The sequence below is a fragment of the Phaeoacremonium minimum genome, assembly GCF_000392275.1.
Source record: "Phaeoacremonium minimum UCRPA7 unplaced genomic scaffold PA7_03_scaffold_345, whole genome shotgun sequence".
NCBI classification, from domain to species: Eukaryota; Fungi; Ascomycota; class Sordariomycetes; order Togniniales; family Togniniaceae; genus Phaeoacremonium; species Phaeoacremonium minimum.
Genome location: NW_006921249.1, coordinates 1 through 51,356, shown reverse-complemented (window position 1 = coordinate 51,356; position 51,356 = coordinate 1). Strand labels below are relative to the sequence as shown.

General features: G+C 49.0%; 9 protein-coding genes across 9 annotated transcripts; 4 read left to right on the top strand and 5 right to left on the bottom strand.

Moving 5' to 3' along the window:
• Positions 1-6,245: 6,245 nt before the first annotated feature.
• On the top strand, positions 6,246-6,865 carry UCRPA7_4416 (putative peptidase s41 family protein; the record flags this gene model as incomplete). The annotated part of the gene is made up of 2 exons (XM_007916969.1): positions 6,246-6,368; positions 6,428-6,865. The coding sequence occupies 2 exons, from the start codon at positions 6,246-6,248 to the stop codon at positions 6,863-6,865; spliced, it is 561 nt and encodes a 186-aa protein (XP_007915160.1).
• A 2,612-nt stretch (positions 6,866-9,477) lies between these two features.
• Positions 9,478-10,769, bottom strand: UCRPA7_4415 (putative cytochrome p450 protein; the record flags this gene model as incomplete). The annotated part of the gene is made up of 3 exons (XM_007916968.1): positions 9,478-9,570; positions 9,899-10,468; positions 10,527-10,769. 3 exons carry the CDS (start codon positions 10,767-10,769, stop codon positions 9,478-9,480), a joined length of 906 nt encoding a protein of 301 aa, XP_007915159.1.
• An 18,476-nt stretch (positions 10,770-29,245) lies between these two features.
• Positions 29,246-31,054, bottom strand: UCRPA7_4414 (putative phthalate transporter protein; the record flags this gene model as incomplete). Its single annotated transcript, XM_007916964.1, has 6 exons — positions 29,246-29,442; positions 29,497-29,628; positions 29,680-30,170; positions 30,219-30,335; positions 30,395-30,793; positions 30,903-31,054. The coding sequence occupies 6 exons, from the start codon at positions 31,052-31,054 to the stop codon at positions 29,246-29,248; spliced, it is 1,488 nt and encodes a 495-aa protein (XP_007915155.1).
• A 671-nt stretch (positions 31,055-31,725) lies between these two features.
• On the bottom strand, positions 31,726-33,660 carry UCRPA7_4413 (putative metallopeptidase protein; the record flags this gene model as incomplete). Its single annotated transcript, XM_007916963.1, has 3 exons — positions 31,726-31,924; positions 31,985-32,521; positions 32,792-33,660. The coding sequence occupies 3 exons, from the start codon at positions 33,658-33,660 to the stop codon at positions 31,726-31,728; spliced, it is 1,605 nt and encodes a 534-aa protein (XP_007915154.1).
• A 2,291-nt stretch (positions 33,661-35,951) lies between these two features.
• UCRPA7_4412 (putative cytochrome p450 monooxygenase protein) lies at positions 35,952-36,950 on the bottom strand (the record flags this gene model as incomplete). The annotated part of the gene is made up of 3 exons (XM_007916970.1): positions 35,952-36,002; positions 36,059-36,733; positions 36,792-36,950. The coding sequence occupies 3 exons, from the start codon at positions 36,948-36,950 to the stop codon at positions 35,952-35,954; spliced, it is 885 nt and encodes a 294-aa protein (XP_007915161.1).
• A 1,379-nt stretch (positions 36,951-38,329) lies between these two features.
• On the top strand, positions 38,330-39,349 carry UCRPA7_4411 (putative 3-beta hydroxysteroid dehydrogenase protein; the record flags this gene model as incomplete). The annotated part of the gene is made up of 1 exon (XM_007916965.1): positions 38,330-39,349. One exon carries the CDS (start codon positions 38,330-38,332, stop codon positions 39,347-39,349), a length of 1,020 nt encoding a protein of 339 aa, XP_007915156.1.
• Positions 39,350-40,240: 891 nt separating this feature from the next.
• UCRPA7_4410 (putative bys1 family protein) lies at positions 40,241-40,750 on the top strand (the record flags this gene model as incomplete). Its single annotated transcript, XM_007916967.1, has 1 exon — positions 40,241-40,750. One exon carries the CDS (start codon positions 40,241-40,243, stop codon positions 40,748-40,750), a length of 510 nt encoding a protein of 169 aa, XP_007915158.1.
• Positions 40,751-42,610: 1,860 nt separating this feature from the next.
• UCRPA7_4409 (putative scp-like extracellular protein) lies at positions 42,611-43,261 on the bottom strand (the record flags this gene model as incomplete). Its single annotated transcript, XM_007916966.1, has 1 exon — positions 42,611-43,261. One exon carries the CDS (start codon positions 43,259-43,261, stop codon positions 42,611-42,613), a length of 651 nt encoding a protein of 216 aa, XP_007915157.1.
• Positions 43,262-44,661: 1,400 nt separating this feature from the next.
• UCRPA7_4408 (hypothetical protein) lies at positions 44,662-45,924 on the top strand (the record flags this gene model as incomplete). Its single annotated transcript, XM_007916962.1, has 2 exons — positions 44,662-44,993; positions 45,042-45,924. 2 exons carry the CDS (start codon positions 44,662-44,664, stop codon positions 45,922-45,924), a joined length of 1,215 nt encoding a protein of 404 aa, XP_007915153.1.
• Positions 45,925-51,356: the final 5,432 nt, after the last annotated feature.

Genomic DNA, 51,356 nt, shown 5'->3' with positions numbered 1-51,356 from the left:
TTCGCATTACAAATTACTCATTGCTGAGGTATTAGTACGACGCGCTAACCAGCTGAGCCACGGAACCTTGAATCACCTTAAAGGTGATGTGGCTGTAATTGCTGAGCTTGTCACCAATCTGTCCATATATTCGCTTCTCTAGAACCTCCCCTAGATCGTCTACCAGACCCCTATCAGTACAACCAGTGCTTCTTACTACGCATTCACACATTTACTAAAAGCTACTACCTGCGTTTATAAGTACAAGAAAGGTCTTTAAGGACCATCTGGCAGTACTCAGGTAGTAAGCAAGCAGCTATCAGATTGCTAGAAGCAAAGGTATGGTACGGTAGCTGTGACTACTACTGAAGGCGGCTCTCCACAAGAGCTTGCGGCGCGGATCTTCGAGCTTACATTTCTAGCTTACCAGCCGGACTTGGATTCGCCGATTGGCCTTTTATTTAGATGAATAAGGCTCTGCATCGAGTGATTCTCTTTTTCGACATCTTATATCTTTCTGTTCTCATAGTATGATACGCTGGATTTCTGAATTGGGGCCGAAGTGCCGCAATTGCGCCCTCGAACATCAGCGAGACAATGGAGACTGTCGGCGACCCGAAAGCCTCTGGACTCCTTCAGGCTCAGATACAGCACTTCGAGCAAACCGAAAGACGCAGCATCCCGAGCTAACCATATCCTCTCGCACCTACCACGATCTATACAGAGTACACTACTCGCCTACACAACGTGCTGGCTCAGTGAGCATCAATAAGCCACGCATTTCTATAGTTCTATATAAGACCACGATCATTACTAGATAGCTAGACATGAGGAGGTTAGCTCCTCGGCAATCAACCACACTGTTAACCAAAAGTTCTACGAACTGCGATTGCCTGCCTTACGTGCTCAATTGTACACCCTTGACCTATCTAAGGACATAAACCTAAGACCCTTCTAGACAACCTCCCTAGGAAGATAGACGGATCTTCAAAGCAGTGTTCTTGCTGCCTGAGGGGGCGGCCGGTTCTCTGGCCGTAACACATTGTTCTGTCCTGGTGCTTGTACACATAAGCCATCCTTTCCAAGAACAAAGACATGTCTATAGACAGTAGCAGGATCGACTAACTCATCTACGTGACCTTCGCCTAACAACCCTTAAGTTCTTCAAAGTTTATGCCCAGCAAGATAGTTTTCTTAGGTATCTTGAAATAGCTGTGGATTAGATAAACACCAAGAATCTTCTAAGCATTATATCGAACGAATAGAGTAGTAAGGTTCTAGATATGCTTGTTGACGATAGGAGGCTGATTGGTATCGTCTTGTAGATTATTGTACCTAGACTGGCAATATTAGCCATCTCCTATATATACCTTGGTGATGACCTCTTATAGCTTATGGCTTTCCGGAAAGCTTCGAATCTCTAAGGCTCTATAAAGAACAGGGAAATCAGGTAGTATAGCCACGAGCGCTGCTATGTCGGATAAGGATATGTTTAATTGAAATATTTTGTCAGATAAGGAGTTGATTCGTGATGGGTGACCGGAAAAAGCAACAAACTACTTGGGAGGTTATTTATCTCCCAGCAGCGTGGTGGGGGTACCAGCTGGGTGACAGGCAGCAGTCCTTTAATCAAGCCTTCTGCCATGCAAGGCATAGATCACGCGGTTGGAGTACAGCAGCATCTAATGTTATGGGCCGACAGGTGGCCTAGATGTGTCCAACTTTATGTTGTTGGTTTGCATGTGCATTTTCCTGCAGGCAGGCAAGTAAGCTATGGCAGGCAACTATAAGACATACTTCTGGCAAAGACACGGCAAGATGTACAAGTTGATGGAGCTTTGTTGCAGATTTGCTACACTAGATAGTGGACGTTGGCCACACGCCGTATTTGCCCGGGCCAGGATTTTGCTCTGGTGCTCCCCATTCCGACCAGCTCTTCCGGGATTCCCTCACTATGCGAAATACTACTAGATAGTATAGGAGGTACTGTCTAGAGAGTCTCGAATCTTCCCGCTTGGGAGGCGGCCAGATAGGCAGTAGCTCTAGTTGCCTGGGCCTTGATCTCCGTCGCCCCTACAATCATGCAAAAGCAGGGTATGCAGGGCACATTGCAGCACATTGGGCAGAACCATGGAAAAGGGACGTAGTTGGGGAGCCGTAGGTGATGCGGGGGTTTCCGAAATCTCTGGATAGCGAGCAGACCAGGTTCTGTCTTCGGCAACGAGTTATACGTGATGTCGAGAACGGCATCTGTGAAGAGGTGGCCACAGCCTTGGAAGAGGATGGGTTTTATTGCATACCGGATCCGACATTAGATTCCCGTATAGCTGAGACGGAAGGAAATGGATTCGGGTTCTCGATCTCGTCAGAACAGGGGTTGGGAGTTCTGCAACCTTAATATGCTTCAAAGTGTATGTACTGAAGGACTATCTCGTACCAGGCACATCCGGTTTCTTTCCTTGAAAGGTCCAAATGTTAAGAGATAACTTATGCCGGATCAGGTCTAATATTAAATAAAAATATTGCTTGAAGAAAAGAGGATGATGAAGAAGAGAGGAGAAGAAAGTATATTTTTAAAAGCAATAAAGTGACTGAAAGGAGTGGATCGTATTATCACAATCAGGAGAAATTCCAAGGTATTGTCTTGCGTTTTATTTACATATTTCTGACACCATGATCTGCCTCTCATTCTTGCTAGATGAAAAGCTTCTATGAGACTATGTCTTGAAAGACCAAACACTATATCCTCCTAGGAAATGTCCTCTAGTACTCGAGGATTTCGTCAGGAGCATACTGCTAGTTCTGGCGGAGACAGCGCTACTTTGAAATAGGAGTTTGACCAATTAACTGGAGATCGCTGTCGGAACTGGCAACTTCTAGTCTCTTGAAATGACGGCCTCGATTGGTATTCAGCAGTTCCAAACTCATCACTGCATTCTCGTGCTAGCCGGCCGCTGGACAATGTCCTTGTCTCCAGCAACTAAGTCAGAGTCCATATCGTCAGTAAATGTGTCCCGTGGCCGTCCACGACCCTTATTCTTCCCTAGGAACCTTCGTGGTTGTTGCTCAGTGTATTCAAGGTCTATTTCTTCGAGGAAATCCACAAGGGTTTTGGTTCGTTTTGCATTCTTCAACCCAGAGGTCTTGGCCAATCCATTTTGTCTTTTGCCATCTTTGGTCGAGATACTCGTACTCGATCCCCAGTCGAGTGGTAGGATCTCCAAGCGACGCATCGGTAGCGAAGACTTGATCGTGCCGACTGCCCTCCGATAGAAGGACGCTTCGAATGAAGAGCTGTGCCAAGTCGGCGTCTTTCGGCATGCCAACCGATAGCCCATACGGTAGAGAAATACGGTTCCTGGCCGCCTGACAGGTATATAAGAAGCCTTCGAAGAGCTTCTTCGCTGCTCATTGCGGTCCCGTGTTATAGGAAGCTCCTCCTTCGACAAGGCAGACAGAGGCAGACTGGACTGACGGCCCGCCGTGTGACGATGATGCTGGGTTACCAGACTTACTCGATAGGGGGGCGAAACTATGTCTTTGATCTCGTCACTTTCCTCGGCGGAGGATGTGTCCTTTGACAAAGCAGTCACATACGAAGTGAACTGTTCTTCTCCTTCCCCTGGCAGTCGTGAATTGTTATCAATGTCCGTCTCTGTTGCTTTTTGTTTTGGAGCCCTTTTGGTCTTTCTTGGCTTGATCGCAATCCCATAATGTTTCCTTACATTGTGAGTCTTGACTCGCAATGCGTTTTGCGTGCTATGAATCAGGCGCTTCCGTTCGGGGTCTTCCAAGTTGGGATTGAGATTACCAACTCGATATGTGTACAATGCCTCGGCTGCAGCAATTTCATACTCCAAGGCTAACAGGCTGCTGGGATCGAGACAAGCATATGGACTCTCCTCGCCTGGACCATCATGGGAGTTGGGAGAACTGGCCCCATATCCGAGCTATTCAAGGGCCTGCATGATTTCCTGCACTGTAACAACAAGTTTTCCATTGCTGAGGGTCTTGTCGTCCGTTAGTGACCGCGCAGCGCTGGAGGCTGTTTGAGCGGCAATGTTTTCGCTTGTGGCAGCGCTATACTCAGTCGGGCCAGCCATTTCAGTAGAAAGGAATAGTTGGTCCTTTGCCCGAACGGCCTGGCGTTCTCACGTCGTCTGACGAATCTTGGCACTAATTTTCTGCTGGATTGTTGAAGTTATAGACAGACCGCGGTCATAGATAACCGTTGGATCTTCATCAAGAAAATTTTTGGTCCATGAGAGAAACTCAAGAGTGTGCTCGTGAGGAGAGAGTCGTCTTTGAGCCGCTGCTTCTTGCCGTCTATACCCGTGTAGCTCTGCCAAGGAGGCACCTTTCATACCTCTGTCGAGACCAGAAGGACCGAACCGGGTGTAGTGACAAGCAGTTGCTTTTCTGAGAAAGAACGTACAGTCGTACGCCATACCAAGGAGCCAGAGCAGTATGTTAAGCCCAGCGTCCAAGCACGTTGCTGTCTTCCGAAGGAGTGACGGCTTGATGTAGAATATCGCCGAAGGGGAGTCGATCAAAACGTTGACCCGCTTGAGCTCGATGTTGGGTGAATTGAAGTCTAACTAGAACTTCAACTTTCCGTCCGGAGGAATCAAATCCATCTCCACGGCCCGAAAGTGGCCAGTGACGATCTTCTCGAAGTTCCTCCTTGCGCAACCACCACCAATGATAACGAAAGGCAAAGGCAACAGATCCATGATACCGATTGAGAGACCACCGTGGAGATTGCGGAGGGGCTTATTCCAGGCTGTCGCGGGACATCGTGGATTGTGTCGATCGCTGGCTTCTTCAGCACGCCAGTGCCAATCGTATCCAAATATCTTGTCGTCCGCGACCCCTTTGCCATCCAGGAGCTGAATGGTGGCAGATTCGCGGTCCCAAAATCCTGCAATCTGACCATCGCGACTCTGCATATGTAGTATCACACCCAGATCCGCGCTTGGATTTCCGGACGGTTCAGCCAGTCCATCACGATCTCCACCCGAGAGCCGCTGTTCCTCCTCATAGAAAGTATGTACTTCGTATGTAGCTGGTCTTGGTTGAATGATGAGCGAATTAGGGACTGAAATTGTTGGGGATTGAGCTGAGCTACTGCGTGTTGCGCAAACCGGGCTGTTAATGCCGGCCCGGAAAGGAACGCCGACTCTTGTGTGACTGCATCGGACTCCTGTCCACTGTCGAGCTGTGATGTGAGGTCCCGAAGCGTGCCATGCAATTGACGGCAATGCTGCTGCATCGCTGCAAGGCAGACATCAGCATCCATTCTTGGTTGGTATCTCTCTCAGCGAAAAATTTTCATTCCCAAGGCAAGATACTGTAGGTGTATCGATGCATGAGAAGTCATGTGGATGGAGTAAGTGTTAGTGTACCTGATCTAGGATGAGGAGATAAGCTAATGAGTTATAATAAGCGGTGAAAAAAAACAATTCAAGCCACACCTCTTTCAAGGAGGTCAACGGTTCCGTGGCTCAGCTGGTTAGCGCGTCGTACTAATACCTCAGTAATGAGTAATTTGTAATGCGAAGGTCGAGGGTTCAATCCCCTCCGGGACCAATATTTTTGTCTTCTTTGGGGTCCTAAACCAAACCCTTTCCCATACTTCATCCAGAATACATCTGCACTCCTTCCTCTGCTTTGTACTTGTCACTGTAGCACAATTGGGAATCGCCGTGCAAATAAAAGGGTTGAGCTCTTACTGCGCTGCTTAGGTTTCAGCCAATACATGCAAGCAGTGTTTCTATATAATGTCCGGACTCCTCTGCTCTTCGGCTCTCTCTAAGAACCATTCTTTTCTGTATGAGCAAATCCTCGAAGCTAGTAACCTGTCGGGTTTTACCTCGTTGCAAACAGTAGCCAAGTTCTCACAGTTCTGGCGTATGCAGCATTACCCCTGTCGTTCAAGCAGATCTTCGACTCCTCCATACCGATGATTCTGTGGACAATACCGTCATATGAATTTGAAGAGACAATTATTGTAGCTTGTGCGGGTTTTGTTGAATGATCTACGGTTGCATCATTCTTCCAGCTGCAAAGTGCAACTTGCAACTCATCCACTTATCAGCCGAGGAGATGCTTGCCCAGAGATCATTGCAAATAATCTCATCTCTAGCATTGAGGCTTTCCCAGACCTTGACAAGTCTATACTCAAGCCAGGGACTCTAGATCCAGAATATATCATCATCCTCACTGATGGGGTCTGTGCTAGCGCTTGTCCAATCTTCACTGGCTGGATGCAACGATTAGGTGACATACGGACTGTCGCGATCGGTGGCAGACCTCTTGCGGCACCAATGCAGGCCATGGGTGGCACAAAGGGAGGTGTCGTCCTAGATGACACAATCGTTCAGGATGCTGTGAGAATTGCACTCAATGCCACTAAAGGCCTAGTGCCTTACGACTTGGTTCTCCCTAGTCTGTCAAGCCGCCGCTCAATCTGCAGGTTTTCAGTCTGAACATGCAGAATCCGTATCGCAGAAATGATACGGAAACCCCGGTGCACTTTGTCTACGAGGCTGCCAACTGTCGTCTCTTCTACACTCCTGAGACTGTGTTGAGTGTCACCAAGATGTGGAATGCCGTCACTGATGTCGCATGGAACAGCGCTCAGTGTGTCCCCGGCAGTACAGTCAACGAGCATGGAACTATTGGAGATACCTTACCGGAACTCTCCGCAAAGGCGTACTCCGCGGCGAAGTTTCAACCTGTCCCGGGCGGCTACGAGAGCGTTGGGGCGCGACCTACAGAGAAGCAGAGCTTGGAGCACTTGCGAAGGAAGGGTGTCAGCGCGGGAACCCGCTGTGTGGAGCCTCCATCGCTGCCTGAGCGCAAGGAAGGTTATAAGATATTTTAGGTCAGGTGGAACGTCATATCGGGCATTGAAAGTTGGAGGGAGCATTGGGGGCATTGCGAGCATTGCACATGATGTTTAGGGCTTCTGGGAATATTTCATACATCATCATGATCAAGTATCAAGCTTGACTCCAAGTTTTCATTCACTCTATGCTACATGCCGCGTAAATCTGTCTAATGTACATGTTATTGAGACGAAGGTGAGGTGACGGTGTGTTGACGATGTATCCTACAATCACAGTCAGGAGGCAGCACCCATCTCGGATCGGAAGTGGGCTAGTGAGGAATGTTTCTTCTTCATGACCCCAGGCCAGCTGGATTTCACAATGAAAAAAAGAGAGAGATTTGGCTGAATGTGCAATAAAATGAGCACAAAGCCATCTGGCAAGGCCAGAAAAAGGTTCCAAAAATTGGTGCCGCACCAAGTGCAGCTGCTCCAGCTTCCCACATACACTGGGTAAACGTCGACGTGAAAGACCCACGTGCGACACGTCTCGTTTACCGCGTCACTAATGGCTTACAACCATGCGAGCACTCTTCCACCGAAGAAGCTCAAGCACAGCGACCAACGATCTCCCCGGTACCACCGGTGGCGTCGCCCAAGAGGGGAGCGGCCGGCAAAGCATGGTCGTGTCTTTCGGACCAGGTACGTTACGGGTCTCGGAGGCACCTCGTATTCAACAGCGGTCGGTTTCCCGGGCGCTGAGTGACGTCCTCGTGGAGCGGCCGTCATCCCGGTCTGCGCACTAGCTGCCCCGCGACCCGACGGCGTTCTAGTCCCTCGGTGGAGGGTGCCATCGGACAGGACGTCCAGGGACCAGGTACCGGTGACACCCGTGCAGAGCGCCGCTCCCGTGTGTCAGGTGCCCCCAGTACCTCGGTGATGAGTGATGCAGCAGAAGCGTATGGGAAATGCATGGAGCTGGTTTGGGTCTGATACTGAGAGTGATTATCTTTTCCGAAAAAAAAGGAGAGGAAGACTTCCCTCTGGCCAGCGGCGGCACAAATGGTCATCGAGAGGATGCTGTCGAGAGGCGGCTGGTTGGAAGTGGCTTAACAGGTCGGAAGTGATATGTTGAAGCTGAATAGAATCTGAGGTTTCTGAAGTGGAAAGCAATGGGTTAGCCGGGATGTATCCGTTTAAGGCAAGCAAAGAACAGTGCAAAATAAAACAATATGATCTCAAAGTCTGGCAGGTACCAAGAAGGAAAAGCAGGGCGAGTCAGCGGAATCAAGGAGTGATAATGACACTCCGAAGGGAGAAAACTCAGCAAACTGCGAGTAAAGGAAGAAACATCTGGGGTAGGTGAACATGAGAGTGAAGACGATAGACTACATACAGAGCTGAGGAGATGAGTCGAAGTTGCAGAGATGTAGAGGAAGGTTGGGGATGAGTGTGAAGCTTTGTAGGTGGATGAAGGAGGAAAGACTGCTGAGCAGGTGGGTGAGGGCAAAATATGAGAAAAAGAGGTAAGCAGGGCACGTGGTTGGTGACGGCTCAAGCTAAGGGATGGATCGTTGTAAGGCAACAGGAGCTCGAGCTCCGTAAAAGTGAGGTGATACTGACCCGATAAACGACTGCCTTTTCGAGTCTAATAAGACGGCGGAATCAAGCTCTCAAGATCAGAATTCAACAAAAAGATGGTGAGAGACTACTGTAGTAGAAGGTCTGAGACTGAAGGGTGAAGGTAGAAAATCTGCTGAGAGAGTAGGAGAGGTAGATATATGAGGTGTTGTGCTGGGAGACAGCGGCTTTCACGTGAGCAGAGCTATGCTGATGACAATGAATTGGAGGTGTGGTGCCTGCCTGCGCTCCTAGCAAGAGTTTACCAGTTTAAAGGTCTTTAAATGCATTTTAGGGCGGTATAAGGGTAGGAAAGCGAACTCACTCATTGTGTATTGTGAAGCTTGACGTAGCAGAACGAGTTCCTCTTGACGACGAAACATGGAGGTTTGTAGGATACGTGCGTGGTAAATAATATTTAAGGTTGGAATGGGATCGAAATTCGAAATGAAGGATAGGTAGATAAGATAAAAAGCCAGCGAGGCGCAACCTCTTAATTAAGGTACGATCGCGGTTCGTGTTCACGTGTGTGCGGGAGTGACGCACCTGGACCCAACGCAGACTTGGCTCAAAAGCTCATCCTTATCATATATTCTGAGACCCCTGTGCTCTTCTTCCAAGGTAGATTTGATATTAGCCATACCAGCACAGTCAAGCTTCCTCTATCAGCTTCTAATAGTAACAGAGGTTTCGGCGGAGAATCGTTTAGCATGGATCAACGCTTCACTCGGGAGATTTCATATAGAGCATAATTGATATGAGTCAAGGCCAACCCCATTCTTTTCAATTTTGACGGCAAGTATTATCAATTAAGCCCACCCTGACTGTCGGAGCCTCATGGCGTGAGTACCCAGCACCCATCACGAACGCCCATACCAGGCCTAAACCCCTCAACGACTATGCTGCCTCATCGTTACCTCACCGAGCCTCCTTATGCTAAGTTATAGAAACGCTGCTAGTAACACTTGTGGGCAGTACTAGAATTTCTTGATCAAATTTTGATGTTGATCATGACTCTTTCCCTAGTTGTTACGGACGATCTGATAGTTTTATGCCTTTGAGATGATCTTAACGTCGAACTCGAGTGGCTTCACAAACCAAGCACATCGCAAGTCCCATTCTTCATCAGTAGTGAGTTGGAGCTATGATGCCATAATCAGCGCGCGTTGTTTCTTTATTACCATATCGATAGATCACAGTCATCAACACAATCATTTCGCATCGACGTACCTTGAATCGCTTCAAGAAGCTTGGAACAAGTTTGTATACTTCGAGTAGAGCAATGTGCTTCCCTAGACAGGTCCGCGAACCGGCACCAAAATGCAGCATAGTAGCATTCATTTCCTTCACACGCTGCTGCTCTTCTATAGAAGCACCTTCGGGGAGAAGCCACCGCTCTGGTCGATATTCTTCAACGTCGTCCCCGAAGATCTCTCGTCTTCGCTGAATCACCCACGGGTTGCAACTCACAACTGTCCCGCCAGGAATAAAGTCCCCACATATCTCGATACCGTCAGGTGGAGTAACTCTCTCAAGGTTCAGGCTGATGGCAGGGTGAACTCGGAAAGTCTCCTTAATGCATGCATCCAGATATGGTAGCTTGTGCGAGTCGCTCCATGATATAATATCGAAGTCTTCTATTAGATTAGAGTCAATGGCATCTCTAATCTCTTTGTCCAACTTCTCGTAGCATCGAGGGTTCTTAAGTAACTGGTAGAAAATTCCAGACAGCGTGATAGCCGTCGTATCCGATCCGGCCAAAGCTATTGAAGTGGTCATGGTGAGCACACGACTGTCGTTGAAGAAACCAGTCTTGTCATCCCGTTGGGTCTTGAGAAACATGGTCAAAAGGTCGCTACGGTCTCCTATGTCCTTCGCTCCGGTAGCTTTCCGTTGCTCGATCTCCTGGAGACGTTCTGTCATCCGCGCTTTAGAGAAGCGTGCAGTGCCAGACGAGTTGTCAATCCACCCATACTTGCTCAAAATGATGAGAATAGGATTCTTGACCAGAAATTTGTCAATGATAGGCATTTGGCCAACCTATACTTGAAAGTCAGCGATTGGGTGAGTGTCTCCATATGCTAGCGGGAACACTCACTGGTGCGGAATAGTCAAAAAGCTTGTCCAGCCATTCAATGATCCCATCGACATCCTCGCCGCGATCTATAAACCCGACTCTTCTACTGTATGTGATTTCGGTGATGACATCGAAAGCGAAATACTGAAGCCAAAGCTTGAAGTCGCAAATTTTCCCAGGAGCCGCATACAATTTCTCAGTCTGGTCTAAGAACACTCGTGTGGTTTCGTTTACTCTGGGCTCGTACTGAACGATAGTGCTCATTGAAAAGGCATTGCTCACTAGTCGACGGAGTTTGCCATGGTAGTCTTGATCTTGGGTGCCGAAAAGAGACTGAAGTATCTCGCCCCGAGAAACTTGCATTTGAACGGGGTAGAAATCGCTCTGTAATCTTGATTGATTAGACCATAGAGGACCAGCACGCCAACAGAGGGTGGTTTAGTACCTTAGGCAACCTGTTATTCAAGCCGTATATTGTTTTCACTGCCCGAGGGTCTGCAAAAGACAAGCAATTTGGCCCCAGTCGAACCACATCTCCCAGGTCATTGTGAAGCTTGAGATAGGAAAAGTGCGCTTTCCTGCGCGCCACGATGTAGAATCTCCACCAATTTGTCAAAGAAGCTAGAAATGGAGCTGGATACTTATTCAAGCCTTGATTAAAATGCTTCCTGATCAAGGACGAAAGAAGTAGGCCAAGGAAAACCCACAACCAGAGAGGGCTCCATGAGCCAGGAAACAAGTGCTCTAACATTCTGGCACTGACAATTCAATATGCCAATCGGTTACTTGCCATTTCGGGGTTTCCGCAGTATAAGACAAGTCTGTACTGCTCTGCGGTATTAATACGGGCATGATTTAGTAAGATGCTAGCGGAGGCTCTTGTCGCTTGGCACCCCCAGCGCCTTGTGTTAGGCGAAATGGTGCAATCCCTGGAGGATTTTGCGACAACAACACTAGGGGTTTTTTATGCAGTGAAGAATCCCAAATCGTGCCATTTTCTCGACTGCAAGGACATTCCTGCCGTAGTAAAGGCGCAGATGTAATTGTACCAGGATTTTATGTACACTAGGCTAGGACGAGAAGGGGCAGTCAAGCACAGTTCACTTTCCTTACACGACCTGTGATATAGGACCTATTGACACACTGAGACCTGTGTCGCATTCCAATTGCTTCTATGGTCTATCATTCACACGAAATACGGCTACGTTTCTAACACAGCTCTATATTAAATTAGGTCACAAAGATAAATCTGGGATTCTTATCTCCAAGCTCTTCAATCTCAGATTCAGTCATACCAGCAATTCCGTCGTCCTTCTTGCCTGCGATCCTTCTCTTATTTTCCAAAGTGTAATAAAGCCACATAAAGCCAAAAGAAGTTACTCCGCATGCTAAAAGAGACATGGTGATTGCGTGACCTTTGACATAGCGTGGGCCGTCTGTCGACGGATAAAGCTAATAGGCAACTGTTAGCGTTCACTTCATTAATGATCAAATCCGAGGCCGAGCTCACAAAACTCGAGAGAATACCTGCACTGTTACCAATTGCCGCCTGCATGGCAATCGTAGTCGTGCGCTTTCCATATCTTGGGATATTCGTAGGCAACCATGCCAATGGTAAGCCGATGGTCACAAACATGCCGGCGGCAACAAGGAAGCATCCGGCATAATGAACCGCAACACCACCATTTGATACGAGCATACCATATCCGCAGACGGAGATAGTTCCCAAGATGACAACCCAAATGCCGCGGCGCTGCTGCCAATCCGATATACGTCCTACCACAATATAGGATACCGCGCCGAGAGAATAGCAAGGAATTGTGAGTACTTGTACCAACTCCCTTGAGAAATTTGGATTAATTCCTTTTATGATGGTAGGCAGAAAAGTTGCATAACCTATGGGAATTAATATCGACCGCTTCATTTAAGGATGACCGAGGGCTTACCGTAGAGCATGACATCTACAGCAAATTGGGCCAAGCAAAACACCCAGACTTTCCAGTCCAAGAATGCTTCACGCACGTCCTCCCAGTGGAATTGCTTGGCTGATTCGGTCAGACCCATTTGTCGGTTCAACCGGGCATGTAGAAGAGCTCGCTCTTCGACATTTAGATATCGAGCCGTAGACGGGTCATCCGCGAGACCGAACCAAGCTGCGACTCCAAGTATGACGGTGGGAATGCCCTCAATGATCAAAATCCATCTCCACCCATTCTGCCCGCTGATACCTGCAAGTAAACATCAACTACGGGTGCCGTAGGTTGTAGGTGAGGGGGGTGGTGTTTACCATCCATATAACCAATGCCAAAGGCCAAGAGACCGCCACAGGCACCGGCAAGAGCCGAACAGGTAAACAGAGCCGCAATGCGCAATGCGAGTTCTCTTTTCGTGTAGAAGAACGTCAGATAAGTCACCAAGCCGGGAAAAAGGCCGCCTTCAAAGGCTCCTAGTAGGAGCCGACAGACCACCATGCCACCGAAGTTCTGTGTAAGGCCGGATAGCGTGGCTATGATGCCCCAACTCGTAGTGAGAAAGGCAATCCATCTAGATGGGCGTATTCTTTTGATCGCCCAGTTGGACGGTAGCTCGAAACTGATGTATGTAGCGAAGAGAATGGACACCAAGATCTGGTATTGGTTTCCAACCAAATGGAGGTCGGCTTCAAGGCCATAAAGTCTGTATCGGTCAGGGGTGTTTTCGAGATAATATAAGCTTGCCGCAGCTTACCGAGCATTACCTATGTTCACACTAGCGAAGGGTTTAGCAAGTAGAGCGGATGAAAGTTGGGCTATGATAGCAACTGACCGATCGAGAAAACTGAAAAGATAAATGAGCATAATTAGGCTGAGCGAGTGTTAGTATGATATGATAGGGTGCTTCAAGGGGTTCTTTACGGAAGAATATTTGTCTATTGAACGAGTTAGTCAAAATTCAACCTCGGTATTGTGTAACAACGAACATCAATCTTCCGCAGTAGCTGCTTCTCTGCTTGCCGATCGATGTTGATGTGCTCCTCATTTTCATACGGTACAACTTCTTCGTTGCCGAACTCGTCTTGAATTTTCTGGTCCATCATAGCGTTGTCCGTGAAGGCCCTTGATAGCACTGCAGTGGAACAAGGCAGGAGCAGGTTGTATCAATCAACGGAACGAAGTTTTCCTGGTGAACAATTGTAATAGCCTGAACTGTGGAATTAAAAAAGAAGGGCAGGTCGAGGAGATGAGAGCAAAATTTCTGAAAACATCCAGAGTCACGTTTCTCATTTTACTTGCTCTGGCTAGACATCTGGCACGTCCCTGGTCCGATCGTTGCCAAAAAGATCCTATCAGGTGGGCGAAGAGACCAAGGTCAGCCAGACCCCCAGGTTCCACGCAGTGACTAGACCCGCATCCCGGGGTTTTGGATCCGTCGAAATGATGCCATCTAGACTAAAGCATGTCAGTACGGGAATTCTTTGATAATTTTGACTTATTGCCGAAGCGCGGGATGGATTAGAATCCTTCGGTCTTCATAGTTAAACCTCCATTCTCCATGTTGGTGTTTTCGACACATTTAGCTTAAATGGCGTGATATTCATCCAGGTCAAGCCAAGACTTTACCAGAAGCATTCCAATTATACACGCGAAGTCTTCAAATATGAACTTGCTATCTAAGCCACTAAACGCAACTTGTCTAGACTAGTAAGAGGATCATGCGAAGTCGAAAACCTGCCGATTATTGGCTAATGACTCGCACGAAAATACGGAAGTACTGTTGTTTGAGGTGTAGCGGTTACAGGGGTTTCGAGTGAGATAACTAAGCTACTTTGAACTAGTAAGACAAGTTTGAATAGGGTCTCAACATGTATTCTAGGAAGTAAAGAAAACAGATCTCTAATAAAGATCTTTTCACTTGATACTACTCAGTAGACTCAAGGTGAGATATTCAACACGTACCATGACAAAGCCAATTCGTCGCGTTGCCGTCATTGGCGCAGGGCCTGCTGGTGCAATTGCAACAGATGCCCTTGTCAAAGAGCAGTCGTTCGAGAAAGTTCGTGTCTTTGACAGGCGAAATATCCCAGGCGGCACGTGGTAAGATTATCACTTAAGCTGCTTACCGAGTTTCAAGCATGCATCAAGCGGCTGAATTCCCCAAACTGGACATCGCTAACTCCTGATTGGATAGGGTATACACCCCAGACTTGCAGCAGCAGATCCCGTCTCTCCGTGATCTCATTGGAAACAACATCGATCAGCCAGTTGAGATACCAACCCAATTTCCATGCAAAACACCCAGAGATGAGGTGCTCAATGGCTACCAGAGGAGGTTCTCGGACTCAGCCGTGCATGACACGTTGCATAGCAACCTTCCGCCGTCGACCATGTGCTTTACACAAGAGCCTCTGCCCGAGATCTTGTCAAAGCAAACATTGACCCGGTATGGGCCCGGTGCGCCGTTCAGACACAGGAGCGTGGTCCGTGACTGGGTTGAGCAGATATTTACCCGCGGCGGGCACGACAAGCTAGTTGAATTCAACACTACCGTCGAGAAAGCCGAAAAGCAAGACGATAAATGGATCTTGACACTTCGCAAAGAGTCCCCAGGACAGAAAACGGACTATTGGTGGCAAGAAAGCTTTGATGCCGTTGTCGTCGCGTCAGGGCACTACAATATCCCCTACATACCTAACATACCTGGCCTGGCCGAGTATGAGGATCGATACCCAGGGACGATTAGGCACAGTAAGCATTTTGGTCTAGCTAGTGCATACCAGGATAAGGTAAGTGGATGCAATGACCGAAGGCGTTCAGAGTTTGACGGTGACAATAGAAAGTTATTGTTGTCGGAGGCTCGGTTTCAGCCTTTGATGCTCTTCATGATATTAGACTCGTCTCCAAGAGTCCTGTCATCTCGTCGTTGCAAAAGCCTCTGCCAGCATTTGGATGGGCACCTTTCACACACCCAGATATCGAGGTCAGACCGCCAATCGTGCGAGTCGATCCAGATAACAAAGTTGTCGAGTTTGCTGACGGACATACTGTAACCGAGGTTGACATCATTTTATTTGCAACCGGCTACGACTTCAGCTTCCCATTCTTGTCTGACATCAATATACGTCATAGGCGGATCAGCGGGCTCTATCAACATGTCTTCAAAATTGATGATCCAACATTGGCATTCATTGGGATGGTAAGTTCTCATGAGATCCACTATCACTGAAAGTTGCAGTGTAGCAATCATTGAACGAGCACATTAGACTACTTTGACAACTGACATGGTCTGCTAGGTTTCTGGCGGCCTTACCTTCAGAGTCTTTGAGTGGCAGGCGGTTGCTACAGCCAGACTTTTCGCAGGACGCGCATCGCTGCCGTCACAGGCCGAGATGGACAAGTGGGAGGAAGAGCGAGTGGCAAATACCGGTGATGGTGTCGCGTTTTTCTCCATAGCCCCAGACTTCAAGCAGTATTTTGAAACGCTGAGGCAAATTGCGGGCCAGCCAGGAAAGGGGACGACGGGCCGTGTGCTTCCTGTATTCGAAAGGTGGTGGGAAGATGAGTTTCTCAAAGTCATCGAGGCTCGGACAGCGTGGTGGGACAAGGAGATGCGAAAAGCGCAGCAAACTCTGTCTTGACGCAGCGCCACGCCATCATCATGCCATTGGCTTGGTCTGATGGCAGACCAGATGCGAGAGGCTCCTCGGAATCCAGGTACGCATTTGCTGGACGCGCGTTATGGTAAGACCAAGATGTTTTGGAAAAGCACGGACTCCAAGCTGAACAACAGCTACTCTCGCTAACGTTCTGAATCGCCCGCCCCACCAGCCCTGCACTGGGCTTAGTTAACAGCTAAAACAGCTCAAGAGTTTGGGGGTTTCTCCTTTAATAAAAGTGGATCAGAACTGGAAATTGGGGTAGCTCTCGAAAGTGAAAAAAATCGTGCCGAGCTGGTCAAGCAATCAATCAATCATGCACCATTAGGTCGGCGGCTCACAATCCACTCAACCAAGACTACAGCTCAGCAACTCGTATCGACTGGCCTAAAGCAAAGTCAAGATATCCAGCAGTTTACACATGAATAGCACATACTCACTTTACGCCGCAGCGCCTTTGCCATTCCTCTCTCTTTTGGCTTTCTGCAACTTCATGATCCCTTCCGGCCTTACCGGTACCTCCTGATTCACACTGGTTGCAGGTCCAGACACATACTTGATTCTGGTATTCAATACCACGGCTTTGGCGCGATGGATCGCTACATTGTCTTTGACAACAAGCTAACCAAGTCTGATCTCCTGGTGCTCCGGAATCTTACCGAGGATCTGAAGGAATCCCTTCTCAAGGACGGCAATCCCACTACAAAGTCGGCGGACGATAAGAGCGACTCGCCAAGACCTCACACAAATGGTCTTAGTCTCAACGATGAGACTTCATCCAACGCCGGTAAGTTTCCTCGCCAAGCCTAAACAGATTTACATCGCCACAACATGCTTACTTATAATCAGGCCAACTTCGCGATGATGACTGCCTAGCTGCTCTGAAGGCATTCAATGACATTGACGATGCAAACTTTGAGCCAACGGTCTTTACTAACTTCGACATGGATCAGCTCTGCAAGCTCCCACGTATCCTCCGCGATAACGTGCTGAATCCTTATCTCAAAGCCGCACGTTCAATAGTTCGGGTTGAGACAGATGTGGTCATGCTCACTCACCTCCTGCTTTATTTCACAACTTCCGTCCCCAGCGCTCTCTATCTGTTCTGGAGCTTCTCCTATGTTCACGCTGTCTTTCATGTCATAATGCAGTTCTCTTACATTGGCTCATACACGTTGATGATGCATCAACATATTCATATGCGAGGCATTCTTAATAAGCGATTTGCATTCATTGATCATCTCTTCCCCTACATCACGGATCCCTTGATGGGACACACTTGGAACTCATATTTCTATCATCATGTCAAGCATCATCATGTGGAAGGCAATGGCCCCGATGATCTTTCCTCCACGATTCGATATCAAAGGGACAGCCTCTTCCATTTTCTCCAGTACACTGGCAGGTTCTTTTTCTTCATTTGGTTTGAGCTGCCTCTGTACTTCCTGAGGAGAGGAAGACGCGTGATGGCAGTGAAGGCAGGAGGTTGGGAGATGGCTAATTACATCTTTCTGTTCTCTGCATGGCGGCTTGCTCCCAAGCCAACGACTTTCGTGTTCTTGCTTCCCTTCTTTCTGCTACGTCTGGGTTTGATGGTTGGAAATTGGGGTCAACACGCCTTTGTGGATGAAGATGAGCCAGATTCGGACTACCGGTCTAGCATCACTCTGATCGATGTGCCGGTAAGTTGCTCCTTCTTTCTGTACAAAAGTCGGCACTAACAAGAAACAAAGAGTAATCGTCACTGCTTTAATGACGGCTACCACACATCGCATCATCTCAACCCACTCCGGCACTGGCGTGAGCATCCAGCATCTTTCATCAAGGCTAAGCATCTCTATGCCTCCCAGCACGCACTCATATTCCACAATATCGATTACCTCATGATTACAGTCAGGCTTTTCATGAAAGATTATGAGCACCTAGCTCGGTGCCTTGTGCCGATTGGCGATCAAGTTTACCTGAGCATGGAGGAGCGAGTCACGCTTTTGAAGCGACACACGAGGCGGTTTACTGAAGAGGAGATAAGGAGAAAGTTCAAACAAGCTTGAGCCAGTCGTCCCCCTTAGGATCCTTCGTCAAGGGATGACTCCCTCTATCGTCTTTCCTCGCTGCATATCTCACCCCAATAGAGATTCCGTCTACCGGCTGATGAGTTCTAAAACACTCTTATACTTCCAGATAGACATCATGCTTTTCCACGGAGCGTTCCTTATTTATCATCGTAGCCTGATCTTAAACCGTTTTAGAATGAGACGCTTGCTGTTTTTTTAATGGCATGATCAAACTACTCTCTATTCCCACATGATTTCGTGCGTATATAGCCTTCAGGCGAATGCCCCCTCGTCGTTCTGAAGATACGAAGTGCAACGATGCAAAGATCAAACATTCCAAGGAAGTGCCAGAATAGGATAGAGGCGCTATGGCCAGGCCTTGAAATGAATCGATAGCGTCTTAAGAACTTCGTGCCGTATGAAGACAAGGTCGTCGTCGTCGTCTACAAGACTTTCCCGCCTGTTCGCCATGCTTCGACCGATTCCATATGAACATCCGACACAGTGCACTAGAGCTCGCCCTGTACAGAGCGGCTGATAAATGTTGATAGAGATGATGTCCGTGCGTTAAGCCAGATCTACGAACATGAATCTGAAAGTTGAAGAGTAGGCGAGGTGATAACGCGGAGGCTAGGGGCCAGTGATGTAGTGTTTATTTGCGGGCGAGGTAAGCCTTCATGAAATGTTTAAATGCATTGAGATGGAACACCGAGGCAGCCCAAGATGGATCGTCGATATTTACTGCCATCTATCGCGAAATAATAGATGACAACGCTAGAATTGACTTTCTGGTTCACAAATGCAACGACAAGGAGTTGAGTATTGCTGTGAGACTGCTGCTCGCTACTTTCGATGACAAGGAATAGCCCCGCCCCCTCCCCCGCAAAGAAAAGACACTAAGGTATCTAGGTAGGCAAGATAGTGCAAGGATACTAAGGAGGGTACTTAAATGCTCTGTCCCCCAATGGAGTCTATAGTATCTCAGCTTACAATTGACGCAGTTACTCTTGACCTTCAATTTGAACACCCTGCGAGCTGTTTCCAACTCCCGACCATCTGCAACCTGCTCGGCTTCGTTTCTTTTCATTCTTAGGATATCAACCATTTAGATCCCGCTCAGCTAAGACCGAGACTTTGGCTTCAGTCATTAGAGAGCCGAGTTACTATGCCAGACGAAGAGCAGCAGCATGAAGTCTCGACGAGGAACGCCGCTCGAATTGACAATGATAATGCGTTAGGGTTTCAACAAAATGACGAAAGCGCCCGCAAGGACAAGGAGGTCCGACTGCAACTGCTCGATCGCTTCACATGGGCCAACTTCACCTGCACTCAGTCTACCGGCGGCGTGGCCATTCTCCTGTCCGAAAGCCCTCATCAATTTCGCCGGCTGCAGGTCGCCGGGGTCGTAGTTTTCATCCTCAACCTAGTTATGTTCGCCCTCTTCACCACAGCGATGGTATGCCGCTTCGTACAGAGACCTTCGAGCTTACGCAAATCCGTAACGAAACCCCCGGAAGCCTACTTCACAGGCTCTCTATGGCTCTCGATGGCCGCCATCATCATGTGCATGCAGCGTTTCGGTGTTCCTCACGCCGGTCCTTGGCTCATTGTCACCATTCGGGTTCTCTTCTGGACGTATGCTGCTATCACCCTGACATATAACATTATCATCTTCGTGGTCATGTTTGCCCTTAGTCCCCTCGAGCCTGGTACAATGAGCCCACCAATGTTTCTGATGATTTATAACGCCATGCTGACCGGCACTGTCGCGTCGGCTATTGCAGCAAATCAGCCTCTTCCCCAACGAATGGCTATCATTGTAGCTGGCGTTGCTTTTGAAGGTCTTGGGTGGATCTTGTGCCTTTTCTTTCTTCCGCTCTTCGTGAGCAATATGCTTATCAATGGCCTCGGCCCGGCAAACCAGAGACCTGGACTTTTCATATCCGTGGGCTCAGCAGGGTACACCATTGTGGCTCTCATTGGGTGCGCCAAGGCGATCCCCGACGGATACGGATACTTTGCAAAGCATCCTACTGCTTCAGAAACTCTGAATGTCGCGGCCTTGTGGGTAGGCATATTCCTTTGGCTCGTCACGTTCTGGCTTTTCGCGATTGCACTGGTCGCTCATGTGCCAATCTTGATGTCCAAATGCTTCAATAACAAGATGTCGAAGCCGCCACACATGAGTTTTTCGCTTTCTTGGTGGGCGATTGTCTTCCCGAATGTTGGCTTCACAATTGCCACCATTTACATTGGCGAGGAGCTGGAATCTAACGCCATAGCTTGGGTTGCAACAGTCATGACTGTGCTGGTCTTTGCGGCATGGCTCATGGACTTATTCCTGCATCTCAGGTCCATATTCCAAAAGCGTATCATGTGACAAATGTTGCAAATAAGAGAATTCATATGTCAGTTGAAGTAAAACGAATTATACAACTAGGCCTTCAACAGTGGTGTTGAAGAACTATATCAGTGTGTCAAATAGCATATATACCACTTCAGATGACTAACTGGGGAAGGTCTTCCTTCTGCTAGAATAGCTCGTTTGTGACACAGTGAGTACCAGGTAGTGATAGTGATTGTAATCATAATATATATAAAATCATCAGCGAACAATGTTCGCTGATTAACAGCATCATCTAACTTGTTCCTCACGTCGTCTGCCAACTTAGGTGTCAGCATCCTACGCGCAACTAGGCCCTGATTCAAGCCCACGCCACCTTGGAGCATCTTCGGGTCATTGAAAAGCTTTCTCCGAAATCTACGCCAAGAGAGTACTCGGATCAGCTTTGTCCAACTCCAGTATCTCCGAGCATACCGGTGTCCTGTTAAGGGGCCGAGACTCCATACATCATCGCATGTTGGTGAAAGGAAAAGAACTTTAGGCCTTGTCAGCTTCCACGCTGCTTGAGACGCTGCAGCAAAGCCAAGGGAGCCATTGCTAGCAGTTAGCTGACTGGACTGGGCCCTCCCAGAGATTCTCCGCAAATTGGCGGAGCAAAGTCAGGGGCCAATCTCTTGTCAGCGACGGATGCCCTCCCTAGTCGACACTAAAAGCGGGAGCAACCGCATCACATGCAAGGTCTACGACACATTCTGAACTCATGTACCACCAAAACCGAGATGCTTAACGGCGAGAGACCCTTGAGATACTAACAGCTCTCCCCGCACAGGTCTAGCCATGAGATCTACAGCCTGCCAAGAGATGTAAATAGGGAAGCACACGACGCTCAACATCCTCAAACGTAAGCATGTGAACTTGTGAGATGTGCAGAAGGTATACCTCCTATTTATTCACTAATACCTATTCATAGCTGAGCAATCTACCTAGTTCGTCCTGATCCAGCAATTCCCGCTCCTTCAATCCAAGAAAATCATAAACTCTTGTGATCATTATCATGAAGTACCGAACATCTCCTCCTATGCATTAATTATAACCATTCAAGTTATCGTCGGGCCAGTTACCGTCAGGACTAATATAGCTCGCATGGTTCGGATCGAATTCGCTTGTCATAGTAGGGCTAGAATGCACACTCTCGAGTGAAGTGGAGGCACCGCCCGTTTCGCTAAGCATGGTTGCCAAATGCATGGCCACCTTCAACCCTTCTCTTGCCATCCATTCAACCTGAAACTCTGCAAACCCCCGATTGTTGCGCCTGACGCATTCCATAGCACCGGCTAGAAACATCGACGAGGGTTCCGCAGCTCCCTGCACATATTGTTCGAATGTGGGGGAGAAAGGAGGGGGGGTTTCTCCTTCAGGGGGGATTCGGAAAATGTCGCGATAGATGGCTTTCCACTTTTCGCCCGGGTTCTTGCCTCGAAGAGTCGGGAGCTTCCTCAGTGACGCAACGTATTTCTCGGTGAGGTCAGCTCGGGAGGTTTTCGAGTTTCTGCAATGATGATTCTTCAGATGGGCACTACAGAAGTCAGCCAAGTTTTGAAGACAGTACGTGTCCATCGATATGCGTACGTCAAGCGTTTGATGGTGGTGCTCTCGAATTTGTTTTGACAAGCCTTTGGGAGGTTGGAGAGTTGTCCATGCTGGCCATGCTGGTTATGCTGGAGGAAGGGGCAGTGATACTTGCCAGCAGAGCTGCGCTCCTGGCCGTTCACGCCCTCTCCCATCGAGGGGCTTGATTGCCCGGCTTCGTCCATGACTTATTGCAGACAGGTTCCTTTCGGCGTAACGGCGAGATCAGCGACGCTGAATTCCGTGTTTTGGGGCATAGCACGACGATTCAGGAGGTCGTCAGTGTCTGGGTGGTAAGCTGTGGCCAATGGGCACAAAGGTCCGCTTGGGACCTACCCCCGCCAAAATGTATGGGCGAAAAGTCCAGCAGGGACGTTTCCGCCAGCAACACCTCCAGAAACACCCAACTGTGTCTAAACCCAAATCTTCGCAGTATCATCATCGTTGTAGGATCCTGACTCTTTGAACCTTGAACTTTAGGCCATCGCCGCTTTCCTGCCACCAAAGACACATAGACTTATATCCCCAGCTCCCAGCTTCTAGGGTGGGGTACACTGTTGGGAAGCGCTGAAAGGAAGCGAGGTAAGAGCGCCTTTTGTCTCTTCACTAGGGAAGAAAAAGTCGGCATCACATTATGGCGTCCGAAATCCGTTTGTGACATATAGCGGTGATCGGTGCATCGTGAAACGATATTGCTCGAGAGTGTCGAAGTAACATGAACGCGGGACGACGACGGGTCAATATGATCTTGCGCGTCAGCTAATGGTCACCAGAAAACATCTCCAACTCCGTCGCCAAAATTCATCGATCCATCGCAGAGGAGACAAGTCGCGTCGCCTAAGACATGTCAGCGTATACATTCATGGTGTCTGGTGAAGAGTAAGCCAAGAAATGTCTTGATGGTATGGGAACCACCAAGTTGACAAATTGATCAGGTTTGGAGCAGAGATGTTCCAACCAAGCCTTGCCCTGTTGAACTACCTCGCCGACGCTGATAACAAGACTTTCCAAAGCCGCCTAGCGGTCGGCGGAGTACCCCCAAGTGAGGGTGAACGAGAGAAGGAAATGCAAGCCACGCTTCAAACCTTTGAGCAGGCCGTGCAGAGTGCACTCCTTACCAACGGCACAACTGGGCAAGCTCATCATGTCTGACATGAAGTGTGGACAGACAAGGGTTGATTATTTGGGTCTCTAGGTTGAATGGAGCGTTAAAATGATGGGTGGAAGGGGTATGCCACGCTCCTTACTCTGGTAGAGCACTGGTATGCAGGCAGGCAATATTATGTCACGGCAAAGTCATACCTCAGTTGTGACGTCTCTCTCTTTCTCTCTCTCGGTGTAATGTTTATGTTTTCCATGGTTGTTGCCTTCACCATCGACACACGCGAAAGATGCTTCGAACGACGGAAGATCGACTGGTTTCGACATGATATGGGTGAATGAAGACCGTCTCTAGGATAAGGGTGAGAAATCGACGAGGTTGGAGGCTGAAAGCCTTGACAAGTATGCACATCTACTTGGCTAATCCCAAATCTCGATTGGTCGGTACTAGGCATCACGGCTAGGAAGGATAGTGGAACGAGACATCAAAGCTCGCAAAGATATATTATCGTCTGGGTATTATGACTGTCTCGAGGAGCGTCTTGGGGTGGTGAAAAGCATGAAGGTAGACGAAAACGCTTAGAAATCGGGAGGGAGAGGGTGAAAGAGAACATGAGGAGCTTTAAGCAGCCCGCAATGATCCCCTTAATATCCACACTCCGGCAAACCATAACATCCGCCTCCACCCTCGAATTGCCCCCTTCGCCTACCACAGCCCTCTGTACCAGCCTTCGGGTACACATGAGCGACCATTTCCCCGGACACAGACCAACGTACGCCCAACAGAGATCATAATGCCGCCATGTGGAATGGTGACTTGCACTATAACCATTTATTCGGTGAGTAGTTAGAGCGCCAATGAGCCATGATTCGGGTTGAACAACATGGCCTCACGATGTGGTCACCCCCTGACAATTGGAAGCAAGGCAACTGAAATGGTTGCCTTCAATTGCCTTCTTTTTCTGCCCTTCCCGATGGTGCGCGTAACGCAATTGGGCACAACCAATCGCGACCCGCAACGTCTCTGGCACGTGAGACCCTTCCGAGCCTCCCTCTCTCCTAACAAATAAAGCAAACAGCAAACTGCCTGCCTAGTAGAGGAGCATACGCGGTAGTGAAAGACCCGGCCTGGTGACTTGCGTGCTTGTCCATCGACAAAGCATTCCAACAAGCCTCCAACATGACAGCATCCTCAAATGCCAGGACAGTCACGTGCGCCACTTGGCAACGAGCCACCCTCGTTTGCTCCGTCTCAGCTGAGATCGAACGGTGGACGTCACCGTAGAGAAAGTAGAGAAACCTGCGATGCAGGGGAACATGTAGTAGACTGAAAAGAGAACACCGGCAGCTCACAGGATGTTGATCGGGATGCGTGGTTCGGCCGTCAAACGCACGCCTGCGAGTGTCCGAAACAGCACCCACCTGTATGAGGTTAGACGGAAACGAACACCTGGCTGATGCTTGATGGTGAGATAGGCATCGGTCATTGCTAGATCTTCACCCGGTCGACGGAGATGATGGCCGCGCAGGGTCCCTGTGGTCCTGTGGAGTTTCCTAAGCAAGCAAGTGGTGAGGGCGTGTGATGTTTGTGAGCAGAAGAGGGAGGTTTGGAGTTTCAGGAGGGGACCCTTGCTTAATAAATCACTGCATAGTATCACGGCTCATATGTATGCAAAGTCTTTCTGGGGAGGGCGTGTGATGTTTGTGAGCAGAAGAGGGAGGGAAGTTTGGAGTTTCAGGAGGGACCCTTGCTTTTAATAAATCACTGCATAGTATCGCGGCTCATATGTATGCAAAGTCTTTCTGGGGAGGTAGGTACTACTCTAGTCAATTCATTTTAGAACCTACGATACCTATACCTATGAGGTAGGGCAGGGTAGGTAGGTACGGCTAGTCTACGATACCTTAGTCCAGTGGTCCACCTCAGTTGGTAGGTGGGGGAAGGAGGAGGGGGAGGAGGACAGACCGGGAGCCCGACAACTTTTCCTTGCTTCACCCTTATCGATAAGCCTGGAATGCCCGCAAGGCAGCCACCGCTAAGGCCAACCTATTTCAGCTAGCTTCCCGTCGTTACTTCGCATTGGAAGTATCTTTAATTCGCGTCATGGCAAATGGGACGTATTGAAGCGCATCTATTCGTAGTTTTCAAGAAGCCTTGCCGATAGAACGCCTTCAAACCATGCTGCATTGAATTCATACTTGTAAAAGAAAGACCTTTCAGCTGTTTCTTGCAAACAACGTCAACGTGCGCCAGGCTCGTCCATTTTGTGGCACTTTGAGTGCCACCTCCTGATCCACAAGAGCTGGACTATGCGTTGAGAGGTCAAACATTGAGCAGCCACACCGACCAATGACACACTTTTGAGGTCGAGGCAGAGCCCTAGTTCTACATTGTTCTTGACTCAATCATAGAATTCTTAAATGCATACATATCGATTCATTTTTGCCCTACGTAGATTGCATTCGGTTTTGCAAGTAATCGGTTCATGAAATAGGCAATGCAAATAGGAGAATGAGTAGTGCAGGACGGTAAGAGTATCATTCTTCAGAAACCTTCCTATAAGTAACTTCTTCTAGCCGTGGGCATGGCCTTAAAGGAGCCTTATTGTGTTATGAAGGGTGAAATCGGTGTATGTTGTATGGCCTAACTAACAAGACTTACATGGGCCAGCGGGCTGCACCTTAGGCACCAAAAAGAGGACTATTGATTGAGAACATTTTATTGTGTGGAATTGGTTACTGTATAGAGAGACAATAGTATTATGTCTTATTGTGTATCTTATAGTGTATTGAACAGAGTGATCTGAGCCAAATCTGATCAAAAAGATAACCTGCTTCTAATATGGTGGTGCACTTTGTAATACAAGTCGAGTTTTCTCTCGTATGTAAAATTGAGCAATGTAGATAATATTTGATACCTGGGCTAGTTTTATCATGCTCTAGATACAATCTCGGTGTTAGATCGTCCAGAACGACCACATGTATGGCTTTGAAGCAATTCTTTCTCTCAGATTCATGTCAGACTCATGTTACCATTCTTCTTACTCGTCGCATGATTGTAACTCCCAACCATTGGCTTGCGCGAGGCCCCTGTCAGCCCTCAGAAGACTGCCACATATGTGCTCAGCAATCCAGTCCGTCTTTCAACCAGCTATGATCAGGATTTATTTCCACCTCTAATGAGAGATTTCAGGTAAGTAATTGAGGATTAAACAAACTCCACCGTCCTATCTCCATTCCTGATGAACAAAGAGAAAAGGGTCGAATTGTAGACTAGAGCTGCAAGATGTTATAATTTGGCATCTCAGCCAGCACCTTTTCTCCCTTCATTTCCCACCTCGATGAACATTGGTCGGCAAGCAATGCTTTGTAGCGGACACTTCAAGCTTCCACAAAGCAGCTGTGACTTCAAGATGATCCAGAATCCTGATAGCAGGTTGAGCACTTAGGTCGCTTTGGCCCAAGCTTACCAACTTGCATCGATCTCGAGATAACTAGTAAGAAGTAATGCGAGTATTCAAGTAGCAGGCTTTTGTTGGTGCTGGAGCAACATATGATGAACTCAATGCTGTGGGTAACGATCATAGTTCAAGATCTGGCAAAGAACAATCAGCCTCTTCGTGAATCTTTCTTATCTGATCTGTAAAAGGTCCTTGAAAATGTTCCATGCCAGAGACAAGCCAGTCAGTGTCTTTAGGGCATTCTAGGGTGCTAAGGTGAGGCATATAAGCGTCACCAAGATTAGAACTATGGGCTCCATCAACGTGCTGTGAGTGATCCTCCAGGCCAGTGTCGAAGACGAATGGCATAGATACGTTTGGGCTGCTGACCGAACCTAGGTTGCTGCTCAAGAAGCTTTGCACTACTTGCAACAATCGTTGTTCCGTCCCATATTGCCTCGCGGCGGTCAGTCCCACAGGCATCTCATCTTGGAGGGCTCTAGATATTCTACTACGAAGATCATCCCAATTTCCTTGCAGAGCAGTGAGATATGTAGACAGAGAAATATCACCGGTCGAACATTTGACTGTGTTGGTGTCCGTTGATTGAGGGTGATCATAGTCTTTGAAATAGGGTTAGAGCTCACTCTCGACGTATAAAACTTTACCAATTTACTTACATGGCGAGGCAGGCAACTCGGCGGCGCCGAAAAGAATTTTGAAGACATCAAACCACCTATCGCTTTCGGACATGGTTATGTGCTTGCGTCGGGATTGTAATTGTGCAGCAACTGCCTCATCAAATTCATCTGGGAACGGCCTCGGGACTACTATTGCACAAGGAATCTCCGCTCTCACATGACTGTCAAGACCTTTTTTATCGGAGAATGTTTTGAAGCACCTGGGACATGCGTGCCGCTTTCGTTGATGGCGCCTATAGAGATGTTCCCTGGAATGGTTCGTCAGAGTAGTTCTACCACATTGCTATCGACAGATGACATACTTCATGCGATGGACGGTTTGCCATCCCGGCCCAGGACATGTCCTCCAAGATTTGTACTTTTCAGGATCTTTCTTATAATAAGGACACGCGAATCGTTTTTCCAAGCCTTCCTGTTGTAATATCGAACTCTTTTGCTTCTTGTTCGGCTTTTTTGAATCGCTCAAGTCGTCCAGCTCTGTGCCCTCATTGCTTGACGCAGTATTTCGTTTGCGTTTATGGGCCGGGGTCCCGTTTCGTTGTTGCTCAGTGTGGCTAGCACCTGTGTGTAGGACTTGTTCTTGGTCTTCCGCACTATGGCAAGCAGTGACATGTGGCGTCGAGGCTTTCGGTGATTGACCACGAGGAAGTCTCGATATAACTGGTCTGGATCTGTGTCTATCGTCTCCTGCTTTGGGTGGACACTCAAGTCTTCCCCCTGGTAAGCGCTCACGACTGCGCTGGTAAGGCTGCGTGATAAGTTCCACGCTCCTTGTGGAGCGGCAATCGAAAGATCGCTTCCGTCGGACCGGCCCACCATGCGGGACCGCTACCGCCATAGTTTGCGTCACTTGTGTAGACATTGAATCAATAGTCCCAGGGCTTTGCAGGCAATTCCAGAGTTGCTCTGCAAGCTAACGAGGCTGTGGGAAGCGCCGTATCCGTATCATCTCGAGATGTTGGCAAGATGGAGGGGGTCCATGCATGGCTGATGGTGCAGCCACGAAGCGCAGATGACAGGCAAGGCTATGGGCTAGACACAGACTAACATGGTCTTATTGGCGGGGTGGGTGAAACCGCAGCAAGGCTTGGGTGGCCACGAGGCTCCACTGGCAGGCTAGGCGGAATTCAAGCGCCGATTGCGACGTCGCATAATTATTACACTTGCGCCTGACATCTTCAATCCCCGTGACGCCTGCCTTGCGGCTGATGTGTGTACGATCCGTGGCCGTTGCCTATCTCGCAGCCTTGCAGCCTCGTTCATGTATTGCGGCTGCAATACGCGCGCGTGCTATGTGCATAGTAAGTGGTTGCAATTACAGTACCCTTGACGCTCCTCAAGTCGAGCCTGCCTAACTATGATGGTGCACTGCGTAGCAACTCGATATCAGAGGCCTATTAGACTTCTACATTTCGGGCGCCTCCGAACAATAAGCGCTTCATCTACTCGATTTCCTCCCGGTTACCTTACAACGAGATCAATACTCAAGTCATTCTGATGCGACCGATTGCAACTTGGAGACAGCTGAGAATAGAGGCCTGGCATTGACAAGAGGACAATGCTTGCAGCACAATAACCTCGCTGCAATTGTTCCCATACGTGAAGTTTCCTCATACTTGGGATATAGAGCGAAATCTCTTGCATGTCTAGCAAGTATGCGTGATTCACCGTCGATCGACATACAGCCTTTGATGGAATGAAACACAAGCTGTCTTTGTTGGTGTCGGTAAATCTGATGATAGCTGATATCTAAAGCATCATCATGGCAAGCAAGTACCACAGGTACCTAGCAAGGGACTATACTAGAGTCTATCTATGGCAGACAACACCCAGTCCTGTTCAGAACGTGTACCGGAAACTAGGGTCGTCCTGGATTGGCTGGCCGCCTTGTTCTGCCTTCTTGTTCAGTCTCTTAAAATGCCACCACATTAGGCACACCAAGATAATCAACAAGAACTGTGTGGCCACGGCACACCAAACTCCCGTTCGGTAGGTTGGATACTCGCGCTCCATGAAAGTGCAGGAGGCGTAAATGCCTACCGAAGCTGGTGTCAGCAAAGGTACAGTGGGCACTTGAGAACCATACTTACCACCAAGGGCGGCGAAGAGCATCTGCACGCCACTTGCGACAGATCTTCGACTGTTTGAGCGGACATTGTTTGATTGGAAAGCAATGATCGTGGGCAAGTTCCCATTACAGCCGCTCACGCCTAGGAAGACACCTTTCCTTTTGTTTAGTCAAGCGTTCAGATCTTTGGAGCACAGCCACTTACCAAAGTATCTAACCCCATTGTTGTGGTGGTATGCGGTCAAGAGCAGACCAGTCAGAGTGATAGCTGCATTGAGCACCATCCACGGCATTCTGAGGTGCGACCTGTCGGCGAACCAGGCTACCGCGTATGTCCAGATCATGCTGAAGAGGTATGGTGGGGCACACAGAAGGAAGACGACTGCGGTTGAGTAGCCCAGTGTCTTGAGAATGATCTGGATGAAGTACGCAAATGCGTAGATCGGCGCCGAGCATGTGAGGAACATGAAGCCATACACCCACAGCTCCCATTTCAGCACCAAGTGGAAGACCTTCTCCAGCGTCAATTTGTCGGGGTCCGCATCGCCTCTGTCACGCTCAACGCGGTCTAGAATGACCTCAAGTTCTTCCTGGGTGAAGTTCGCTTTCTTTCCTGTTGCAAGCATCTGATCTGGGAAAGGCAGAACAAAGATGTACCCGATGAATGCAAATCCCAATGTTAGTGCACCTTCGATGCTGTTCAATGTCAGAAGTCGTTGGCTAGGGCGACGCTTGACCTCTCACATGAAAATCCATCTCCAACCTGCGATGCCATGCGCGCCATCCAGTTTGATGATTGCATATGCCAAAATGTTGCCGAATGCCGACACGAAAAGATTGATCATGTACCAGAGTGCCATTCTACGACACCCTGTTAGCGTCTGCTCCGTCCGTTACCACGCTCTAGTGATGGTAATTACCTCTGTTGGACCTCGTATCGTTGATACCAGCTGCTAAGCAGATACATGCAGCAAGGTAGGAAGCCCGCCTCGAAGATGCCGATCAAGAGGCGGCAGACGACGATGACGCGCCAGTCATTGGCAAAGCCCATCCCAAGCATCACACCCCCCCAGCTGAGGACGAAGGCATTAAGCTGCAACTTCGGCCCGACGAATCTCAGAGAGAGAGTTGACGGCATCTCGAAGAGAAAGTACGTGATGAAGAAGACGAGCAATGCAATCGAGTAGCGGTTCCCGATATTGAAACCCAGATCTTCATTCATGCCTGCTACTCGAGCATTCGACAGATTCACTCGGTCAAGACCTGCAATAGAATACAGGATACCTAGGATGGGGATGAGCCTGATATCGACTTTCCGCCTGTAGCCAAGTGTTAGCCAAGTGAATACATCTGAAGTACCATGCACCCGCCCCCATCATCAAGTCGACAAATTTATTTCTTCCCCGGTGCAATCCACGCAACACTTACACAATCCTGGCTTCAGCCCGGCGTTGTTCTAATGGAATTTCATCTTCGCGAATGCCGTGGGCCGCCGCCTTCCAGTCGGCGACAGTGTCCACCTGCTCTACATCCGGTGCCGTGTCGGCTTCCTTATCGCCGAGTGGGCTTGCATGCGACATCACGTTCTCTATTCCGTAACAAATGCAAATGACGGTAGCAGGTCTAGCAGTCGTTCCATCTTCGTGTGGACCGTGACGGAATACTTATACAAAGCGGTCAGCACAAGTCAAGCTCTTGCTCTCTACGTGGACATCCCCCGGATTTCGGCCCCGCAAGACGTTTTCCTGGGGTAATTGAGCTCACTATCAGCCAGCTCCCAGCACCGGCGTCTTGGCTATGGTCGCTAGAGTTGCATCATTTCGATCAACCCCGCCTCCAAAAAGCACTGGATCAGTATTACACACATCAGCCTTCGCTCGGCTTGAGCCTAAAGCGACATGATGAGCCCCAAAGTTGGCGTCATAGCCAATAATTCTTCTAAGCCGCATGTTTTCAAGAACATTCAGGGCGCTAGGCGAGCCGTTCCCGGCATTCAATGGCCGAAGATGTCATCTGACGGCACCTAGTGTTAGTGGGTGCCTGACAGCGGATGGCTGGAGGTTAGTGGGCCCGGAAAAGCTTTTCAGAATGCTTGCCGTACTTCAAAAGAGTGATGAATTTACTGGAAATGGATCGTGAGATCTTGTAAAATACCTGTTAATTAAATGATGAATTATCAGTCGATGGACGCAAAGAAGGAAACACCATATCTCGATAGTAGAAATCGTCGCTCATCGCTAAATATTAGGGCTTAATCGCCGCTGATACCCAGCCATCGATAGTATGCCTCGAGCTTCGGCTCCCTTCCTAGATATTCTCGCAAGGTCTTCATCTCCGGCTGGCTAGCGCCAGGCTGCAACAGCATCTCGCGATATTTTCTTCCAGCAGATTTGCTCATGGTGTCGGCCTCAAAATTACTTTCAAATATGTCAAGAGCCCAGGCTCGGCCCCTGAAAAGCAGTCAGTCAGCTTCTGAGATGTCATCTTCGAGAGAAAACAAGATTGCTTACATCAGGTATGCATAATACCCGGCATCATAATTACTCATTATAGCACGGTAGCAGCTTTCGCCATGACACCAGTCCCACCCTTCTCCAAGTGCCTCGCCACCTTGAAGAGATGTCAATTCGTTACGCATCTTGTTGAAGACCTCGCAGAAGTTCATAGAACCAAGCTCCTCTGATGAGTCCTGGTTGTGGACAAACATGTCGTAAAGAGCAAAGTGCAGCTGTCTTGCCGTTCCCAATGGTTTATTGGACAGCTTCAGGCCGAGCACGCCCTTGACAACCTCATCAGGGAGCTGTTGTGGCGGCTGAGGCATGTCAGAGTTGCTCTGCTTAGCTTCCCACGCAGCCTTGTACTGAGGTGATACGTATGAGTAATGGCACGACACGTCTTTGATGTGATGAGCTGTCCAGAAGAAATGCTCAAACGTGAGGCTTGGTGTCTCAACAAAGTCTCGATCAACCTTAGAACCATGGAATCGACCGAACTTCGTGAGCGAGAGCAGGTTGTGCATGGCGTGTCCAAGCTCGTGGAAGAGACTCCTGACATCATTCAAGGACATCAAACTCGGAGTCGTATCCGATGGCTTTGCATAATTCATGACAAGTGCAGAATTGGGATATTTACGGGTACCGTCTTCCCTTATAAAGCCCTATACAGCGTTAACAGATGAACACTAGATCGGAGAAGGGGAACCTACTGGCTGTAGACAATAGTGACCCGCATGTGTGTACTTCCCTGGACGAGGATGCAGGTCAAAGTAAAGATACCCTAGAAATTTTTCGTCTGCAGCAACATCCCATAAGACGTACAATTTGACATCTTCCTGCCAAACCATAGTGTCTGCTGATCTCCCAGTGATTTGGTGATATCGTTCAGGCGTAACCTGCTCGAAATGAATATCAAAGAGTTTCTCGTAGATTTTCAACATTTCCGGGAGAACCTTCGATAATTCAAAGAACTCCGATACATATTTGAGATCTAGTGCTGCCACACTTTCATCCCGGAGTCGCTCATAATATGCCTGGTCCCAGTAATACAATCTCGTGTCTTGGTCATTTGGAAGGTCGGCTTTCTTCAGCTTCAACAGCTCTTCGGCCTCTTTCCGTGCAACATCCGTGAGAGGAGCCTGAATTCGGCCCAGGAAGTCAGTCACGGTCTTAGTAGAGCCAACTGTTTTCTCCGATGCTCTCAAATTAGCCCAGTTCCGGAAACCTAGTTGCCTACTGAGTGTGTCCCGTATGATGATGATATCCCGGTGCAGTGGAATGTTTGGAGATGCCCGATTCAGATTCGCAATGTACATATTCTTCCTCGTCATCTCGCTCTTGGCAAATCGCAGTACGGGAGTTGTATGAGGCGTCTTCGTTGTCACCCATAAGTTTCCGATCTGCTCTCCTTCGCCTTTCTGAAGCTTCTCAATGACATTTTTAGGAACCCCTTCAAGCTCCTCTAGACTGAACCATACACCGTTCTGATCCGAGTTCAAATTCTTCAGATACTGTCGAATGAGCTCATCCAAATGTAGCTTGTCTGCCCGAAACTTCTTCTTTGCGGCGGGAGATAATCCACAACCATTGCGAATGAATTCGGCGTGATGCTTCTGAAGGAAACGATACGTTTCTGGGTCCACGCTACCTTCGTCTGTTTTCTGCAGAACCGCATCTACGAGGCGAAACATGTCATCGCGGGTGAAAAGATCTGCGTTTAGTTGATCAAGAAGTCTATCACCGTCGTTTGAAGCATTGCGCATGGCTTCAGATGGGTTCGTTGATGCCGCAAAATGGATTACGGGTGCTTTCTCCCTGGTTATGTTATCATTATGCGCCACAGGAATGATAACATTGCTAATGGTGGCCTTTTCTGGCTTTACTCCTCGGAGAATGCGATCCCAGACTTTTCTGGTCATTTCAACGATGTTGTGGGCATCCTGTAGCAGTGATTGGGGAGTTGCATCCCAGGCCAGAGGCAGTTGGGGCGGGGTTCGGCGTGCCATGCTCGTTGTCGTTGGTGCTTTGTAACGACTCGCTATCATGATGGGATAGATATAGGAGCCATTTATATATCAAGGAATAGGACCATGAGGCATTTCATATCACCGAAAGCAGGATGGGAAGGTGTTATTTCCGCGGTAGTGCGCGGCCACGTTATCTCTTATTATGCCGGCTAGCGGCGCGGAGTCTGCAGGTTGGTCGGGTCTATTGCCATTTTGAACTCGCCGAAGAGCTTCGGATCCGAGTAGTCCAGGAGTCACTCGCCGGTCCGCGAAATCTTGGCAGCCGGATGTAGCGCCGGCGAATGACCATGTCCGGCATATGAAAGGGATTTATTCGATTTTAAGATTTACAGTCCATATTCCCAATTCGTATATGTACGAGGAAGTGGTCTGATCAATGCATTGCAACTTCATGCAGGTCGTTTGAGACATATTGTAGAATTATACGCGTGATATTTATTCACTCTTCTTCTGCGGTGCACCCTTTTTAGGCTCATTCTTTGAACCAGCCTCATTCTCATAATCACCCCCTTGCTTCTCATACTCCTTCGCGAGCTTGGTCGCCTATTTCAGATTAGACTGATAACAAACTGGGCGCGATTACTCAGCTACTGACCTTCCAGGCTGACCATTGCCCTTCGCCACCACCGCTCTTATTGGGCTCTTGTTTGATATCTGCATGGACTGTCAGAAAGTAAGCTGTGATCCCACAATGCAGGGCTACTAGCCTTCCTTGATCTGCTCTCGGAGCTCGGGGTCGGTAGGTTTTCCCTTGGAAGACGGCATGTTGGGTGTCCTTCGATGGCTACTGTGCTAATGAGGAATGTTTGGAGGAAACACTATGCCAACGAGGAGATTCATCTGATTGATATATATATCAGAGGACTGCAGGAGGGCGGACTATCAACCTAGTCATGAAGGAACACTGCGAGTAAATTCATGATCAGTGACCCAATCAATGACGATGAGATAGACGAATACTGATCTCTCGAAGCAAAACTGCGCTGGAATGAGACTAAAGCCTATAAAATACCGAGCGTGAGTACAGCGCGAAGGCTTAAAATTGAGCTACCTCCCGCCTAACCCGTACGGATGGAGCCGAGTCAATTACATCACCATTGGCTACTTCCCCAATTGGACTACCTATTCCAAGTGATAACAAGCGTAAACGTCTTAAAAAATAGTGCATGACGTGTCCAGGGTCCTCTCATATGGGAATCTTCTTCTTTCTCACACAAATGACAGCACGAGGATCTGGGCTTGATGCCATGCCCGACACAAAGTTCTTCGGCCTCTTTTCTTCACCTCCCGTGCCGTCAAGATCATTCACCAGCCTAAAGTCCCAATTGCGAAGGAATTCAATCAAAACGACCTTGACCAGGTATATCGCAAAGAATCGCCCTGGGCAGGCGTTTGGCCCATGACCAAAATTAAGCTGGTCGGGACTTGTAGTTACCGCTTGGTGTTTTGACTCGCGACCAGGAACTTCTCGCAACCGTGAGAAACGGAAGCCATCAAACACCTCGGGCCCGGGATTCCCTGTGTTTGCATTATAAGCTGTACTGTAAGTGGTCGTTTCTGGTGAATTGACGACAGCCCAGTTGGGCCACCCGAGCCGTGCCCCTTTAGGAATCTTCAAGCCGTTGGAAAAGACGACATCCTCGGTCGCTTGTCGATGCACGCTTGCTATGGATTGCGTCAATTCGCCAGCCTTTCTAAATACTTCGATTAAGACTCACACCAGCCGGAGGGATTCAGTCTTTGGCTCTCTTTGACAAAGCTGTCGAGTTTCCTTAATTTAGCGATCGTATCCTTCGCGATATATGATTTCCCATTTGCATCGAGACTTTCTCCGTCTTCCTTCAAAGCTGCTACTAGTTCTTCGCGTAAGGGCTGTATATATTGCGGTCGTGCAGCCAAATCAAGCAAGGCCTAAATCTCGGATCAGTAATAAATCCTATGTTACTGAACATCAGTCATACGTGGTAGACAGTCATTGTAGTGGTGTGCGTTGACGCAAATGAGATCTAGTCAGGAGCCTGTTAATCGCTGACACCAAAACACTCTGAGCACACGGACTCACCATCATTTGAGAAGCCGCCATCTCCGTCGCAGTTTTCTTTTCATCCGGAATATATTTCATAGCCCAAGACATAAATGTTCCGCGGGATCCGACTTCCACATCTTTGAGCTTTTCCTTGTCACCCGAGAGAACGTCGTTGACTAGCGGTGCCATCCACTCAGCCGCGTCTTCCATATCCTTCTGCACCTTCTTGACGGATGGTAGGAACCGCCCAATGAACGGCCGGAGTAAGGGGCTCCAAGCACCGTTTTCTCGTATGACAGCTATGGCATCTGTTGTGAAGCTTATGGACGCATTGAGCCACTTCTCGTCGCGATTCAAGGGAGAGCCAACAAAGATTCTTCCCGTAGCCATAGCAATAATACGCAGTAGCTTGAAATATATGGGCACTGTAGTCCAATCTTGAGGTTTTCCCAGCTCTTTATCGAAAGCAATGTGGGCCTCGTCCTGTAGTAAGCTCAACGAGCCACGGTTCATGCTCTTTGTCAGGTCGTGCCGAATGAGGGGAATTAGATCTCTTCTATCCTCGCCCAAATGCGTATACTGGCCTTGCAACATGCTGTAGACTTCTGCATTGAAGGAAAGTGCCGGCATATTCATGGCCTCTTTGTATAGGCTCATGGGCATTATGATACGTGGAGGCTTGATGGGGACGAGAAAGGGATCGTTCGGGTACTATCCATTGTTATGAGTACCTGTGTCCAGGCGATTTTGCGATCTTGTCGCTTCTCACCTTCTTAACTCCTTCTATGATAGCTGAGCGGAAATCTGTATCGCTAGGACTGCCGACCACGGGGAAATTCAGTTTCGGCGGCCGTGCCGCGAAGCTCGTTTTCGCGAGCCATGCAATTCCTAGAACAACAAGGACCGCTGCTACAAGCAGGTAAGTCATGTTGGAAGCCTGATCTTCACGTAGAAGATGCTAGGGGTGTGATATGATGATAGTCAAGATTCAGTGAACAGAGGGGTTGTGGGAATTTAAGTCTGGGACAGGTGTAAGCCTGGTCACCACGAATTCGGAAGTCATTGATTGGGTCATGGAACCAATGAGCTTGAAACTGAAATTGGCATGGCTGCTTATAGTGACATACTGGCGGAAATACTCTCTTGGTTTTAGGTTATTTTCTGCTGACATCTGTTTCGCGATTTCGGCGGGGACGAATCGCATTGTCTTGCGAGGTCAAGAAGGATTGTATACTACCTGCTAAAGTGACCTCTAACCTCGTAAAATCAGGGTATTTGTCCAGGGAGAGTTAGTGAATCTGACACCCCTGCCGCCGCCCACGCCGCACACCACTTGTTTGATAAGGCTGTTGATTGGTAGCGGCTGTTGGCGGGAAGATCCAGACCTCATTACATCACATATAATCTGACTTCGCCTTACCCGAATATGATTATTCCGATACAAGAGTGCAGCTCGGACAGTTTACAAGTTGTGCCACGTCAACGCGATATACGGCTAAAATCAGACAGGTCCCCTTTCGGATCGGCTCCTCGAAACCTAGTTGATAGAGATATGTTCTAGCTACTTCTATTTGTACAAATATTCTGGAACCACAGCTTATAAGTAGGAGAAAATTAAAGAGCTCTACAACGCATTTAAGATTCAGGGAAAGTGTTAAACATGTTCAACAGAAAGGGGCATATCAGCAGGCAATTGGTTAGAGCAGCTACACTAGCTGAGGGCTCAAAACCTATCGATAATAAAATGGTGGTTAGAGTGTTTCAGTTGGCTCAGGGAATGGCCCAAAGAGACATGCCAGTGCTCTGGACAAGGGATATATATTGAGAAGAGTTGTCGGATGTGTAATTTCTCAAGTGTGGGTGAAAATGACTTACTCCGTAAGAGGCATAGCCTACTTATACAAGTAAAGCATGGCCACAAAGTAATGGGTATTTGTGAGCCCGACTGATTGTGGATAGACACGACCAATCATTGCTGTATTTGACGCGATTTGTAATCCTTGAGACGGGCCCGTAAAGTGGTTTGATCGGAGCTGTGCCGCATCGTGTAAGTTTGATCCTGGAACTAGTTCTGTTTAGTTTCACATGAAATACCCACACCTGTGCCATACTTAAATATCCACGAAGGCGAATGACTACAATTTATCTTTTCTGACAGCTAAGTGACCATTTCTTGAGGGCCTTGGTGATTTGTTTGTTATAAAAGCATAGCGCAAGCTCGCTTTCGGTATCTCGGACTTGACGACCCTGTGTCTGAGAGGTTGGTGTCTACTAGCCACGTGAGACAAATACACAACACACAGCGCCATGGTAGCGACGGTTCTCATCACCGGTGCAAGTGGCTTAATTGGCTTTCGCATCTTACTCGCCGCACTCGAAGCTGGCCATAAGGTGCGGTACACTGCGCGCTCCCATGAGAAGGCACAATTAGTGGCATCCAACCCAGCTGTCCGAAAGCTCGCGCCAGGAGACCGGCTCGTCGCTGCCATCATCTCCGATCTGACAGCTGACGGTGCCTTTGACTCGGCGTTAGACGGCGTGACGCACGTCATCCACGCCGGCTCGCCCGTGCCAAAACCGACATTTGAGCCTATAACGGAAGTTTTTCAGCCCACCATTAAAATGGCGTCAGGGCTATTGCAATCTGCCATCAGATCTCCTAGCGTCCGGCGAGTTATCATCACCTCGTCCATTGTGGCCAACGCTGGCCTCATTCCCGGCCCGGATACGGTGACTGCCTCGACGCGTATTCCGCCATTAAACATGAATCCAGACATAAGCAGCTTCGGGAGTGCCATGGAGGGCTATGTCGCAGGGAAGATTGTTGAGATGCATAACACGGATGAGTTGGTCAGAACGTATAAGCCTCACTTCACCATCTCGCACGTTGTTCCTGGCTACGTCTTCGGGCGCAACGAGCTGGCCCTGGATGCTACTATGATGCGAACAAAGAACAGCTCTAACAACTTCCTAATGTTCGGTATGACGGGTGCCGAGCTTCCGTTTCCCATTCACGACGTCTTCGCTCACATCGACGATGTGGCCGAGACACACTTGCGAGTCACCTTTGACGAGGCATGCGTTGGTAAGGATTATGGCATTGCGACAAAAGTCGACTACGCCTCCATCTTTGACCATGTAGAGAAAGCCTTCCCAAAGGCCGTGGAGGCAGGCGTTTTTAAGAGAGGGACGGTACACGCGTTACCCACAGCTTATGACTCGAGTGAAACGCAAGCTCTCCTTGGTGGGAGAGTGAAAGGTTTCGAGAGCGCCGTGATTGATACTGCCGGACAATATCTAGAAACGCTAGGAATAGCTAAGGAGTGACGTTGCACTTGGCTGTGTGATTATATTGTCACAATTGGAGCTTGACTTCCGGGAAGCCTCAGGTTTAGAACTTATCGATCCTGTGAAAATCGCATTGTGCCGCTAACGCTTATTTTCGATGGAATAATCTCAACAAGATCTGATAGCTGTTGAGTGTCTATTCCATCGAGAAAGCGGCTGAGCTCTCGTCATTGTCAGCTAGATTATTTCTAGCAATACATCCAGCATGTCGAAATACATTGCCTCTGTCTAATTATGTCTAAATAGAGTGCCAAACGAAATATGAACCCTTCATGTCAATCTCTGGCAATTTGAGAAGCCAATATATTCATGATCAACATTTGTGTTTCTGGTAGAGGCCCAAACGTCAAGAAAATAACAGTCGTTGGCTTTCTCTGCCTACACTCTTGCTCCCAAGTTTACCCTAGGTCCTTTTTCAGTCTGGATCCAGTTAAGATATTTTTACCCATGTGATTGTCTACGACGCCGTCGATGACCAGTATATTGTCAAAAGTCTGTAGCTTCACGAAGGCTGGACCGAAGAAAGTTCAATCTGTGCTTTGGCATGTGCGGCGTGGTCAAACGGTTCCACCCCTCTCATCAACTTTGTTCTGAACCCATCATCGGCGAGAAGTGAAGGTTCCACGCAGCCTGGTTCCATGAAACTAGAAACGGTCTCTAGATTTTGGTGGCTGATGATGATTTTCACGTCCCGAGCAGGACAAATGTTTGGGTGCTCGGGGAGATATTTAATGGTATCACCCAGATCTGGAGGAATTGAACGAACTCACAGAAACGTTCACTGCTATTTTCCTCCAATCTTTCTCTCATCACTCATTTCCCCTTCGGTCTGTCTTTAGATCAAGCAGCACTCTACAACGAAAAGAAAAGATGTTATCCAACAGTCTCCTAGCAGTCACGGCAATTGCCGCATCAGCGACTCTTGGCTCAGCTCGTGTCTTCGAGATGAACAACTACGCCTGGTCGCACGATGCGGGCTGCGCCAGAATCGAGAACAAGTGCGACTTTCCCGTCACCATCCACTCAGTCGGCAAGGCCATCGAGGGACCATTCACGCTGGATTGTGGCGACGTCTACTCGGAGACGTTCCGAAAGGACCCCGTGGCTGGCGGTATCGCCATCAAGATCACTAAGCACAAGAACGATCTCTTCAAGGCTGGCAAGCCTCAGACGATTTTTGCCTACAATCTGGATGGAAATGAGGTCTGGTACGACCTGAGCAACGTCTTTGGTTGCCCGTTCGAGGGCTGCAAGCTCGTGGAGAGGAGCGAGAAGGAGAGCTGCCCGAAGATCGTCTTCCCCGATGGAGTTAACCCGGGCGGCAGCAACGTCAAGGTGTGCACTGCTAAGAAGGACGTTGAGCTCACGCTGTGCGCATAAAGTTGAAATGAGGCTTGGGCTGTGGACGAGCGTCGGACATGTGGGCTAACCTTGAAGTTTTGGCAACGGGGAAAAAATTCCTTGGTTTTGAACAATCTTCCAACTGTATTACCTGTAATGCAAAGTTTAATACGCCTCCTTGTAACGTCCATGGCTATGAGATGAAAATAGTGAAAACACGAGCTCATGTCAACCCCAAAGCCTAAATTGACTCGAATCTTGCTAAAATTGTGGCCCACCATGCTTCCTAACGTGTTATGCTCAGTCATGAACTGCAATGGGAAAGGCTATATTGAGAGGCATCATGCGTCTCGCAAGATGATTTTGGTTTGGATATCTATCTTTGCAAACAAAGATACTGTCGCTAAAATGAGCCAATGATGATGTGTTACGCCGACACCAATCATGAATTGAACTGTATTCAGCCCCTTCAGCCCCTGGTCAAACGCTAGACACCGCATACCAGCGAAGACAATGCACCATTAATCAATCTCAACACCATCATGTGGCTGATTGACGTCTCAACCCACAAACTACATGAGTTTCAAGGCGCAAAACTTCCTAAGTATACCATCCTCTCGCACACCTGGGGCGACGAGGAGGTCACCTTCCGCGACCTGGAAGAGCATGCCGACGAGGCAAAACTGAAGGCTGGATATGACAAGATAGTGCGCACATGCCGGCGCACTCGGCAAGATGGATATCGGTGGACATGGATAGACACGTGCTGCATTGATAAACGCAGCAGCGCTGAGCTGTCTGAAGCGACGCTGAAATGTGTTACGTGTACCTGGCGGACGTATTGGACACTGGAGAGGTCGACACTGGCGAACACGTGGACTTCTCTTTCAGTCGGTGGTTTCGCCGGGGATGGACGTTGCAGGAGTTGATCGCGCCGAAACATATCATCTTTTTCTCCTCTTCATGGATGGTGCTCGGCACTAAGAGAGCATTGGAAAAAGACACTGGGTTCCTGACTAGACTGAGCCGGATCACAGGCATCGAAGTGCGACTCCTCCAAGACCCGGGTCATTTGCGGAACTACTCGATCGCTCAGCGCATGTCCTGGATGGTTAAGCGGGACACAACGCGCAAGGAAGATCTTGCGTATTGCCTGATGGGCTTGTTCAATGTACACATGCCTATCTTGTACGGCGAGGGCATTCTCAAAGCCTTCACACGTCTGCAACTAGAGATTATTAGGACCAAGCCGGATGAGACTATCTTTGCTTGGCGTCGTGGCTCAAGCAACCACCCATTTGATGACGAGTGTGGCCTCCTGGCCAGATTGCCATCGGATTTCGGGGAGTCGGCGAGCATTGTTCGTCATACTCTTCCTCGGCTGGATGCATTGCGGAATTATAGCATGACGAACATCGGTTTGTCTATGGAAGCCTACCTACTGAGGCCCCCAACAGAGGGTACAGATAATGCGGTTGATAGCCAAGATGATTATCTGGTTCTACCCATTGGTGCTCGACTTTTGGATGGTACTCAGACCCAGGGCTCAAGTATCGGGCTGATTATGGTTAAGGTTCATCAACACCAGATGACGACCCGCAAAACATATCAACGCGTAGCCTACGACCGTTTCTACCTTGTGCCGGACGGTCAGTTTACTCTTCCCACAGAGCGGCCCGAACCAATTTATGTTCCGGAAGAGGGACAGTATATAATGCTTATGTAGAAGTAGCATTGGTTGAACGACAATGCCTTGTCGTGATCTACCCATTAGCTGCACTGGATGGACTGTATTTAATCATGTAGCTCCTGTATGCCTGTATAGAAAAAGGGTATATACACAGCGTTCGGTCGCTGAACTGATCTCAGCCTACAACGTAGTACTGCTCTTGATACATATCATAGCATCGTCCATAAACCCAGCGCCAGCAATGCAAACCCAAAGCTCGTCGTCGGTGGCGGCCGCACCGTCGAGCCCCAACTCCCCGTGCCGTTCACTTGCTTGTTCACCTCCTCTCCAAAGGCGCCAATGACATTGCCCCGTGGCCAGTACTCGCAGACGAGATACCAGCCCGAGGTGCCGCACAGCTTCCGGCCGCAGCCCACAGTCGTCGTGTTCTTCCAGACCAGCTGCGTAAAGTGGCCCGTCTTCTCGCTGAAGTCCGGGTCCTTGTAGTCGTACTCCTCCCGCTCGTCGCCCCACATCTCCACGCAGCCCTCGGCGTCGGAGCAGCCGATGGCGAGGTTCTCGCCGTAGGGCCCGCCCGAGTGCTTGAAGTCGCAGCCGTCCATGTCGTCGAGGTAGTCGGATGCGAAGTCCTCGAGCGTCTCGTTCCACCGTATCCACGAGGCATTGTGCTCGGTGCGGTAAAAGTTTGTGCTGTTGAGGATGGCGGAGGTGAATGTGTCGCCGTCGACGAACTGCGGCGCTGTGGAGGGTATCGACGGGGCGGCGGTTACGGTCACGGTGTCGGGGGAGGGAGCGGCGGCGACGAGCAGTGCTAAAGACAGAATGAGCCAAAAGGCTTGAGTTGATGATGGTTGAACCATTCGATCGTGTGTGAGGGCCCTAGCAAATGATTGAAGCTATACAGTAGTCATACAAGGTGTCTCAAGTGTCATCACAAGTCACAACTGAGGCATGAGGAGAGATGCGCAGCACACGGGAGGAATTGGAAACGAGTCCATTATGAATGCGAGATGAAGCCTCGCGATGATGCGCCATCAGTCAGCTGTTCTATTCGCCTACAGCAGGTTCGATCGGATCAGTTGGCAGCGGCAGGGTTCGTTCCATGATCTCGTTGTTGATCGCCGTCGATTGGATTGGAGGAAAAGTTGCCAAAAAGAGTGTGGCAGCTCGGAATGACCATGACGTAGGATGGTCCCCAGCGCTGATCTCAGCCAAGCTACAGTGAACCCCTTCCCGCCTAACCGACCCGTAAGGCCTGGAACCGCAACCCCCGCATTCCCAGGAAACCAGGAATAGCGTCATGTTTTTCCAGGGCCTTGAGCTAGCTAACGTTAGAGCTAATTTCCAGAGGCTCAGGATCATTCCGAGTCGTCAGTCTTGCAAACAGCCTCGAGTCTCCATCCGTCAGGGTCAACCACAAAAGCCGCATAGTAATTCGGTCCGTAATGGAGTCTCAGCCCTGGCTCACCATTGCTGCTACCACCGTGCTGCATTGCCGCCGCGTGGAAGTCTCTCACGGCTTGACGCGTCGGAGCGTTGAAGGCGATATGGCAGCCCGGGCCTGGCGTAGACGCCTGATTGCCATATTCGAAGAGGTTGATCAGCTCGTGGTCTTCATCCGGGCCGTAACCGAGTATACGCGGCGTCCGTTTCGCCAACGCTTCGCTATCATACACAAGTTTCAGCCCGAGAGGTGCCAGCACGGCTGTATAGAAAGTTTTGGACGCTACGTAGTCGCGAACGCCCATGGAAACGTGCCCAAGCGGGTTGCAGTGTGCGGCCATTTTTCAAGGGCCTGAGAGCAACCTCTGGGAGGCTCTGCTGTGCTACTCAATTTTATTTTCGAAGGATCGACTGATGCAAGAACTATTGGAAACGCTCATAAATCCGTCAAATAGCGCAAGGCATGGCTTGAATTGCGCACGTAGGTCAACTAACGTAGCGCGGGGTTCAGAGCATAGCATTAGGCGGTGTTCATAATCTCCAACATGAGGTGATTGAGAAACGCCCTAGGCATTCTATCAGGGCTTGAATAGGCTTGAGTGTAGAGGATTCGGTGGCTGATTTTGAGTGTTAGAAGACAATTGGCCGAGATTAAAGCGGCAGTGCTATGTTTCTTCGTTAGTTGAAACGGAGGATTTGCAGCTCTCTTCACAAGCCCAGTATTTAGGCATCCTTGAGAGCGAAACCTCCCCTCATGGTGTGATGTGACGAAATCGGAACGAAGGACCGGAGGTTCTGTACTGCATCTTACACTATCATGGTAATTTCGCGAAGATTGATCCGGGTCGTGTCAATTCTACTGCTCAGCGTTGATTTCCTTTTCACGACCGTATCTGCCCTGTCTCTTGGTGGCATTCGACAGACCAGGCTGCATGAGAAAGAACAAGCTGCCCTTACGGCAAGCTCTACGCCGATGCAATTCCGCAAATTCAGTGTAGGATTCAGTCTACAATCCTCTTTCTCAGCGGTTGCTGTGATTCTCGAATATGACGATGGCACGGAGGAGACAGTCGTCCGGACTCTCGATGGCGACGACAAGTATCGCAAGGTCATGGCTCACTTGTCGCTTTCTTCGTCACAGCATTTAGCGTAAGGCTTATGATTACATCACAGGTGTCATGCTAAAACATCTTCTAGACCACCATATGGCATGATGGACCAATATTTCCGAGACATACCACGAGTTATAGCCAGGCGTGCTCTAAAGAAGATTGGCCTCCCAGCATCGTCAGAAGTTGGTGTCCTTGGGAAAGCAGTCAAGAAGCTTCGAACCGAAATCGAGACAGAATTTGGGATCCACATATCTAACGCCGTCCTCACAGTTACACACCTCATCGCCTTTTACGAAGACGATGCCGAGGACCTATGCGAATATGCAGGCATCCACCATGTCACGCCGCATATCTACCTCCCCCCTCCCATTTGGGAGACATCGGCTGCCTATGCCGGATACGGCTTCGGTCTATGCGAGAATTACAAAAACGAGACTGAATGCAATGCCGAGTTTGGCAACAAGACCAAGATCATGGCGGTCCATTATAGTCGATCGGCAATGATGCTGTCATTGCCCACCCTCTATTCGGCAACACATCTATACGGCGAGAGTCCTTACGAAAGAAGAGGCAACTTCGGCCTCGGAAGTGACGCCATACGAAGATATCCAAATCCCGAGCAGTACTGGAAAGATGTTAGGGACTTGCTGCTGGACTTGATGAGGAGTTCATATTCCGTCGATCCCGAGTTCATAATTGTTACTGGCGACAACATGGTCCACGGAGTCTTCATGGCACATCTGACAGCGACGGTTCAAGAGTACCTGGGCTCGGTGCCTCCAATCTACAGCGACGGTGCCCTTATTGTGGCTGCAAAAGGAGCAGCTGAGATCAGGAGGCGCGCATCGTACCGTAAAAAGTATCCGTGGGAAGACTGGTCAAGTAATTCTGATCAGAACACTGGAATTAAGGTTTTGTGGTTTTCGATCTACAATTTCTTTCTTTATCTGGTCAGAGGTGTCTATTGATGTTTCTTCCTGAGAGCAAATGTACGGTTCACTTCTAGCCTCGTGAGTCTCAACCTTCCTTCAACAAACCTCTAAATAGCCAATATCTCTCACTATCTTAATTCGTGCTACTAAGCCAAGATTCTATGCCCTCCAATGACATCTGCTGTCACAGGATGACTCAAAGGGATGTCACGTGATTGTGTCGCATTGCTGCCTAGAAGGCTAAAGCTGCCACCAAATGAAGTAAGGATGCCTCGGGGGGATGGATAATAACAGATTATTATAGGGAGACTACGAAATGTTGGTAGTGGATCTGAACTCTAGCTCCACCTCCAACTGCTTCCTCCTGTTGTCTCTTTATTTGCCTACGAATCCCACTTCACTACTCAACCTCGACCGACGACCCGGATTTGATGCATCATCGTGGAATTTTCCATCTACGGACACTGAAGAGACCGAAACAACTTTACGCAGGCTTCAGATCATTTAAGAAGAATGACACGACTGTCTTCATTACATCCACATACATTCGGTCAGATCCAATTTAGCAGCATCCGCCAGCACCTGAAAATGACGAATGCGGAAACACCCAAAACGCCATGCACCAGGAAGTTCCCATCAGGTCTTATAATGATGAACAGCCTCAGTTCTACGTGGTTCATTCCGTGACCAGACCGATTGCTGGATCAGGCAGCATCCCATTTCACTCAAGCAACCGACTGCTTTTTTTCGACGCGCTGTGTGTGATGTGGGCAAGCGCAGCTAGGACTGTTTGAAGGATGAGTCAGCAGACCCGCTTAGTCATCCTTTCACTTCGTCCCGCCAATTGGCGATCACACCTCGCTGAACCACGACGACACTAGGAGAACGAAGCATAGGAGGATGAACTTACGTTGAGCATCCATCTTTGCCCGACCACATAGGTAATCATCATCATCTTGGCAGCAATCGCAGAACCGACCCTTGCTGTTGAGTGGCTCAAGGTCTGGCGTCCGAAGCCTGGGAATCTCAGGGGTTCTTGGCGGCGTGGGCAGGCTCGCTCCTTCCAGACCGTCAAACCCTAGGATGGCTCGTTTCCTAATTGGCTCTGCCTGTTGAGGAACTAGGGGCGGAAAGTGTTGGCGGGAGTTGCTCGTTCGTCTGGAAAGCCTCTCTGGAGTCACGTGCTGCACCTGATTTTCGAGACCGGGCGCCTTTGCCAGGTCAAAGGGAGAGCGTACCCTTTTCCTGGGTGGTATATGCTCCTCGGATGCTGGCACTGGTGTTGTTCTTCTTGTGAATCCTCTTCTTGATGGGCTGCTGTCGACACGCAAGCCATAGCCCAGGTCACGTGGAGCTCTGGGCCTTCCAGAGATCGAGTGATCTATTGCGGAGGGTAGTCCAGGCTTGGAAGACATTTGCCTTCTTCCTTCATGACGAGCATACTCGCGGCTTATCATTTGGGTGTCCATTCTGCGGGCGATGACAGGTTGGTGCTGCTGAGGTAGCTGTGGGAACGGCAGCACTATGGAAGTGTGCCTTAAGGGGCTCAAGTTGGTTCCGAAGGGTGCAACTCGATGAGACTAAGCTTCTCAAGAATTTTTAAGATGGTCTATTGCTGAATTCTGATGAATTGGGCATATGGAAGATGAAGGAGGGAGGTTATGGAAAAGGAGGGTAGGAGGGGGGACGGGCTTTTATATGGCTGGGCTGAGGGAGGAGATCCGACCTCGACTGGCCAATCATATAACAGAATTTCCTCCTACCCTGCACCCGCCCCTCGACCAACCCGCGTGCATCTTCCTCCCGAGCATGCCATCATTGCTTCTGCTTATATCTTCATCACTTCCCCATCCGTTCTATCTTTCTCACACACCACCGAGCCACCATGGGCAGGATGGTTCACCCAAGCTTCTCTTGTTTCTTCGTACCCCTGAATCACGTGGGCGTACAGAGTGATCATATCATGGCCACCCTCTACCTAGGACAGAGAATAGAGTCTCACTCTCAACGCGAGCATTGTTCAGTGCCTCATAGTCCAGGTCTTTCCTCCATTGAAAAAAAGTCTTCAGCTGCATCTCCATCACTCGAGATGGCGTGCAGACTTCTGATCTCGCTTCTTCGTGAGTAATTGTACCAGTCTGGTACAGTGCCGCAACCTTTTAATCGCGTTTATATCCCTAGATACTATGCTGGTGCCTTCCATAGATCCTCTCGCTCTTTAATTTCATGAATCTGGCGTTCATAGTGGAGGACAAGCATTTTTCTGAGTGGTCACTCCATGCTCTCCTAGATTAGCTTCAGAAGCGTGTGCTTCGTCTGTTTCATGTCTGGTCCACCACTCATCCCGGAGTGCGATGCCCATCCAACCCTCTCGTAAACTCTCGGCTCAGCATTGCCGTCGACTTCTCTAAGCACTAGATATGCCGTTTCTGTAATGGTGAGTCCAGGGTTGAGCTTGAAGCTGAACTCAGCATCTTCCGTCTTGCCTAGCACGGCACGTGTAGCAAGCGGCATCAAAGACAATACCTGTGATTCTTCCAACATGTGGTCCTCCCCATCTTTCCAATCCCGCCACCACATCAGTCCTTTGCCCTTTTTCAAGCCCCAGAGTTGTCGAGTAGGGATATCGCTTAACCAGGCATAACGCCCCCGCCACGACTTCTGCCATTTCCAACGCGTTTCTGACAATTGTGCCCTGATCAGAAGAAACCCGCTTCTCAATTGCCCATACGGATCGCTATCTTCCAATTCAATATCAGCGCCGTGAATTTGACAGAGTTGTTCCGAATAACCAAACGGGGCATATTCGACTCCGTCCATGACTGATGCCCACGACCAAGACGGCGCAATGTAGTCTGCAGGTTTACACCACTTTGGCCCACGGTGCGAACCGGGGATCAGAGGCATGCTTGGAAACTGGAAACTAGATCCATGTCGTATGAAGCGCCTGAGTTCTGGCCCGATTGCCCATGCTATATCGTTGATGAGACTTCCTTCCCAACAACCTGCCAGATATCGCCCGGTAATGACACCATGCTCTTCCTTCCTTGAGCGTGACATTTGCGCCAGCCCACTCAGAGCCGGTAGCCGATCTGTTTGCTTGGTGAGGCTGAGTCTACTGTAGGCGCGGACAAACGAGCGCCACTCGTGCTCAACTCTAAATACGCCTTCTTCTGCCTCACTGACGTCATTATGGTTCGCGAAATACGCTTCTCGACCTTTAGTCCAGGTAGATGCTTGGAGAACAGACAAGTTGAGGGACCCGCCGCATTCGCATTCCGAGCCACTATTACACTCGAAAAAGAGTTCCATATCCGTGACATGGAGCACACGTGGGCTGAGACGACGTTCTTGATAGACCCACGCCCGCGTCAGAAGTGGAAAGAAACGATCTTGGGGATATACACCATCAAGAATGTGAGGCACCTCCGGCCTAATGTAAACGCAGTAAGGCTTGCCCTCCCCATCCACTCCATGGTGTTTCATTGTGAGGTTGCGCACAGAGCAGCCGCCATCGTGGTCGGCGGCGCTCGTAGCAGCTAAGCAGACGAGACAACCACCGTAGTAAGCATTCATCTTTGCAGACTCACGCTTCCAGTCGTCCGCGCAATCCTGCATAATGCACAAAGAATCAATCCAGATGTATCGTATTTCTAACAAGCGGCACAGCGTGATGACATCGGTGTATGACTTTTGCAAACAGTCCCAAGGTATATTTTTCTGCAAGTCGGTATAGTTGTCCTGTGTCAGAGTCAAAGTTTGTGTCTGGCCCCAACAGTGACTAAAGCACGCGTAAGTGTCATGCTCGTCTGTAGTAGCAACCTTCAATTTCACTCCATCAGTAAAGTTGGTGCCAACATCAAGTATACGCGCAGGAAGTAGTCTTCTCCTGGTGTCTTGACATTTGTCGTGCTGCAAGATACACTTCCCGAGCCAACGCTTGGCTAACGAAATTGAGTTCCGTGAGGTCGAACCTCCAATCAACGGGCGTGCTGTCGCGACATTACAATACAACTCGGACAGATTTTGGTCGCCTATGTAGTTGATTAGCGATAGCTGTGCAATCGGGTACCCGATTCCTATACCTGTCCTACTGTACATGACACAAGAACGTTCAACTTTGTTCCCCAAATTTGTAGTGAATTTGACATTGAAAGCAGGCAAGCCAGGCGATCGTGCATATTCTGCATGGAAGCCGATCACAATACTGTCCCTTGCCACTTTTGCAGGTTGAGCAAGGTTTGGAACAAACTCCTCTATAATCCGCTCTGCTAAGATGCAAGTGGGGCAGTTTCTCTTTCGATTGCTCAGCTTGAGCTTCTCCATCGTAAGTTGGGCTACTCTAGAGATTCTATTTTGTTGAGGTCGAGGCCAGTCATCACACAAATTGCATTGTATTGGAGTTGGGACGGAAGACGGCTCGTTGTCCGTCGGATGAGCCGTTGTCGCTATTCGTTGCCGCATGAGTACTGGTGGTCGTAGAAGACTGGAATCATAAGTAGCAGAGAATACCAGCCGGCCATCATCATTCCCAATAAACGCGTCGAGATTAAGTGAATCTCGATGCCAGAGCCCATCGGAAGATCTCAGATCGGCACAAAGTATGTTACTGCTCTCGAGACGCACGCTGCTTGCAGAATGCCTAAAGTTTCGACCACCGACATCGAACTTGCCTTCATCATTGCCGATGTATTCGTTGAGATTTATATGTGATTTTTGCTTCGCGCCGTTTCTTCTGACACACCGGGCCTCCAGCAGACCATCGGGTGTCACATCAATAGCAGTCGAAGTCAACGAGAATGACATTTTGCGCGTTGTCTTTGTCGCCTTCAGTTTGTAGAAATGAAAAATTAGCTTGCAAATCACATCATATGAACCTAAAATCAACGTCTCAAGATCCTCCAAGGAGGCTGTGCAGAACGAGGTGTTGTTCATGAAACACCCTACGTTGCGTGATTACATCAGCCTAATGGCCCGCCAATTACAGTCCTAGAGCTTTGTACCAATGAGTTACTACCTCAATTTCAATTTAAATAAGATCCAGCGAAATGAGGATGCCTTCAACTATCACCTTGAATCTCTTCTCGCCCTTTTCTATGGACAGAGTCGACACTAAGCAGAATTACCACAGGTTGGCACGGGATGTCCCATGAACATGATTTACTCCAGCTAGCAGTGCTCCGCATTGGGCATGATGGGAACCCGATTGCTATTCCATCGCTCGAAGGTTCCAAACCAGAAACTGGCTATCTGCTCTGACTAAGTGTGACACCCAATCATGCTCATGAATCCAAGAAGTGTTAAAAATATATAGGGTATTGAGTAGGAGTTGTGTGACAAAATGGGAGCCCCGCTAAGTAGTAATCTCCCCAAGCCGAGACAGGGGTCTACACAGCGAATATATAGGTGTGCGAGCACCCCAATTCTCATTTGTATGATCTAGATAGTTCAATGAACTTTCCATTACC